This window comes from Strongylocentrotus purpuratus, unplaced genomic scaffold (assembly GCF_000002235.5).
Source record: "Strongylocentrotus purpuratus isolate Spur 01 unplaced genomic scaffold, Spur_5.0 spur5_contig_832, whole genome shotgun sequence".
Lineage (NCBI taxonomy): Eukaryota > Metazoa > Echinodermata > Echinoidea > Camarodonta > Strongylocentrotidae > Strongylocentrotus > Strongylocentrotus purpuratus.
Window position 1 is genome coordinate 118,038 of NW_022145538.1, and position 72,089 is coordinate 190,126.

A 72,089-nucleotide genomic window follows, 5' to 3' on the forward strand; every position below is an offset into this window, starting at 1 on the left:
ACGGCTTAAGGTCCTCTCCGAGGGACCTGGTAACAAAGGGCACTAGCGCATCGACTTGGTTTCTAACCTGGGTCACCGGATAACGAGACCACTGCTCTACAGACTGAGCTAAACTTCTAACTTATGCAATTATTGTTTGTTTATACTAAATACAACAACTGAAATAATGATGGAGCTTAGCACTTAGCACTCAAAGAGATTAAGAGAGAGAGAGAGAGAGAGAGAGAGAGAGAGAGAGAGAGAGAAGAGAGAGAGAGAGAGAGAGAGAGAAAAGAGAAATCGAGATAGCACCCCCCCCCCCTCGTAACCCCAGGGGCTGCCAATGGAATTTCGCCTCTGACCTATTGCATCCATCTCTTTACGCGAAACCTAGCTGTTCCTGTAAACTTTTAAATATGACAATTTGTATGCATACATAGGAATAGAGGTCTGCAAACAAGACTAAGTACCTGTAGACGAATTTGTTGTAATGCGCATGCGCATGGAAGCCATCTGTGAAGTTGTTATGGGAAACTCGTGCAAACAACTTGTGGATTCATGATTCCATTCTGCAACCAACGAAAGACGAGTAGATCTTCCTTGTAAAGAGGCACCAAATTGAACACCAGTAAAACCGAATAAGAGGTACGTTTCAAACGCATGTTAATTTCATGTATAAATAGTCGTTATATTCATACAAATTCATTAAATAAATTAAATTATAGTCAGAAGAAATGACTTTTAAAGATACGTCGACTGATGCAGATACCCAAACAACTTCAACAAGCGCCTGCCCCAACGGAGTGGCCACCGCACCGGTAGCGCACAGGCGCAGCGCCGAGGCAGCTTTTGCCTTTTTTTAGGGACCATAAACCGACACGATTTGTCAGCTTCATAATTACTTTTCAAAATTATGGTCCCAAAAATTGAATATAGGCCTACGTCAAGTTATCTTCAATGTTTATTTGAAAACTATGTATCAAATTGGCAATATGAATATTCATTTGGGGGTAGATCTAGATCTATTCTAGAGTAGGGAGGCCAATGCCCGGGCGTAAGGCTTCTACGCCTACGATTTGTGCGCTCGTCGTCCAAGTCAGAAAATTACCAGAAGAAAATAAAAGGGGAAAAAAAAGAAAACAAATATCTATGGAATAAAATGTATAACAAATACACAATTACACACTCCACAACATACCTATAATCACGGATCTGTAATGCTCTTTCACCATTTGTTGACGATCTTGCAGATTTTGATGTATTTTGATCCAATAATTGCGCTAGCAGACGAAAATAACGGACGCACGAGAGAAACTAGACGGGTCCTAGAGGGCGATGAGGTTAGCTCACTAAAATCCTTCTCAATGACTGAAGGTAGCGCCTAAAAATATGGAATCAATTTAATATCAAAGAACTTTTGATAGAGATTAACATATCAGTTGTGCACAAATGTCACTTTTAACAACTAGAAAATATAACGAAAAAGGATTATATCTTTTTAATTGCAGATTTTTACAAACTGCACAATCAAAGGTAGATAGAGTACGATGTTTTTGTCAATCTTGCGTTGGTTTGAGCCCCATAGCTAGAGCCATCTCAAATTGGGGAGCAAAACTGTGACAAAGACGTCATTGTTCCAGCCCAAAATAGAAGTCTTGCGACATCATAATATGAATATGTATGAGGTCCGGTCTCATCGCGCGCAAAACAAATTTGACGTAGTCTCACACATAGTACCTTTTTCTCAGCACTAGACACCAGTGTCGTGCAGTAATGTATGAGAAGTGTAAAAAAAGACATTTCAGTAAAAAAAAAAAAGTCTACGTGAGCAGTCTATACTCCAATTGAGAAGTGTAATGAATGCCATGATTTGAACGTGTGTGTTTTAGTGTATGATATCATCATGGTTAGTGAGAGAGAGAGAGAGAGAGAGAGAGAGAGGGAGAGAAATATCTCCGTCAGTACACGTCTATCAATGCGTGCAGTCCTATTGACTATGTTTGATTCCGTATTGTGTTCGCTGCAACTGTTGGATTTATCGATCGTATTGTGTTCGCTGCAACTGTTGGATTTTGCAGTGTCAGATTGATCTTTACTCATGAGGAAATAATTGGAATACATATCAAAACTAAGGTAGGCCTATTTATTTATTTCAATCATTTTCTTAATTTACAATGAGTGGTTTTCGAGCTTTCTCTCATTATGGCATGGCTAGCATGGCTCGATTGCGGCTTGCATGCAATTACCGTACGTGGACGGCCTGTAGTACTGTGTCGGTGTGTGCGACTAATTCAAGGCTAGCCGGTGATGATGAATGCACTTTCGCGCGAAGTTTTGAACTTGTTGTCCGGGCAATGACCATGATGACACGCCCATTCCCTCGGGCCTGTCTAATTCTCGACGTAATTTTTGGGACCATGAAATTGATTGTTTCAAGGCTCTTGCGTACGGCCAAGCGTAGAAGGAAGGGAGTGCTTAAAAGCTGGATATCTCCTATTTTATGGAACTTCTGGAGTCGGCAGATGGGTGAGTTTTCTTAGTGAAAGTAAATGCTTTCTTTTAATCTTTGTTTTATTTTAAACAAATTCGTAATTAAAAAGTTAGATTTGGGCATTGGCCTCCCTATCTAGAGTCTAGAGAAACCTTCCTTTCCATAATTTTACTTGTTTTTGATTGGTTCGATTGTAAAGAGTGAGGTAATTCTATTAGTATTAGCATAATTTTTTGATCAGCTTTGTTTTTTAATTGTTTATGAGTGACGTCATAGCAGATATGGCGCCGCACACAGAGTGCACGTAATCCAGTCTATGAGAAACATACGTCATTACGTGTGCACAGTCAAGCCATCTTTTTGGTGGACGACCTCTGCCTCTGGGTCGATTTCCTGTGATGTTTCATTCAACAGTAATTTTTGTTAACAGAAGGGAAAGCCGAATGGAGTGACACTGCCAGTGACTGAGGAGACTGAGAGTGTTTATTTACTAACTTTTTCAATTTTAACAGAATATTCCATAATATTAATTTGCCAATTTGCAGTCTGGGCAAGCCTGTGATGATGCCATCTGGTGTTGTGCCTGTGGCAAAATAAAGAATAAAAATAAAAAATAAAAATCCAACAAGTGACTTTAATTAATTTCACATTGATTTTAACATCAATGGACATGGCATGATATTATTATTAGTTTTTATGTTGGTTTGAATAATGATTTCTGACTCTTAAAATTAAAAGATACCTTTACTTGATACAAGTCTAATGTAATTGCCTTTTTGGATCGTCATTGAGTTGTTCATTCTTTAAATTGGTTATTTTGTTAAAAATCTTAACAAAATAAATTCTTTTTTTAATAGTTAATTTCCAAACTGCAGCCTCACAAAGTCAAGCTATTTTTCACCAAATTCATACTTTTGCCTGATGTGTGTGTACAAGCATATCCTAAATCTGTACACATTCTAGAGTTACAAAATCTATCAAAGTCTAAAAAGATTACAATCCTAGTTGATATTCAGTCCTGTACTGGTATATAATATAGCCTATTGATATGTTGCTGATAAAATATGTATTTCTTTTCCTCTTGTATTTTTAGGAAGAGACTCAAGCTTCAGATCAAGAGCTAGAGCAACATGCCTGAATCATATGGTGCAGCGGAAGCTGTCGAGGACCACATCAGGACTTTCGTTCTCTCCAAAAGCGTCCGAGTTGCAGAGTTCTTCAAAGATTTTGACAGCTTGAGATCTGGCTTTGTAACACGTAAGTCTCCATTAACATAATTTTGCATTTTATTTGTCTTCAAAAAGGTTAGTACTATTTGAAATTCAAATCTAGTTAATGATTTGTGAACAAAATAAGATAATGAGCAATGAAACAGGGAAACATGATTGGAAATTTGACTCATAAATCTTTCTTTTGGTGTCCATGTTTGTAAATGTGATGGCAAAGGAAGGCATACTTAATCTTAAATGTAAAATAAAGAATGAAATGAATTAATTACACTAACATATATTATGCCATGTCTATACAATTTTCTTTTGTAAATTCTTAAAAGTTTATCATTTAGTAAATAATTGTCCCTATTTTTTTAAACACAATTATAGGGGGTCAATTCCGAAGATGTCTTGACCAAGGATTCAACCTAGACCTACAAGAAGATGTTCAGGCAGCGCTCATTGCTAAATATGAAACAAGAAAGGATGGCGCTGATCTGGTCAACTATCAGAGATTTGCAGATGTCATTGAGAGAAGTAAGTGTATCTATAATAGAGTAATTAAACCCTGCAGGAAGGGTTATTGGATTTAAAAAAACAAAATAATCATATCATTATTTTTTGTTTGTACATTCTAAGATTCATTTCAGTTTTGTCCAGCCTCCCCAAATAGGAAACCTAATGGAGCACAGAAAAGAGATCTCCCATAGTGTAACTTGAAATTAGAAGTAAATGTTTCTTCATTAGCTGAATGTTAATGATATTAATTTATGAATTATGTAACTTTTGCTTGATAGAGTATTTTTTCTTTAAACCTGGTATGATTTGATTTTAGTTTATGACACACATTTTTCAAAGGCTCCAGGTCAATCATAGCATACAATGGGTTTATAAAATCAAAAAGGAATTGCAGATTTTGTTAGGGGGTGGTGGTAATCACTTCTTTTTCTTTTCTAAGTCAAATTTATTACTCCCAGGGAAAAGTATCTGTTGTAATCATTCAAATCTTTTTGTTTTGCTTTTTTGTTACAGCATTCCAACCAGATAAACTCCAGGAAAGACCAGAGACACAGATTATCCAGGCACCAGAAATGTAAGTTTTTTTTTCTTCCCTCCTCACTTTGAAATATTTAATTCTTTACTGAATATGGTCAAGTAATGGGACAAATAGTGGACTGCCACATTTCTTTCACACATACATTGCAAATGTAAATGTACTATATACTCCAATCAATGTTTCAGTGTGGGGTTTCAATCCATAATAAGCAATTAAGGTATGGAATGTATTACAGTAACTTATTAAGTACTTTTAAGTTTTGATCATTATTAGGGGCATGGAGAGAGTGATCTGTAAAGATTACTATTATCAAACAATCAAACAATACTAGATCAGTGCAATATATACAAATTGAAAGGACTTTGTATATTGTCTGCTCAGAACCAGAAATCTGAGTGTGAATTAATGCCCTCTGGCTCTGAGCAGACAAGACATGTCCAAAATGCAACAGTGATGTGAGTGAGAGCCTAAATCTTGTTCAGTCTTCTTGTTCTCATGTCAAAATGTTGTTTTCCTTCCATTTCATATTAAGTACAGTCAAACCTGTCTATAGCGACCACCCAAGGGAAACACAAACAGTGGCCTTTGTAGACAGGTGGTCTTTGTAGACAGGTTCCTTTAGTACATGATTCAATGAGAAATTATTCTCAAGGGAAACAACAAATGTGGCCTTTGTAGACAGGTGGTCACTAGAGCAGGTTTGACTGTAGATCATTATTTCTAAGATATGTTTCTTTGTTGTGCCTGCTGTTTATACTGTGTTTGTTTCCTCATAACTGGTGATGATAACCTTTCCAATTATGTGACAACCAATTACACTTGACAGTCTCGGTACATCCCGAACGATCAGACCTCTGAGCCCTGCTTCACAGAGCCGCATCACAGGCATGATCCAACATATCGCTCCCTATTACAAGTACCATGAGATAACCATTCGCAGCTCCTATGAAGACTTTGACAAGCATAACAAAGGCATCATCACAGAACCTCAGGTATAGTAGAACAATGAATGTACAACAAAAATAGGAGCAATATAATTTGAACATTTATTTATCCTTATTTGACAGGCTTTGTATAGACTTAATTAGGGCAACCTTGGGTGTAGAAGTACATGTGTGTGCATACCTTCTTGAGTTAATGTAACACAATTTTGACATTAAAAAAAATAAAAAATTCTCATGTGCTGTAAATATATTTTACTGTGAGGTGTGCCATGCATGCCTGGAGCTGATATATACCAGCATTATTTCCATATGATATTATTATTATTATTATTATATCGCATAAAATATAAAATATATATTGGGATTTGTACTGCCACAGCACTTGAAGAGCTAAATAATCACATTTGTTATCTAAACCCTTCTCTCTTCCTTTCATCATCACAGTTCTTTCGTAGCTTTCCCTACCCTCCTGGTATAAATGAGGAAGACGTGAAGCTCCTGGCCAAACGCTATCGTGACCCGAGCAAAGAAGGCATCTGTAACTATCTCAACTTTCACAACGATGTGGAGAAGGCAAAAGAGGGAATGGTGGAGAAGCTTTTTGAGGGCAAACCTCCTGCAACATACAACATTCCTAAAGAGGTATACAGTGTTTAGTAGTTGAAATCTGTTTCTGTCTTGACCTGAAATGTCTGCATTCAGAGAGAAGAAATAAACTGAGATTGGGGAGCAGTTTAGATCAGGAGAGAACCCTAGCTGGAAATCAGAGAATAAATAATAAAGTAATAAAAACAAATACTGTGAACTGCAAGGGGGAACTTTTATTTTAATGCAGCAAATCAACAAGGAGAACTCGGGAACTAAAGCACTGAATCATTAAATATCTATCTTTTTATTCAAAAGCTGTTTATGCACTAAGTTATGGCCATATTAATCCCAAAGTAATATGTAGCTTTTGACTTTCCTTATTATTTTGACAATTATAATTTAGGCATTCTAGATGTGCCTACCATTTATATTACAAAAATTCTCAGCATTTAGAATTACATGACATTGGTAAAATGTAATATCAATATTCATCTGCTTAGATGGTTTGGTTTACCTCACGTTTCAATGTGTCTGTAATGGGAAGATGTACTAGCAAATTCCCTGACAAAAATCAAATTAAATTAATTATTTAAAGTGGAATCAACTATCTTGGATTATCAATGTAAGTACAAAAGAAAAGTCAAAACAGTTTACAAATGACTAGTCAAAATGGAAGATGATGCATGATTAACACATATTTTTCACCTCTTTCCATTCAGATTGAAGCTGATGGTGAACTAAACCAAATCTTCTCCAAGATCCAAGTGGCCATCCATAAGTTTGGCATCCGTACCCCAGAGTTCTTCCGTGACCATGACAAGCTCCGCAGCTACATCATTACTGAGAACCAGTTCAAGTGTGGTCTGTTGCTGTGTGTAGGTAACAAGGTCAGCTTGACCAGGGATGAGGTCCAGAAGCTCGTGGATTACTACAAGAGGCCAGATGGAAGGGTGCATTACAAGGAGTTCTGTGATCTCATGGAAAATGGTAAGATAGTAATATTAATAATAGCTTGTTCTTATATAGCGCTTTGCAGGACTGCAGGCCCTCTCAAAGCGCTTTACAGATATATATCATTACCCCGGTCATCAGATGCATGTTTAATACTGTTCAGTTCTATTCTAGCAGTGAATAGATATCCAATACAAGGATCTAGAGGATCAGATATGAGTTTGGCCTAGAAAGAGTTGTTTTCTTTCTGAAAATAAAGCAGTCTGCTCCATGTAAGAAATGTCAATTCTACAACAACAAAAATAATTCAGAGAGCTCTATTCAGTATACATGTCTATTAGATTTGATAATAATAATAATAATAATAATGAAAACAGTGCTTAGAAAGTGCTCACCACCGAAGTCTCTAAGCGCTATAACAAAAAAAATACAATGATAAACAATTACATATTAAACAAAACGAAAAAGTGCAATAAACCTACAAATTACACTACATATAAAATATACATTAATGTGAACAGAGTAAGGTAATCATCAAAATCAATTGATATCATTAACTGTTTGGTCAAGTGTGAAATAAGTAGATGAGCAATCTTTATTACAATCTTTGACCACCTTTTCCAATTCAGCTTTTAATGACCCAAACCTTGAGAAGAAGCCTACGACTGAGGTTTATCGTCCTCGGCGAGGAGAGCTCTCTAGAACCCTGAACACGCTAAGTTCACCCAATGAGGAGGATAGGCTGAGCATCATCCTGGATAGGCTGTCTACCGACGTCAAGAAGAGGAGGCTCATGATGATACAGTACTTCCAAGATTACGACAGGGTGAGTAAACGTTTGGAATGTCTAGTGACTGGAACTGGGGGGGGGGGGTGTTTCACAGAGACTAAGATCGTCTTTAAGTTGAACTTAACTATGGCAGGCCATTCTTGCCACCGTTTGCTCTCACCATTTACTGGCAGTGGTCTCTCAAGGGACGTACAAATCATGGTCGAATTCAGCTTTTTTGATAGTTCATTATTGAAGGAAAACTATTATCTAATAATCATAATTGAGAGAGCAACCATTGGCATGAATGGCCTGCCATATTTAAGTCCAATTAAAGTTGATCTTTGTCTTTGTGAAACACTCCCCTGGCGTTCAAAAGTGATAAATCTGGCTTTAGCATGGCTGCCATTGAGGTGCTCTAGCATTTCATGTAATTAATTCCTGCTAGGTTGCCCATTTACCTCACCTAGCTGGGTGGAGCATGGAAAATTTAGATTAATGTATTAGTCACTTTAGCTTTGAATAAGTGAAGAAAGCAAAGGAGAAAATCAATGTGTTTTTATTCAGGATCTATGGATTTAATTTGCAAAAATGATATGGATGTTATCATTAGGTTTTCATTATGATTTCCCAATGTTTAAAGACTGAGTAACTTCTTGCATAATCTTATTATATGATTTTTACTACAGCAGTATAGACTTTAAGACTACTGATATATTTTTTTAAGGCCAAATTAACCCTATGTTGAAAAGATGTCCCCTTTCATTCTGAAGAACAGCCTTTAGCTGAAGTATGCCACCTTGCTAAAACAAACAAACAAACAAACACAGTTACATTTATCTCCATTTTCTTTCCTGCAGAGCAAAGCCTACACCCGTAACATGACCAAGATCCAGTTTGGAAGGATGCTTCATTTCCTGACTCTCAATGTCGGCAAGGAAGATTTTGAGATTCTTTGCAGGAAGTTTGAAGATCCATCTACTAAGGATACCATCAACTACCCAGCCTTTGTGCAAGCAGTTGATAAAGGTATGTCTATCAACACATTTCTTCCATTAGTGATCAATAAATAATGATTTCCTTAGAAGTACCTACATGTATAAGGCCTATAAAAAAATGATGTCGTATTGCCCTTTGCGACCGACCCAAAAATCTTGAAATCTATGGTCGGCTTTTTAAAAAAAAAAGTTTTTTTTCTTTTCTGTTTTTTAGAGAAAAAAAAATATTAAAGCATTCAAAACTGAAAAATATCAGCCCAAAGAGGGAGAAAAAAACAAAGATTTCTGACCGACCGACCGACCAATGTTTTGGCACTTTAAGGGCAATACAACATCTCTTTTTTTAGGCCTAATTGATGTCATGTTTTTATTTAACCTAACTTGAAAGAAGAAAAGCAAGTGTATGCTTGAAAATATATATGTTCTACTCTATGTGTAACTGTGGACCTGATATTTTTGGTGTACTGTAAATTGACTTATTTGAAAATTTGCTTTATCCTCCATTACAGAATACATTGGGTTTACAACTGATAAGAGTGGTGATAAGGCTAAGAAAAGACCCAGAACACCAACTGCTGACAAACCGATTGATTCCAGTAAAGTGAATGTGGCTGAGCTGGTGGCTCGCATCAGGCATCATATACTCACAAGCAGAATACGAGTAAGATTCTTTCTTATTTTTCCTTACAACAGAAAAAAATCCATTCGCATTATCTTGAAATCTCCTTAATATTAAAGGCACAATATGTTTGTTGATATATGGCATGAGTCAAAACAAAAATTGACTCCTCTTCCATCAAAATGCTGCCAATTCACTCATCACTGTTCAGTTGCATATCATTCCAATTTTGATGAAAGGAAAGAAAAAAAGTTATTTTTACTATTTACTAATCATGGTATACATGTTTATTATAATTTTTTGATAATCTGCATTGTAGTTTCAATTTCAGTGATGCGAAATACCTTATTCCCACATACAACAATAAACCAATCATGTCTACACAGGCAAATAAACCATGCTGTAGTCAAAATGTGAGAGAGGAGGAGGTGAATTCTGTATGTGTACTATGTTTCAACCACGTTGCCATGTAAGGTAGTTAACATTGTCATGTAGGGAGCCTTATAGCCTGACCTAAACAAAAGATGTTGTATTCCCTATTTTTGCAACCGACCCAAAAATCTTGAAATCTATTTTTTTTTTTTTATGTTTTTTAGAAAAAACGTGTATTAAAGCTTTCTATATTGAGAAATATCAGCCAAAAGAGGGAGTAAAAAAAAAATGTTTTGGCACCTAAAGGGCAATACAACATCTTTTTTTTAGGCCTTATTATGATGTATATGTGTGTTTTAATTGAGAGAATATTTATTGTGAATTGTTACAAATATTTTTTTTCTTCTGCTCCTGTCAGGTTTGTGAATACTTCCATGACTTTGATCCACTGAGGGAGAGGTCCATCCCACGTAGCAAGTTCCGCATGGGTCTGAGCGCAATGGGACTGAGTGCTCTAGGTCAGTTCAACATGACTGAGGCTCAGTTCAAAGCACTTAGTGAAACCTATGCAGACCCAGCCAACTCAGATGCTGTTCTCTGGCAGAACTTTGAGAAGGATATTGAGACAGGTAAGCTAGACCAAGTTTCAAAGGTCATTATTTTTTATTTGTTCATTCTAACGTTATAGGAATTCTTGTTAAGCGTTTAAAATTGTTATGGAATGTTTTGAACAGAAAGTGGTATTCCAATTCTGAAAGTGTCACATGAACTGATGAATCCTAGTTTGTTCAGAGTGTTCCTGAGCTTATGAAATAGAATTGTAATCCTTTAGTATCACTAGAACAGGCTTGCCTGCCAAAAGCACCCTACAACCTGTATTTGATAAAGCATCATTACAAGACCAATTTCTGTGTATTTCTTGAAAAATAAATTTACATTGTATGGCTGTCGACTAGATATTATTTAACTGTTTCACCCTTTACACCCACTCTGCAGTTTTCACTCAAGTGGTTCCCAACCTAGAGAAGACTCCCACCAACTCTGTCGTTGCTACCGAACAGTTCTTATTGGACAAACCAGGCACAATCGACTGGAGCACTGCACCTAGTGAGGTCTGCATGACCGTTGACGAGGCCATGAACCGCATGAGGGAACGCGTGGAGCAACGCCGCGTCCTGCTCAAGCCTTGCTTCGAGGACTTTGACAATCACAACATGGGGATCGTCACCAAGAGCCAGTTCCGCCAATGTCTCTTCTACCTTGGTCTGAATGCTTCGGAAGAAGAGATGCTGATGCTGGAAGCCAAGTATACCAACGTGATGGGATTCAACTATATTAAGTTCCTGGAAGATCTGCAGCCCAAGGCCCAGCAAGAACTGAAGTATGTCCAGCGTCTGAAGGAACTTGATCTGGTGAATAACAGGAAGGTGTCTCTGGAGAAGAACCCACTCAAGGATGCAGACAGTGTCATGGAGAAGGTCAAGACAAAGGTATGTCTGCATTCTTGAAGAATTCATTCTTTTGATTAACAGATTCTATCTCTTTTCTTTTTCACCATGCTTATTTATTTTATTCTATTGGAATGATGATGATGTTGATAAAGCTACATTTTTATTGTGCACATATTCATCCCGGGGGATGTTTAAGCAGGTGGATGCTTGAGGCCGGTGTCTTCAAATTACTAATATTACTGGGGATTTAGCAAAATGGAAGGCTGATACTAAAGTAACCTTTACCTTAACTGAAATTAAAATTAAAAATCTTTCAATCTTGTATGTCTTGCTTGAAAAGCTGAACATGTTGAAAGAATTGAATTGAAATTAAATATTTTAGTTTATTTAAAATTATATTCCATTGTCATTCTTTTTCTGTGTTTTCTCTGTAGGTTATAAAGGAAAGGATGAGGGTACATGAGTTCATGCGTAATTATGATAAGCTTCGTACCGGCCGTATGCTGAAGGAAAACTTCAGACGAGCTTTGGACAATGCAGGTCTTGGTCTCCAACCATCAGAAGTAGAAATCCTCATAAATGCGTAAGTTTTCCTATACTAAATGTAGAATGTTTTTTAATGATTTCCTCTGTATGCCAAAGTGATACTTCCAAAATTTCTATTTTTGTGTCATCACGAAGATATGTATGATGATGTATTTTCTGTTGTACCTAATTCTGCAGAGTTTCTAATGCGATGATAATTGTTAAATCAATTTACAATATGGAAGTATAGTTTGCAATTTTTGTGCTGATGATTGAAAAATATGCATAAGCTAGAAAGCTTTAAGTCAGCTGGCCTCAAAATCCATCTTTTTAAACAAATGTGTGGTACATGACTTTAGGAGGAGCGCGCGCCTTTGAATGTTTGAAACAGATAAATGGCGCCAAAGAAGTGCTGTGGATCATCATAAACTTCTTTCTTTTTTTTTCTTTTTTTTTGTATTGGGTACTCAAGGATAACATAAAAGCCAATTGGCTATTTACAATAATGTACAGGAATGTATCACTTATTATTTTGTTTTATTATTATTCAACAGATTTGAATCTCCCAGAGATGCCAGTTTTGTGGAGTATCTTGCGTTTAGTGATCACGTAGAGAGCATCTTCACATTGAAGAACCTTGAGAAGGATCCTCTGATCACCCCAGAGCAGTTCAAACCAGCTGTACAGGTGGAGAAGAACATCCTGACTGGAGCGGAAGAGAATATCCTCAAGAACACTGTCGAGAAACTCGCTCAAAAGGTAAGACGCAGATCATATCTTTAATTCTTACTGTTAAAGCCCATCTTCTTAAGACGTGTATTAAAAACTAATGACAAATGAAAAGCACAAGTCAAGTTTACACATTTGATGCTCTATTTGATGAATGTGATATAAATTGTCTGTATCTGATGTTTAGTCTTTAGACTACTGAGCAAATATAATTTTTTTTTCCCCAAAATATGACAGATATCATATATTTTTGTAGTCTTGAATTTCCAATGTATAATTAGTTTGATTAAGTGAGAATTAAGAATATCAATTTGGCATGTTATGGCTAGGTGGATATGTTGGTATGTGTTATGAATTCTCAAAATATTTCCTCTAACATTGAATCCCTCTATATATTTTTTCACTTACAGGTCAATAAGGGCCGTGTTCAACTCTACCCGCTGTTTGAGGACTACGACCGGGTCCACAACGGCACAGTCTCAAGGTCTCAGTTCCGCCGTGTCCTCAGTGAACTCGAGCTTGCACCCCTGGTCAATGAAGTCGAACTCGACGTCCTTTGGAAGAAGTTTGAGATCACAATTGGGGGGAAGTTTGATGTGGACTATTGCTCCTTCTGTGACTTGATCTATAAGAAAGCAAAGATTGAACTCTTCAGGCCATGAAAAAATATCTGTTAAACAAACATAATAAATTATTCAACATTGCAATTTATTCAGCTGTATGTGAAGGAAACAGCATGCTCATGAAATAGTTGACCTAGTCGCTGGCTACAAATATTTGCTTTAAACAGGAGCATGGAAGAAACATATCTGCATTACAGTACAATAGGGCCATAAATGTTTTGTGAGCAGGATGTTAAGAACTTACACATATAAAAGTTTGGTTTCAAGTCAAATATGTAAATGAGGCTAAATTAAAGAGCGGAGATGTTACTTATTTGTTCTTGATGGTAAGATAAGAAAAGTTTGGACAATGAAAATATCATCCAGTTTGTGATTGTGTCTTTTAAAGATCAGAGAATGTGAATATTTTGGATATCTTTAAATTGATAAGACTCTAAATAGTACTGCGTATCAAAGTCAAATGTGAAAAGATGAATTTCTCATGGTGTTTAAAAGATGATGAATATATATTGGAATTGATAACAATAAATATTGAATAAATTGAAGTACAGATACAGGCAATTACTGGCTTTCATATGGATGTAATTGATAATGCACCTTTTTCATTTCCATGATGAAGGCTTGGCATGAGTTACATTTACCTATATGTGTCATCTTTGCCTCACTGAAGATTATTGATATTGTGTATAAATTATGAGTAAGGAATGTTGGTCAGAACAATTCAGTGTATTGCAAGGAGTTGAGTTAAGCCTTAGTCTCTCACAGTACGATAGAAGCTGCTTCACACAGAAAACTTTGGTAGAATTTGTATGCAGAATATGTAATGAGAAGATGAGAAATATTATATAACAATTATACAAGAGTGATAAACTTCCAGGCTGTCCATTATGAAGCGAGCAGTCTAAAATCTTATTGGCGATCGGAAGTCTCTATTCTGATGCTCTGCAATTATCTTGAGCAGACATCCATTCCGAAGGCATTGACAATGAATATACCCTTGTACATTGGAACTTGGTCCTTCAATGCTGAGTTTGATTCACCTGTACAGAGAATATTTATGTATATAATAACAAATGTAAATAAAATGATAACTTTGTGCATGTTGAAATGCATAAAGAGATTGAATGAAAATCATTTTCCTTTCTTCAAATGAAACCATTACTCTGGTAATCTATCTATCTTTGAATAAGTTGCATTATTATGTATTGGTATGCGCCAGCAGCTTATAGCCTTTTTATCATATAGGATTTACTATGCAGAATAAATCACCTTGTAAATGCATGATGGTATGATTATATAACACAGTTGCAAAATATTTATGGCTGCTTTTTTGTGTGTGGTAAAATTGAGGTCAGGGTATTTATACCTCTATAATTTATAATTTACATTAGATTTTATGTGAGGATTTTTGAATGGCCAGATAGGTTATCATTTGACTCGAGTTGCTGATACTCAATGTTGCAAACATTTCTAATGAAAGACACATCATTTGATAAAGAGATGAACCTGTCATGAGAAAATATTTTCTCTCCTTCTTTTGTTTGTTTAATTGTAGTAAAAACGATATAAAATAAATTTTGAATGATTTTTGTTTAAAAAAGAATTTAAATAATTGTTATATTTTACATTTTTATATTCTTTCTTAGGACCATCAATTTGTAATATACATGTCTTGTTTTTATCATACAGCATGGCACACTATATTTAATGAGTCGACTGTATGTTCCACCTTGACATAATACTTAGTGCCTTTGTCAGCTCACACATGTGTTTTATAGGTCTATGCAAAGTTTCCTTTGAAGTATTCAATAGAATCACCAAAATTTGTATGCAGCTTTTATGTACTCTGCCATAGAAGCACGATGAATTGAATATATGAATATGTTTTTCAATTATATACCATATGCAACTATTTCATTCCAATTGATAAATAAATGTTTTTCTGTGGTGCATATTGAAATTTAAAATTTCCGTCCTATATATAGTGTACTATTTTGTGTATTATATTTATACAAAGCTGATTTCTTTCTATTCTACATCTGTGTATTAGAATGGCGTCAGAGAAACATGGTAAAATGAATGTTTGGCAAAATGACTGTATTGCATAGTATTGAATATATATGTGGTGCATTTTCCATCTGCCATATGTTGCTTCTATTTGTCTTCTGGAGATTGATTAAATGTAAGATTTAATTCAATTTAATTGTTTGTTATTGTTCTTTGTATATGTTTTGTGTGCTTGATATGATTTGTGAGTTATGGAATGAGAATATAAACATGATTCCAGGGGGATGACATGGTATATTTGTTTTATATCCTGCATCAAAAATGTATTTAAAAAATATCTTAAAAATACAAAAATTTTGAAATTTTTATTGCAATTTTTAAAAAAATTGATTAAAAAAATTACAATTTTTATTGAAAAAGAAGTAAAAATATTGAATTTAAGATTTGAAGAAAAAAAAAATCAATTTCAACTCCCGAATAGTACTCCCAAGTACTACTTTTTCAGAGCAACCTTAAAATAGTAGAAATATTTCTGCTCACGTGATATTAGGGCTCTCGACCAATAAAAACCAATAGTTATTAAGATATACCATGACATTCATGATAAACTCCTGAATGTATCACATAGTCTACAACAGAGTTTAATACATGCATGTATATGAAAGTGGTAAATATAAAACTATAAGTTGCAAGCTTCATTAATACACCGGTCTATTTTGTTAGCAAGTTATGTTGTTGATTAAATTAAAAAGGCTGCATGACCCACAAGAAAAGTAGCAATTTCTGTCCTTTCTTTCTCTCTTTTTGAAATACTCTTTTCTCTAATATTTGGTTTAACCGATGTTGGTAGAACATATCATTTTATTCTATGCTTGAACTTTTGAGAAAACACATGCACTTATCATTTCAAGATCCATCAACTATAAGTTGTATATATAAGCCATTTCACTCTATATTATGTTTTTAAGGCATCGTATTTATTCATCAACATATCGCAACCAATGGCTGAATTGCATACATGATTTACAGAGATTTAATTTAAAAATAAAAAACTTCATATTTACAATTTGTTTTTTAACAATAATTCAACGAAAAAACTTTAAAAGGGAAGAAAGAAGTAAGGAAAGAAGTAAGATAAAGAGAAAAGGAAGAAATGTTGAGGGACAGGGAACAGAGAGAGAAGTGGAGAAAAGAAGGGAGAGAGTGATCGAGAGAGGTAGAGAGAGAGAGAGAGAGAGAGAGAGAGAGAGGGGGGGGGTGAGAGAGGAACAAAGAGAGTTGAATTGTCTTGAGAAGCATTTTGGCCTTTTTTTTTTAAATAGTACAGTAGACATCTACAAGAACATTTTCGCCAAGTCTCAATATAAAACGTTGGCTTTTAGAATTAATAGATGGCTAAATTTTTGCTGAAACGTTCTCCGTCATACTTCTCCGCTTCTCTGTTTTTTCCCCAACCTACAACACAAGCAACCTTTTACATGTTTACTTTTTTTCTTCTTTTTTGTAACTTTCTCTTCGAAGATACCGCAACTAAAATTGAACGTAAGAAGTGAGGAATGCAAGCTATAAAGTAGGAAAATACTAAGGTAGAGGCACAATTCTCGATATTTATTCTGGGCAAGCATCGCAGCTGTTTTGGAGGTAAATTTAGGTTTTGTTATAAGTTACAAATGATATTGCAATTTGGTGTGACCATTATCAGGATTGCTCGACTCGCTGTGCCGCTCAGTTGCTACGGAACGCGGGCTGCTGATCCGCCGTTCCTCTACCGATGAATGATGATCTGGCATGCCCCTCCTTTAAATGCCAGTGTGTGTGCAAAATTGTTGTGAGATGAAAAGAAGACAACAAACTTGACGGGAAGTATTAGAAGTACTACTCCTCAGAGTGTTGTTGCTATTGTTGTTGTTGCTGATTTGAATTTGTTAAAAGTGACTGATGCAGTGTTGTGAAATTAAGATAATAAAATTAATGAAGCGGACGCGGACGTGCTGATCAAAATAAACTCTTCCACAATTTAATCTAGACAGTCTGTCATTAACAATTTCAATGGTGGCATTTAACTCACCTAGAATTCCCATACTAGGAGGCCATTCGAGGAGGCGCGATAGCTCAGTCGGTCTCGTAATCTGGTGACCTGGGTTCGAAACCAAGGCGATGCGCTAGTGCCCTTTGGTAAGGCATTAATCCTCATTACCACTATCACGACCAGGTCCATCGGAGAGGACCTAAAGCTGTTGGCCGTCTGGTTGCTTACTAGCATTTATGCTTTCTTAGCAGTCAGGTAAAATAACCACCACTACTATTAACCCATACTTTTTAATCAGGAATTGTATAAGTGAAGTTCTCTTTTCCATGTTGTACTGTTTGGAGCCATTAGGGCTGTAACCTATATACTTTAACACAGAGTTAACGCCCTTCTCGCTCTGACATATTCCTTTTTTTGGTTTCCCTTCAGAGTCTTCAACCCTTGAGAAGAGATGAGTTCCAGTATGCCAGAAACCATTAACCCTTGGAGCAGTAGGCAACCGCCCCCCTCCAGAGCCCAGGTGTGCAATGAAGATGGTCTCTCTCCTCAAGACGTGCTCATGTCTCAGCAAGGCACATTAGAGTTCGATGCTGTAGGAACGGAGAGTAACCATGGTGATCAGCTCCGCAGCAAGGATTCGGGAGATGCAGTACAGAAGGAGAAATCAGGAGGATGTTCAGTGCAATGCAGCTCCTGCTGCTTCACTCTCTGCAAACCCTGCCTGGTGGAACATCATCCTCTACCTGCACAGCCAACACACTGCCAGAGGTTCCGGTATCTCCTCATGTGCCCGCCGCATGGAGCCTTTTCAAGATGGCTGACAATTCTTCTCCTTATTCTGCTGACTTGGGTAGTACTGTGGGCTGTCACAGGTAGTGAAGCGTTGCCAGGGGGTAACCTCTTTGCTCTCTTCATTTTGGTGGTATCCTGCAAGGCAGGTGGATTAGCCATAGAGGTCATCAAATTACCAGCTTTGCTAGGTGAATATTAAGTGGCAATCCAAACAATTAATATTTATTTGTGTACATTTCCATTTTAGTTCATATAGTAGCAACATAATGGACAGAACAATGTTTTTTTGCATCAAATGTATGTAATTTTGTAGTATTGATCACAAAGATGACTTTTAAAAATAAGCTAAGATTATGCTAGTCCTTTACAAAACAAAAAAATAGCTCTAAGAGAGAGAAAGAGCGAGAAAGAAAAGTAAAGTTTTTGTGTTATTTTTGGTACTTTCAACAATATGTGGCTTGTTGCATTGCAGGAATGCTTGTTGTTGGTTTCATGCTTCGGAACATACCAGTCATCAACGTAGCAAAGGACATCTCTCCCACATGGTCCTCATCCCTCCGAGACATGGCTCTAGTCATCATACTCCTGCAGGTTAGTTCATGTCTGCTACCAAAAATAAACAAATTTTATCTGAAATTTGTAATAATCGATGAATAATTGATTTTAGATCTTGGCTGTGACTTGTTTTATTTATATGACATTGATTGTTGTCATGAACTTTGTTCTAGATTATATTTAAGTTAGTATTGTCTGTTGGGAGCCAGGGGAGAACAAATAATCAAATTCCTCTGGCCCTCAACAGAAAGATTAAAATATATTACATTGTCATTTCATTTATAGTTATTTGTCTATGATAAGTTAATGTATTGTTATATTTTGTCCAAATGTGAGTCATAAGACGATTTTTATGCCTTCATTTTATTTTGTGCATGACAATAAAGAAATTTAATTCAATTCCATTCAATTCAGGCTGGTATCAGCTTAGATGCTAGCGCTCTCAAGAGGCTGAGTATGGTTTGTGTTCGTTTGTGCTGCATGCCTTGTATAGCCGAGGCCTGTACAGCTGCTGTTGTGTCACACTTTCTGCTTGGATTCCCATGGCCCTGGGGTTTCATGCTGGGGTAGGTTTCATTTCATTTCATTTATTGGTTCAACCATTTTTTGAAAAACAAACATTCAAAATTACAAACGATGTTTGAAATATGCATACAAAAGTAACAAAACATATTTGATATACAAAGTAAAAAATGATTAGGGAACCGGAAAGAAGCTTGAGCTTGTAGGTCAACAAAATATTATCATAATTTAGTTTTTGTTAAGATTGACAGCATGAATTCTTTCAAAGGAATAAGAGATCATGGAAAGGGCAATTACAAGTGTATCTGTAAAACTCCCTTTGAAATTTGAACTCTAGAACTCTCATTGTTTGTATAATAATATTCTGTGCTTACAGTGTATATAGCGGCTATCGCTTAATTCATTGCCGATGTCTCTAAGCACTTTATAGCTATATTATTACCCCGGTCATCGGATTCAAGCTCGCCCGCACACAATGTGTGCACATTTTCCACTCCCTGGGGAGTATTCCAGCCAGGCGCCATTCTACAGACGCTCCCAATGCCAAGCATACTACATTAACGTTCGCATCCAACTGGGTACCCGTTTAACACCAGGGTGGAAGGGAGCAAAGGTAGATTAACGTCTTGCCAAAGGACATTAGTGTTGGGCTGGGATTTGAACCCTGTACCTTGTGATCTACAGTCCGGCGACTTATCAATTAGACCACAACACTTTTGTATCATGCATCCTTCTACAGCTGGTTTTTCCTCTTCCATAGATTTGTTCTAGGAGCTGTTACTCCAGCCGTGATTGTACCATCTTTACTGAGTTTACAAGCCAGAGGTTATGGGGTGAGACAAGGCATACCAACCCTGGTCATAGCAGCTGCTAGTTGTGATGATGTCCTCGCCATCGGTGCTTTTGGAGTGATCCTGGGAATCGCATTTGCAAAAGGTGAATTTCAACTCTTTTTTTTGTTGTCGTTGGCTCTTTGCAGTACGTTGTTTTCATTTTACTTGTAGTTTCATCGGATTGAATGTTATTGAGTTATGATTGCCCTTTCTTTTCTAGATGTTATATTTGATATATATTCAGACTGATCTATTCTTTTTGAGGTGATTAAAACAAAAAAAGTTAATGGTTTTATTTAAAAAACAAGTTTCCACAAAAGTACTCGTCTAATTCTTGATTAATGAGAACTAAGTGCTAAATTTATATTAATATTAAGTCTTATATTTTTGTATCTCTCTCTCTCTTTCTCTTTGTTTCACTTTCCTTCTCTGTCTCTCTCTTTGTGTATGTCTTTGGTGTTTGTCTCTCCCTTTCTCCCCTCACTTCTCTCTCTCTGTATGTGGATATGTATCTTGTTCCTTTTCTGTGAAGGTGATATAATTTACAGTATTTTCAGGGGTCCTCTGGAGCTAGTGATGGGGGTATCGTTTGGCTGTGCGGCAGGATTCCTTCTCTGGTATATCCCTGACCCAACCCAGGTAAGCACATATCCAGGACCTGACACTAACACGTGCCCGAGACACATAGGTACCCAAAATCTAAGTTGGGATCCACAAAAATTCGAAGTTTTTACATGGCTGCAGACCTGCCAAGTGTCCTGCTTTCTGGAGAGAAAAAAAATCCTGAAAAAGCGAAATATCCTGCATTCTGCAATTTCTGCTAAAAAAAACTCAGTTAAAGAAAAACAAAAAACATGTGTCACTGCCTGCTCTTTTCTCTTTTTTTACTGAGAGGTCGCTATTTACAGAGATCAACATGTATCCAATATTACTAATGTCAGTACATACGATATAATGTGGAGCATGCCTGAAATTCGCCATAGGGTTGAGGTTGCTGTCAAGTTGTTACTGAATTCACAAACCATCTGCTTTTCTTTCACGATGAGTTTGCACGTTTGTGACTGAGCTTGTGTCACTTTGTTGAATACATGGACTGTAATGGACTCCTGATTACAGTTATCCCACATTGCAGTTTTGAAAACTTGGCAGATCTGTAGCTGTCATGCATACAGAATGTTAAATGTTCGATCCGGACCCCCTTCCATAATACTTAGTGTCGTTAGGTAGCTTAGAATTATGTTGTTGTATGTAAAACCACTGTTTTTTTTAATCAAAGGAACACATCAGGCCAATCAGACCAACTACTAGTGGCGACGTGTGAGATAGTTGAAAGATGAATGAATCATATCATTTCATAAGATTTCGTAATTCCAATCAAATAACAAAACTTTAAACATTTAAAATAAAAAAATAAAAAAATTTGCACTATATGACAAATTAACAGTATATGAGAGAAAAATGACCATACATAATGGAATAAACCTTGAAATTGGATTACAAAGGTTGATAGCAATCAACCTTTCAGGTTCTCCCGATGCACCAAACCTGTTCTTTTATAATGTTGCATCGATAGAAACATGAATCAGATGATAAATTATAACAATTAAATTATAGAAATTAAAGACAGGGCAAGTAAACAAAAGATGTACAGACTGCCTTGGTCAAACAACAAAGTCATGATTATACAGTAGGCTTGCGGTTGCACCATGTGAGAGAGGGGGAGGATTGGGAGGACCTGGAAAGGACTCTCTGTAATCTTTCGTTCTTGAGTGTGTGTAGTCCTAAAAAGGACAGTTGATAGCAGCACCAGGATCGTCACAACGTGACGGACATGTGCGCTATATAAGAAGCCACCATTATTGTTATTAGGAGAACTTTAGCACCGATTGGAGAGGATGGGTAGTAGGAGTGGCTCGACGTTTCAAACAGGTTGACTATCCATCGTCTCTCACATAGTGCAACCGCAAGCGTACTGTATATCTACATCACCATGCAAGCCGATACTTATAAAGCAGCATCTAAGTCATGATTATTATGTGTCTCGATTGGTAGATCTGGTTACCCAAGAAGCGTTTCATCCTGCTGCTCTACGGGGGTATCTTTGCTGTCTTTGGTAGCGGTGCTGCACAGTATCCTGGCGCAGGGGCTCTAGGCTGTCTCACCATGGCATTCATTGCTGGACACAGATGGAAAGAGGGAAAGGTGAGTTTCTTCATGATGATGATAACGTATTGGTACGTCTAGGACGTAGTGCATCCGCCCTTCTATTGGAAAGACATTTTTGGTAGTTTTTAAGTCTCATCAGCACCTTTGATTAGGCTACTTAATATTGGCGCTTTATAAATACCTGGATTGGATTGGATTCGAAAGAGGAAAGGTGAGTAATTTTTGTTTTCATAATGACAATGACACTTTTCATAGGTAGATCTAACAGGGGGGTGCTCCCTTTTCCCCCACTCTCTTCCCTTCTCTCCCTCTTTATTGAGAGAGCTTGGAGAAGGCCAACCTCTTTCTAGAAATCATGTTCATGGCGTCAAAAATCAACAACAAACTTTAGTTGATAGATAACTTTAGTTGAATTAGTACTGACTGAATAAGATTGGTTGATTGATAGATCATAAAAAATAACCAAAAAAGAAAATAGTCAAACATGCAGCTCAAACAAATGCATTCTTGTTTAGTTGGGTGAAATCTCAAAGGTAATGTAACTATTTTGAATGTTTTGAATTTTTGATCCTGCTAATTTAAAAAAAAATCTGTTTGTCGTTATAACACTCAACTGCATTTAAAATAGAACTGTAATATATTTTTTCTTTTCCTTATTGAACGTAGGAAGGTGTAAATACTTTGCTGTCGTATCTCTGGTTACTGTTTGAACCTCTTCTATTTGGCTTGATTGGAGCTGAAGTATCCATTTCATACCTGGACCCAGCTACAGTAGGTAAGGATATTGTTTGTTTCTTTGTTTATTTTATTTTAGCGCGGTGGCATACATCAGCAAATGGCTGTTCTTTAGCATGGCCGTGCATATGAAAAAGTAATCACAATTTTACGAAGAAACATACATTATAGATTAACATGGTTTACATACAAAGTTAAACATAAAAATACACACATATATATATATATATATATATATATATATATTTACAAATAAAATAGGTGAGAAATACAAACAAGCCCTCATTTAGAAAAAGAAAATAAAGAGAAAAAAGAAAAAAAGAGAAGAAAAACAAATCAACATCAGTCAGACTTGGTATAAGTACTAGAAGAATAGCACAACGTATAATTTGTAGTAGTCTACATACAATACCCAGTCTGTACGAGGAAAGAGTTGTAGCAAAATCGTATGAATCATGAATGACCCCACCCACCCACTTCATCCTGATATCTGATAATGCAACATAAAATTAACCATCAAATTTTGACTATTGAAAACTTTGTCATGGTAACTGTTTATGTGGTTGCAGTGTTAAGGGTTGAGGATATGAGTGAACCGCTTGTTAAAACTAAATGGATAACCAATATTAATACTTTCTTTCATGTCTGGCTGAAGGTTTAGGCTTTGCCACACTCATCATAGGTCTGTGTGTTAGGATGGTTGTCTCTGCATTGGCTGTCACTGGGGCCGGTCTGACATGGAAAGAAAAGCTGTTTATCTCCCTCGCATGGTTACCAAAGGCAACTGTTCAGGTACTACCTCACTGTTAACACTTCAAGTACAATTCTCTATTTCACTGCCTCTGAACAGTTACTCTTTAATCTGCTATCTTTTAGTGAATTTCACATGTTTTAAAGCCTGTCTGTACTAATTTGGCCAGGGGGGGGGGGGGATTAGACCACCCAGCGTGGCCACTGAGAGTTGGTTATCTCATCAACTCAGCTCTTAATCAACATAAGAAAAAGAGGATCATGGGGGACCAACAGGCACTGCTTATACATTGTTTTCTATATAGAGGGAGCAATTAGCTACAAGTAGTGCAGTGGGCCTTTAAGTCATGAGTCTATCAGCACTTGTAAATGAGCTGGCAAAGCCTGTGCAAACATGTATCGTACTGTTTTGCCTTGCATAAGAGTTTTTAATGATTATGATAATAATGCGTTTGTATATTGCTTATTTCTGTCGTACATGACATTGGTTTAATTGTTGATTTCCCATATGTTGGAATAAAAGGAATAAATAATGAAGAGAAGTAAATCATCGGCATCATGTGTCATTGCATTGTAAAACCAGTCGACAAATGCATCTTGAAAACACATCTAAGTTTTGTTGAATACTTGGTTTCTCCTTCCAGGCTGCAATTGGATCCGTAGCTCTAGATACAGCGAGAGACAGAGGAAGTGAAGAAGAGTTAGAGATATATGGAATACAGGTAGGTAGTGACCATAATGAAAACAGTAATGATAATGAATTAAAAATATAACATCAATAATATTTCAACAAATTAATAATTGGACAATGTGTTGTGATCCTAGCTGATATTTAAAGTATTGCAATTGTATGAACATGTACATCTGATGGTCATAATAGCAAGTTTCTGCGTATATATACAACATTGATCTACATTTGCCACTCTCCACCCAGGTGTTAAATAGGTACCCGGTAGGATGCGAAAGCTAATGTGCTTAGATTAGCAAGTGTGCGCTTGTAAAAATGATGCCTGGCTGGAATGCTCCCCAGGGAGTGGAGAATGTGCATACGTTGTGTGCGGGTAAGCCTGAATCGGATGACCGGGGTAATAATATATCTATCTGTGAAGCGCTTTGAGAGGGCCTTCGGTCCTGAAAAGCGCTATATAAGAACTAGCTATTATTATTATTATTAAAAAGGATTAAAGTGTGTGTCATTTGCAGTGTTGATGTGCTTCTAAATGATGTGCTAGCTCCCACCCCCATGTGATAGGTATGGTACATGCATGCAAAAACTTGTAATGTACATAGAAATGAAACTAATGCAATTACGTGTATGTTTTTTTTGTTCAATCAAATAGTTACTTCATGCACCAAACATGTCAAGACCTTCTGTCCTTGAGTTAAGTGGAAACAGTGACAATCTCACCCCCCCCCCCCCCTATCTGCTCCACCACCTCTATCAAATTCCTTCTTGAGAATTTCAGAATTCAAACCAATTTCTTTCCAATCTTTGATTCCTAGCTTTTGACGGTAGCAGTCCTATCCATCCTGTTCACTGCACCCCTAGGAGCTATCGTAATATCGCTGACCGGTACTCGCCTTCTGAGATGTGCCCCTCCACCAAACCAGACGAGTTCTCACAGAGACGTACCGGAAGTAGCAGAAACTCAGCCAAGATATGAACCAACGAGAGGGGGCAGCTGTAGAGAGGGGCCTCGTGAAAACAATATCTTATTGGAACAAGCAAGAGTTGCAGAGAATTCAGTTTGAGTGTCATGGAGCGATTGTCATCTCACTGACTGGTCCTCGCCTTCTGAGATGTGCCCCTCCACCAAACCAGACTAGTTCTCACAGAGACGTACCAGCAGTAGCAGAAACTCAGCCAAGATATGAACCAACGAGAGGGGGCAGCTGTAGAGAGGGGCCTAGTGAAAACAATATCTTATTGGAACAAGCAAGAGTTGCAGAGAATTCAGTTCGAGTGTCATGGAGCCATCGTCATATCACTGATGGGTCCTTACTTGATAAGATGTGCCCCTCCAAACCAGACGAGTTCTCACAGAGACGTACCAGAAGTATTGGAAACTCAGCCAAGATATGAAGCGACTAGAAGGGGCAGCTGTAGAGAGGAGTCTAGTCAAAACAACATCTTTTTTTTAACAAGGCAGAGAGGAAGAGAATGCAAGTATGAACGGCTGCGGAGAGGCATCAAGTAACAACAATAAAAGCATGTAATATTACACTTACATGTGTCAGTACTGTCATGTTTGTATTCCAATCAGAAGAGCCCAAAATCAGAGGACAGAATGCTGTATTGCAGCCAGAAGGAATTGTGGAATATTGATCAAGAGCCTTTCAGCATGAGCCAGTGGCATGTCTTTCACTGTACCTTGACTTTTAAAGTGGTGGCTCAGAGGTTAGAGCGCCCGCCTTATGCACAGGAGGTCGTGGGTTCAAACTCCGGCCGAGTCATACCAAAGACTTATAACAATAGGACCTTCTGCCTTCTAGCTAGGCGCTCAGCATATTAGATTGGAGAAGGGTAGTAATAACATATTACATGTATGTTATGCGGGGCCCGCTGAAAGAGCAGTTTCATAACTGAAGTGGCTACCCTGGGTTAATAAAACGTTATATTATTATTATCCTTCCCTATGATTCTATTTGAATGCATTATCATTATTCACACATTTAGTATTATAAAATGGGTTCAAGAATGTAGCCAATGAGAAGCGTCAAAATGGATCACGTGATCGTGCATTATTTTTTACTATATGCACAGTACCATGTGCATGGGGTGCATTTTGGTAATAACAACCGTGGATAAAGATTGCGGGAGATATCTTATGGCCTTGCTAAGTAAGATTGACGACGCATTTTATAAAACAAATATTACACAGGTTTTTGTTTGTGACGTTATGGGGATGCAGTGCTATTCAGGCATTCACACTGCCACAAAATTGAATTGGCTACGCCTCATGAATTGTATTGCACCATAGTAAATACCCTCATGCTCTGCATCGACCATTATGCACTCATACCTGTGTATTATTTGTATAATATGATTTGTACTTACTCGGTTCTCACTGGGTAATACATGTAGTAGTTATGGGAATAAGATGGTATCTGTTTTACAAACTGCTTTGTATTCTGTCAATGTGTTTTATTAGTCTGCCATATTTGTTGGAAAGACAATTAATCACGTTAATTCAATTTTACCTTGATTAAATTAGAATCCACTGCCTACATGAAACAGGTTTTTCACATTAAGCCCATTAGAGAGTTAAATTATGACAAAGGTGATGTTGGTACATGATAGCTCTGGCAACACTTTTTCCTGGGTCGGCTTCTCACCAAATTTGTAACTTAAAACTTTGATTTAACATTATTTTTAACTTAAAATCAAACAAATAAAATGTCTTCCTTCAAGCCAACACTGAAGCCAAATGTAAACCCAGAATTAGAATCTGATTCTAACCCTTACATATTATATAATTGACATAATTGCCTGGAGCATATGGTTGGAGTAAATGTTGGATCACAAAGATATCATTTGATTTTTCTACTGACTGTTCCCCCCTCCCTCTCTCTCTCTTTGGATTACATGTGGACATGACTAGAAGAAGAGGTGAAAGAAGAACTATTTGTGTTCTTGTTGGTTAGATAAAGCTGTAAAGAGTACAGAGGTTTCATTCAAACTGTGTGTGAATATTTAGAGTGGGGTCCTTTCTCAATGGCTTTACTTTATGGGCGTTGAAGTATTGTGTTATTATGCGCATTGTAAATAAGTGTAGATGTTTGACTAACTATGCAAGTATACTTTCTGAAATTATGAAAATGTAGCGTAAGAAAAGTTTTGTATCTTAATGATGGATGGCAGTGCTAGTTGTGCTAATTTTCGAGTACCGGTAACTTTGACATCCCTGAAAGTTAAATTTATTTTGATAAATTGGTAACCCTAGCCCAAACTGTCGTGATGCTAGGTTGTAATGGCAACATGTATTAGATATTGGATATAGTGTTCAAAGAGTGAAACAAAGAGGTTTTGGTCATTTCATCCCTCAATCTACAGCAATATTGTATTCATGGATTGGCCAACTTTTAATTCTACCTGTAAAAAGAGATTGCAAAAAGTAATTCGCACATCTTTAATGATTCTCAGCAGATATTTTAATCTTTGGCTTTGGTCCAAACTGAGTCAATTTAGGCATTCAGCTTTCTCTGGGAATTGTTTGGGAGGTCCAAACTGCAGGCTGAAAGTAAGCATTGACGGGTTGGTGCTGCCTGTATATTAAAACGTAATTTTCATTTCATTTGTTTTGTAAAGCGCTTAGAAATTGTATTTGTATACCAGCACTATATAAATTTGGGATATTATTATAAATATGCTATGTATTATAATTATTTCTTTATTCTTCATCTTGCCATTGCTGCTTCATAAAGAAATACACACATCTGTACGTGTATTAGGAATAGGAGATTGCAATCTGAAAACAAAAGAATTAAGACAAATTATTTTTAGATTGAACAGTTCTATTGTGCATTGACTTCATGATGATATTCTCCAGGTTTTTGCTTGTCTGTTGTGTATTTGATTGATTGAATGATTGATTGAGTGAGTGAGTAATTGATTGATTGATTGATTGATAGATTGATTGATTGATTGATAGATTGATAGATTGATTGAGTGATTGATTGGTTGATTGATATATTGATTGATTGATGATAGATTGATTGATTGATTGATATATTGATTGATTGATTGATTGATAGATTGATTGAGTGATTGATTGATTGATTGATAGATTGATTGATTGATTGATAGATTGATAGATTGATTGAGTGATTGATTGGTTGACTGATTGATTGATATATTGATTGATTGATGATAGATTGATTGATTGATTGATATATTGATTGATTGATTGATAGATTGATAGATTGATTGAGTGATTGATTGAGTGATTGATTGATTGATGATAGATTGAGTAATTGATTGATTGATTGATTGATAGGTGGATTGATTGATAGATGGATTGATTGATTGGTTGATTGATTGAGCAATTGATTGGTTGATTGATTGAGCGATTGATAGATTGATTGATAGATTGATTGAGTGAATGATAAATTGATTGATTGATGGATTGATGAATTGATTGATTGATTGGTTGATTGATTGAGCAATTGATTGATTGGTTGATTGATTGAGCGATTGATAGATTGATAGATTGATGGATTGATTGATTGATTGAGTGATTGATTGATTTATTGATTGATTGATGTAATAAGATATAATGAAAGAAGAGATAAGTGACCAGGGCACCCGCTGCATAAAACTTACCATTGATGTTAACTTTGCCATCAATGGTAACTACCATGGAATTGATTTTGATTGGTTGTTGAGCCCTGTTAACATTGTAGTTGCCACTGATGGCAAAGTTACCATCAATGGTACGTTTTATGCAGCGGGGCCCAGATGATATACTCCAGGATAACTACCCTTGTCATGTATGATGAGAGCGGGTGGGTAAGAAGGAGTGTGGATATATGGATAATCAGATCATCAACATTGAGGGCCCCGTTGCATAAAACTTGCTATTGATGATAACCTCCATGGAAACCTTGATTTGATTGGCAAGGTTACCATCAGTGTTAAGCAGAGTTAAGTTTTATGCAACAGGCCCAGGTGTGGTTTTTTTTCGGGGTGTGATAGGCCAGGTAGCTGTATTGTTTAACAGAATAGAGAAAGGAGTGGAACCAGAAGTACTACATGTAGATTGAAGTGCTCTTTTTATACTATACGTTGATTGATATAGGATCGTGGTAGGTACCAACCCGCCCCTCTGTTTTTTTTTTGTCGTCGCCGTCGTTGTTTTACGGGGGTCAAATGATTCACATGAATACATAGTTGATATCAAATAGGAATATAATCATCTATTTTTTTCTCTTTCATAAGAATGATGTGTCTTTAGTATACCTGAAGGTATACTTCTGTCTTGATCTTTGGTTAATAAAAGGAAAAGTTACGTCATTGTGTAGAGGGCGGAGAGGTGAACAAAATAACTTGTGTTACGAATAAGAATCACAAGAATGAACAAATAAAGAAAAAACAATCTCTGAAAGAAAATATTTGTGTAGGTTTTAAAAAAAGGTATTGAGTTTATGCTGTAATACGTGTATCTCATCCATTGTTACGTGAACAATAGCTTTTCTATTCTTCAATCGCTGTTTCATTTCGAGAGCAAATTTGTTTTTTTAATACACTTGTTTTCATGTCACATTTACGTGCCGTGAGTCCTAAATCCTGAATTATATTTAAACAGAGATAGGGGATGCGTGATATATGAGATATAATGTAAACATACTTTTCACTGCTTGTACACATCTATCCTTTCACAGGTAGGCCTATATGTACCACTACTGTCGATTTTCTTGTTATTATTGATCGGCGTCATTTCTGGGGATTGTGGGGCAATTATATTGCAAACTGTCATGATTGTAGCAATCATTGTAAAACCAAAATGATTTTAGTTTATGGCTGCAGCCTCGTGATGCGAATCCGCCGTTGTAACGTATTTAGAGAGGCAATCATATATCCAGTCTGTACAAGAGCTCTGCCAGTTCACTGTGTTTTACACTTCAGACATGCACCTGTTATGCTAAACCGTAAACATATATTCATGGAATGCTAGTATATTTCTATGCAATTAAACAACAGTTGAATTTCGTCTGTTTCTCGACGAGGTGGTGGAAGAGCTAGTCAGTCTCCATCTACATACTCCTGAGTGGACACTGAAAAGGCATCGAGACTAGACATCGATCTAAACAAATAGTTCAGAAGTTTTCCCAACTCTTAATTGTTCGAAAAGGGCCTCGAATCATGAAGTTTGCACTCCTCCTGTTCATCGGTTGTCTCACTGCCCCTGTGGCTCTGGGACTGGGTGCTCCCGCGCCGAGTCAGCAGGGTAAAGATGTCATCAACTTGGCGTTCGCGGCTGGAACAGCTTTATTACCGAACCCAACCAATCCAAACCAGTTAGATCTGGTTATCAATACCTTCGATCCGACACCGTCTACTACCGATGAGATTTACGTGGTCAGGGATGTCATTGGTCAATTACAAGATGATGGAAACGATGGTCTGGTCACCGAAGTCCTGGCTGAAGGGTTGATCTGGCCTAGCACTGTCGAAGCTGTGCCCTGTAAGTCTTATTTTAACAAGATAATATATAATATGTTACTCTCTTAACGCAGAGGAGCCGTTTCAGCTCGAGCTAGGATAATTTCTTTGGAGTTGAATGCACTCCAAACGATAATTGGATCCTCTCCAAGCAGTGGTCGAATGGACTCTCAAACGTTAACAAACATGGATTTCCAGTAAAAACAGAATGATCTGTAATAAGCCCCCCCCCCCCCCCCCTCCTACCAGGTGACCAGATTTTAACATTAGAACCAATGGACTTTTGTAGGTCGTGGCTTCGGATTGCAGGGGTAACATATCCAAGCAAATAAATTTATGGGGAAGTGTCCCTGTCTAGGGCACTGCCGCCCCTCATTGCTTTATGTAGGCCTACTTGTTTCTTAGTTTATCTGTGACGTCTCTAGAATCATAAACAGCGGTATTCCCCTTCAAAAAAGGGGGAGTGGTTGTAAGAAGCCCACCTTTCTGTAGATTCATTACAAGTATATCGTGTTTGTCTCGATTCATTTTAATCCAATATTGCGCTTAGGTTCACACATACATGACATAAATGGAATATTGATTGAAATATTAATTGAAAATTATTTTGTCTTTCATACTGCTTTATATTGATACATCAAGTACTTGAGTGATCGTTTTATTTCTAATTTGTATGATAATTATCAATGTCTATTGCAAAGTATTTTTCCATTAATTCAAAGTGTTTACAAGTTATTATTGTTTTAAATATTTCAAATCGATGATCCTATTTTATGACCGTGAGGATGGGGGTTAGTTGTCCAAAAATCATGGATATCAATTACTTTGCAATACTAAATATCTACTATTTGATTTCTGTCCTTAGGGGACGTGTTCCATAGTAATGACTACTACTTCACTCCTGGGGGTTTCCTACGCCCTACAAAAGACATCGGTAGCATCTCACTCATAGATGCTGCTAGTCAGGGTAAGACATCGGTAGCATCGCACTCATAGATGCTGCTAGTTAGGGTAAGACATCGGTAGCATCACACTCACAGATGCTGCTAGTCAGGGTAAGACATCGGTAGCATCACACTTATAGATGCTGCTAGTCAGAGTAAGACATCGGTAGCATCACACTCATAGATGCTGCTAGTCAGGGTAAGATTTGATAAGCTTATGCGAAGCATCATGTTCCGCCAATGATTTCTCAGAGATCAATATCCTACAACAGCTGAGTTATGAAGTTCACCGCTGGATGGCTCCCTAACTCTTAACCTAAACCTTAACTAAAATCCGATTGCGACCTTAACCCCAAATCCGTATCTTTGTCGAATTATACGGGGTTCGAATCCCGCCGCAGCACTAACGTCCCAGCTTTGGCAAGACAGTAATATTCATATACCCCAGCCCCCCCCCCCCCCACTCAGGGGTCGTAATGACCGCATGCGTGTTGCCAAAATGTCTGGTAAAGGGGTACTTTTCGTGCGACAAAGTCCGGCCCGAGAATTGTAAAAAAAAAAGGGGTATATTTGACTTTTCACCCGGAGATTTCTTTAAAAAGGGGTGTTTTTTCCTTTTTTTTTCTCTCATCTCTTTGGACTCCTGAGAAGTTATTCCGAATTTAGGGGGGTACATTGAGCATTTTTCCTGATTTAGGGGGTCTCCAAGGCAGGAAAAGCCCGCGAAAAGCCCGCGAAAGGGGGGTTCGGAAATGTTGGCAGTCCTCAGATAGGGGGTGCTTTCAAAAAGAGGGAACGAGCATATGCGTACCCTAAATAACACTGAGTGGGGGGCCGGGTATATACCACACTCGACCCAGGTGTTGTAAGTAGGTACCTGGTAGGATTCATTCTTTGAATACCCTTAGCGCTACGGTTGCCAGGGCTTAAGCCGCCGGTAATAATATCTAAAGTCCTTTGGAAGCGAATAGAGACCTTATATCATAATGTGATAATTTGTATTCGTTTTACAAGAACGGCATATTATTCTTTTTATTAAGATGACCAAGCTATCCCTTTAATTTTCCTTCAAATTGGTCGCAAGCGGTAAATGTAGATAGATTTCCAAAAGACGCTATTACTACATGGCAGGATTCAAACGCGTGCTATTTGATAAACTATAAGAGATATAAATTTATTATAGGCGTTGCATGTGTACTCACTCTGTTTTGATTCTATATGCCTGCTCCTACGTTTTTAGTATATTATGAATGTTCTATTTTCTGATTACCCAGAGTATCCCGCGGAGACCATTGACCTGACCCAGAAAAAGAATCCAGATACTGTATGGTTCAAGAACGCTATCTTCATAGATGTTGACCATGATGGCAGAAAGGATATCTTGGCTGGAAGAACTAATAGTAGTAAGAATCTATGTCTATTATACTTTCATGTGTCTTCATGTCTTATTTTGTATTATTTTCATCATTATCATTATCATTATCATTATTCTTCTCTGTCTCATGTGTTCTGCCAAGGGCAGGTCCACACGACAGATTCTTCTTTAGTTCTTTCTCCATCCATCTCTATCTTTAGCCTTTTTCGTCATTAAGTCAGCTGATGTAACCTATCAAGTCTGACACCAACCAATTCTTGTTCTTCCTCTTCCCCTTTTACCATCCATCTCCCCTTCCAAGATGTCCCTGAGCATGTTACCCTCGTAAGCAGGCACGTAGCCAGAGTTTGATGTTTGAGGGGGGGGGGGGGGGGGGGGGGGGGGGGGAGGGGCACATACATGTAATCGATCGAGGTCAACAAAAAGGGATCTAAAAAATTTCAACCGATCTTGGACAATTTTGTTTGGGGGTACGTGCCCCCCCCCCCCCCCCCCCCCCCCCCCCGTGGCTACGTGCCTGCTCGTAAGGTGTGTCCTATCAAGCTTTTCTTCCGTCTTCAGATTTTTCTCTCAAGCTCCTTTGTAAATTCACTCTATCCAACACTTCTTCTTTGGCGACCCTGTCCCTCCAACTAATTTCTTTCATTTGTATCTACAGCCACATTTCCAAACTTCCAATCAACCATTCCTCTGCTCTCCTGATAGTTCAAGTTTCATAGCCATAAACAGCTGCACTCTAAACCAGCTATTTGACGAGTCTCTTTCTAAGATTTAAATTGAGCCTTTTCGCTGCCAGTACCCTACTGTTGATAGAGAATGCCTTATTGGCTAGTGATGTGCTAGTTTTGATCCGGTTCTGCTTTCTTTTCACCGATTATGATGTTAAAGGTATAGACCAGTTTTGGAAACGGAAGCTCTTATTACCAATCATGTGAATAAATATCTTGTGACTAAAACGTGATGATACAAATTTTGCCGGGAAACCGCCTACTCATTGATATATTTGGTAAATTATCATATCGATCCGGCCTGGATAGATATCGCGAACATTTGGGCATATATTTCTGCTTTTTTGCGAATTTAGGTCGAAGTATTGCCATCTAAACCTGTGAAGGCAATATCTATACAATATTGAATGGATATTTTGCACCCAAAACCCTTGAACTTGTCATTGTCTTTATTATTATTATCACTATCATTATGATGATGATGATGATGAAACCTATTATTGTTATTTTCATCAGTATTATCAGATATAGATGGGCATTTAAATGCTCGTAAAAGGTTATTTAGAGAATGAGAAAATCATTAGACAAGTGCGATCATACCCAGAGAAAAGGAAAGAGAGAGAGAGAGAGAGAGGGGGGGGGGGGGGGGAAATAATACAACAATTTCCACAATTTGTCGTTAAATCATTTCTTGATAGCTAATATCCGAGATGTAAAGACAGCCCTGGTGTGGTTTAAGCAACCCAAGAAGGATCCTCTTCTCAGAACTCCATGGAAGGAAAGTGTTCTCTTTGAGGATGCAGGACCAAACTTCCAGTACCATGTCTTTGAGATGAGCCCATCCGTGACACGCCACGCCCTATTCACAACGCAATTGTTCAGCCGAAGTATTGAAGTGCATTGGAACGACGTCATAGGTAAGAGTACATTTACATAGTGTATTTTCATTTATGACGGTATTCTGTATTTAGCTGGTGGTCCCTGTGTTAAGTCCATGGGAATTAGATAATTCAGTATTCAACGGGTTAAGCGCATTCAATGAGTTTAAAGATAACTTCTGTCTTTTAGATCTGCAATTATAATAACGACTCTCAATTTCAATCTCAATCTCGATCGGTATATCAATTTCTACCTATAATCGTCGTTATTAAACAATTAGAATAATATTCTTTCTGATTTATGAGACACGATTTGGTGACTCGACATGTGCTCAGGCAACAATTGCATTTGGCCTTATTTTATCAAACATGTCGAAGGTAAGGATTGTGGAAAGCATGGATTGGGTTGTTGATATGAGATTGTATGTTAGGGTTAATTAATAATAAGACTTATATGATTTGCAAACACAGACGACAGCTCTGAGAATACGGATGACGACAGTGATGAAGACGACGACAGTGATGAAGACGGCGCTTTCGAGAACGAAGTCAAGAAGAAATACGATGACAGGGACAACGACGACGACGACGACGACGACGATGATGATAATGATAATGATGATAGTAAGATATAAATTAAATTGTGAAATCGATGGGACATAATGATGGGTATCCATGGCGCCAATAATGATGATGTTGATGGTGGTGGTAGTGGTGGTATTGATGATGATGATGGTGATGGTGGTGGTTGTGGTGGTAATGATGATGGTGATGGTGGTGGTAGTGGTGGTAAGGATGATGATGGTGGTGATGGTGGTGGTGGTGGTAGTGGTGGTAATGATGATGGTGGTGATGACGATGATAGTAGGCCTAGTTATTGTGTTAATACTTTGTTATGGCTGGGCATGACCACAACACCCTTACATGCTTATGATTGCACGTCAACGTTTAACATGTTTAAAGGTATAGACCAGTTTTGGAAACGCCTCCCTCTCAAAAAATGATATGGAAGCTCTTATTACCAATCATGAGAACGAATATGTTTTGACTTATACCTGATGATACAAATTTTGCCGGGAAACCGCCTACTAATTGATATATTTGTTAAATTATCATATCGATCCGGCCTGGATAGATATCGCGTAGTCCCATGTACATCTTTCTGTGTACAGTGCTTGTAACTTTATCAAGACTGGGCCAAATTTGTTATCATTTTGATGAGTCCAGAACCTTGCAGTACACATCAATACTTATATGCTAGATGATCAACCTTTTCTGATCGATTCTACAACGTTTCTTTCACAATGTAATCGCATGGCCAAAACTGGTCTATACCTTTAAGAGGATTGCGTTTAAAGTTTATATTTCCCCATGTCAAAGCAACCATTGGCCCGTGTATATCACAACGTTTCAGTAATATACGTGCTTCAGTATAAAGGAAATCTGGTGTAATTTGCAGATTTTTAAAAGAGTTTAAGGAGTTTGTCATGATCCATCTCAATGGAAAATGTAGTCATATTTCATTTCTATAATATAAAGATAGCAAGCATTCAAACGAATCAGTTAAAATCTTACCCTTAAAAAATACCAGCAATGCTTTGTGCTTCCAAGTATTAATGTGATTTACTGGAGCTTTTGCATAGACTCTACTGTAGTTTAAAAAGTATATTATGATAGTTTAAAATTGTTTTCCAGATGACGCACCAAACTTCTTCGAGTTGACGCGACGAATAATAGAAAACGAGGGAGGCAACATGTACTTTGATAGCTTTGTAAGTTTTTAAATATATAATTGACTTTTTGGTATCATAGTGTCGTGTGATTGTGCACTTAAGACATACCTGCACCTATCCAGCGGCTAAATCTTTCTCTCTTTCGCTTGTTTCTCATTAATTTATTATTTCCTTGAAGTAAACAACATTCTCTTTGGATAGTGTGCTGAATAAGAAACATGTATTGTATGTATTATGTGAAGGCCTTTGGTTCGAACGTTAGCACAGCGCCAATATCCGTTTGGTAAACATGTCATTTCATACCCAAAAGAGGAATTGACATAATGACGAAAGCTATTAGATTTCATATAACTTTTAAACCATTCCAGTACGATTCCTCTAAAACCATAACATTCCAACTTTTGTAATAAAATTGAGTGATCAAGAGATTCAAAGGCCTTGCTAAGATCTAAAAACAGGCCAATCATTATTTCTTTATTATCAAAGGCATTTGTAACTTCATGAATAAACTCAGTGATGGCAGAAAATGTAGAGTGTTCTGCTTGAAAACCAAATTGTTTGGGAATAATGATATTGCACTTTTCCAAGAATTTATATACAGGACTATATACACATTTCTCTAAAATCTTTGAACAAATAGGAAGAATAGATATGGGCCTATAATTTGATAAATTACCTTTTGATCCATTTTTATAAATGAGAATAATCTTGCAATTTTAAGTTTATCTGGGACAATACCTGCAGTATTTAAAGATAAATTGATAATATCACATAAAGGGTAACATAATATATGAATAAAATTTTTAACCCATGTAATATACACTCCATCAAAACCAGGACTTCTGCCATTTTTAAGTTTAGAAACAATATTAACATCTTTTGGTGTACACGGAGTAAAAAATGCAGATGAATTACTTTTTGTTACATATTGCATACAGTCCCCAGAATTTACAAAAGAAGAAGACAGTGTATGGCCTATATTTACAAAGTATTTATTAAAAGCATTACACATTGCACCTGTCCCATTTATTGTTGCATCATTCCACTGAATTGAACTTAGTAGCACCTTCTTCTTCTTCGGGGCGACAAGGTTTATAGCCGTTTGGTCTATGACCAGTTCGTCTACTACCCAATTGGCCTATTCCCATTTGGTCTACACCCATCCCGTCTAATATCCACATTGTTTAAAATCATTTCGTGTACTTGTCATTTGGTCTAATTACCGTCTAGGCTAGTAGTCATTTGGTTTAATTTCCCTTTGGTTTAATATCCAATAAGTCTACTACCCATTTGGTCTATTGCTCATTTAGTCTAATTTCAAGTTCGTCTAAATTCCACTTTGTATAATGCCCATTTCGTCTACTACCCATATGGTATAATAATCATGTAATCATAATAATGATATACATCAAATGATTATTAGACCATATGGATGATAGACGAAATGGGCAAAACAAATTATTTCATCATTTTTTTCTCCTCGATAGATCGATGATATCAATGGGGATGGAAGACTGGATATCGTAGCTACGATCAGCAGGTATAAAACTGACTAATCCGGTCACACTAACAAGACCGACGATAGACCGACGACAGACCGATGACAAACCGAACACAAACCGAACACAAAATGACATTAGCCCGAATTGAAATCGGTCGGTTTAGAGTCGGTGTGGAGTAGATTTAGCGGTGTGATTGTTCTGATGTCGAGTTATATAATAAAAAGACTGATACCCAACTTTACATGAGCCATGGTGTTCATGGTTCTCAAGCTGCGAGAGAATATTTTAACAAATTTTGTCCGTATCAGGACAATTATTAGCCCCTGGAAATCACCCCCGGAAAATTACCCCTCGTAAAACCAAGGAGTTACTACACTCCTCCTTGGTAAAACTACCCCAATGACAATTACCCCACCCCTGAAAATATCCCCCTAGGACAATTATTAACCCCCTCCCGGAAAATTACCCTCCTGTTCCTTAAAGGGGAAGTCCACCCTGATAATAAGTTGGTTATAATAAAAGAAGATTATTTTCGGTGGAAATTTTCCTCAGGAGGTAATTGTCCTAGAACCAATTTTGTCTAATGCAAATAAACAAAAGGTAAGGATAATTATTGTTCAACGAATGACAAGAACGTAAAATCCTAAACAAAAACATTATGGCAAGACGATGAATCGAAGGTTAGAATAATGTGGGTAGGGTATAGAAGCCTTCCCTCCCACCTCCCGTCTAACCCTACGGAGAAACAAAATAAACATCTGTTCAAACAAAACAAAACACAGCGAATTGATTTTTTTTGTTGAAGTTTTGCTTTCAAAAATACATTTAAGCTTGTATTTAGTTTAGAAAACGTTCAGTTGAACTGGCCTTGAGCGTGAAGATTTTGCAAGATGAAGTATCGAAACGTTACCCTTTCAATGAATTTAATATGTTGGTCTATCATTTCTACAATTGTATTCCATCCTCGATGAAGGGGGGAGGGGGGAAGGGGGGAGCTTGGGGTATTTTGCATCAACTTCCTTCTTTCTATACATGTGCCTTGCTTAAATTTATTGATAATCGAGAAAATTATTTGAAGGCAGTGATGCTAGAACCGCTACGGAGAAAGTGTTTTTAATTTTTCAGCACGACAAACGGGAAACTGGTAGCATTCGAGATCCCCGATGATTGGGAGAACGGTGAATGGACCCAACACGTGTTAGCTGAAGGCTTCAAACCACCGGAACCTAACCCTCGACCAGGAAGAGGTTCCCCAGGAAGAGCACAGGTTTTCTTCCCTGACATTAATCAATCAAGGTATGTGTGCCCCATCAGTGGCGTAGCCAGGATGGAAGGGGGCTCGGATATAATTATTCCTATGCTTCTCGATACCCAAAAGAACCATTATGAAGAAATCGAGCAAATGAAATGTTAAAGGTCTGGCCATATCCGCAGAAAGTTTCCAAACTTGCTGACCGAAAGTCTTAAAATTTGTAATCTATAATAATTTGTGCATGTTAATACATCTCCTATGTTTTGTACACTGTTTTGTTATTGTTATATTTTTTTATAGCCAATTGTTGGAACTTGTATGTATCTTTTAATAACAGGGACTGCCTCGACGGAACCTTATGGTTTTATTTGCAGTTTCCCCAATTAATTTCTATTGCTGATTAACTTTGTATAATTCCGGTATATTTGTAGACATGTTTCCATTTTGTGTGTGTTCTGTGTTTTCTATATTGTATATAATCTGTATCTTATATGTTTTTTATGGATTTGAATTGAAATAAAACTTAAACTTGAAAATAATAATGAGGTGGATGTCACATCCTAAAACCCTTCCATCTCCAGCCACTATTCTCTCAACATCCTCCTGTTTCAGGACCGTCATGGACGATAATTATATCTTTTTTCACTTGGCATTGGCAGGATGAAGCCGTTTATACTGATGACTGGAGACGATGATGGCAGGGTGTACGTCGTCAAACCTCTCAACGACGCCGACCCATCTGATTGGTCGTACAAGGCTGACGTGCTGTTCGAAGCAGAGGGCAACACAATAGGCGATCTGACTTATGCGGACGTGGATGGAGACGGTGTAAAGGAGGTCTTTGTTCCGATGTTTAATGCCGGTCAAGTGCACATCGTTCCCTATAAAGACATAGATTTGTCAAGCGTCTTTGTGCAACCAGCAGTAAATGATTTTTCTTCCTCATATGACGGTACTTTGTAGTCACCACACCTACCAAAGATAACATAACCCTATACCATGCGGTGTATACAATGGGATTTCCCATAGTGTGATCACAGTACTACGTATATGTATTTCTGATGTTAAGAACTTTTAGATTTACACGACGAGAGCGTGGACTGCCGCGTGTGCACTGGGCCGTGCCCGGCAGTGCCTTAAAATGACGTCACATTACCTTAAAAGGATGTCACACATGGCGGTCCACGTTCTCGTCGTGTAAATCTAAAAGTCCCTATTGTCTTGCAGCTATCGACATTGATTTTCCCTTACTTCAACATATATTAGTACGTTGAAAACTGAATGCGCAGAAAATTAACAACCTTCGTGGCCATGAAAACTTATTTAAAAAAAGTACAGATACTACAAATTACAGTTAGATGCCCCTATTCTCTCTCCCTATCTCTCTCTCTCTCTCTCTCTCCCTCCCCATCTCTCTCTCTCTCTATCTCTCCCGTCTTTATTTATCTCTCTGTCTTCACCAATCTCTTGTTTCTTTTTCCTCTTTGCATCTTTCTCTATTTCTCTTTCTTGCTCCCCATCCTTTCTCTATGACTTTCTCTATGACACCCTCTCCCTCTTCCTACAATTTAATATCATTTTCTTACTCTATTTTCTTTTGTTATTCTCTTCCCGCTTCTTATCCATTGATCTTTATGGATTATTCATAAAACAAATACTTGAAAGTTCTAATGTAGAAAAAGACCAAACAACTGATGGATGTGGATAATGATATAGCTTTGACCTGTGATTACTTTGTAACATTCTTTCTTTTTTTAAAACTGAACAAAAGCATTATTTCGTTTATCATGATATGTGAATGAAGTTCAAAGAACAGACGTTTTTGATTGATCGCGAGCAAAACAATAATATTGTTATAGTAATTGATTGCTTCCAAATTGGTGATTTAATTTGTTTGTTTATTTGTTGTCAGTTGGCACTGTTCGTAATTTTGTTGAGATCATTTTGAATATTTATCTTCAACGATAAAACCCTAACATTGTCCCCTTATATTCATTTCCAGATTCATGGTAATGTGAAGTCATATACGTCTTATTTTGCGTGTAATCTGTATAGTAGCTCTTTCGTGAAATCTTGTTGTCAACTGAAAGGTCATGTTGGTGATGTGAAGCCTCATAGTGATAATAAATAGCACCTCCCCAAACGAATCATTATAGTCCAGTAGACGGTACCATATACCATGTACATGACCTGGAAAAGTTGATAAGTACAAGGTTTTTTTGTTGATTTGTGTTTTGGGTTTTGAAGTAAATTCAGCTTGGTTGCCAGCTTGGCAACCTTGAGCAACTTTTTTAATAGCCATATTAGCATAATCATCTAATTAGCAGATGTGCAATATGTAATAATGTTGCTAATTTCAATCCAGGAAGCCTGAAAACATGGATAATACAACTTTTCAAGGGTTTTCTATGATAAGGAATTCATTTATGACACCAATTTTTATTTTTAAGTAATACAATTGTCTTAAATAGCATAATTAGCATAATATGTACAATATATGGACTTCATTGTCATTGTTTATCTATAAAGCCTAAAAATGGTGCAATACAACATTGTAAATCATTTTTGAAAGACTAATCATTTATTCATGAGAAGATATTCCATGTAGATGTAGTATAATTAGCCTAATTAGCATAATCATATAATTAGCATATATGTGCAATATGTAATAATGTTGCTAATCTTAATCCAGGTAGACTGAAAACATGGATAATATGACTTTTCCAGGGTTTTGCATGACGAGGGATTCATCAGTTGTGACACCATTTTGTATTGTTAAGTAAATGCAATTGGCTTAATATGTAATTATTGTACTAATAAGCCTAATTAGCATATGTAGAATATCAATTATTTGGGACTCTATTTAGCTTCACAAATAATTGTATGTCCAATGTGGTGGTTATCTTGGTTGCAAGGCAATGTTGTCGAACCTCATGAACTGTCTAGGAAATGACGGGGTCATCGTACGCATTGAAGGTTGGGCTTCAGTCATAGGATTAAGAGAGACTGTCAGAAACACACTGAAAATGGTTAAAGCAGATGATAGTGATGGAATTGATGATGTGGTGAGACAGGTACGTACGTAGGCCAGGGAGGTTGAATACAACAGTGCAAACTATGATCTGTCTATGTTTACCAAAGCCAGAACCATTGAGAGTACAAGCCCGACGTTGCTCAAGCTTGTGGCAGAATTCTTGGAAAAGTCATATTATCCATGTTTTCAGGCTTCCTGGATTAAGATTAGCAACATTATTACATATTGCACATTATATGCTAACTAGATTATTATGCTACTTAGGCTAATTATACTACATCTACATGGAATATCTTCTCATGAATTAATGATTAGTCTTTCAAAAATGATTTACAATGTTGCATTACACCATTTTTTAGGCTTTATAGATAAACAATGACAATGAAGTCCATATATTGTACACATGCTTATTCGCTCATTATGCTCATTGTGCTATTTAAGACAATTGCATTAGTTGGAATCAAAAACTGGTGTCATAAATGAATTCCTCGTCATAGAAAACCCTTGAAAAGTCGTATCATGCACAAATGCTAATTAGACGATTATGCTAATATGGCTATTAAAAAAGTTGCTCAAGGTTGCCAAGCTGGCAACCAAGCTGAATTTACTTCAATACCCATCTAGAACACAAATCAACAAAAAAAACTTGTACTTATCAATTTGTCCAGGTCTGAAAAACTTCTACAGGGCTATTATGTCAACAACAATTTGTCTTTCTCAGAAAATTGATAGTATTATGTGAGGGGGAGAGCGAGAGAGAGAGAGAGAGAGAGAGAGAGAGAGAGAGAGAAATATGAATAGAGATGGTAAAGGGTAAATACATTGAGAGGAAAAACCAGTGTTATTCACATAAAAAACCCAGATACAAACATAAACATCAGTCCACATAGATTTTAGTCAAAGATACTTAGCCTTTCGTGTCTCATTTGACACGTTGATTAATAAAATCTGACCATGGTCAGCTGAACGACAGCCTTGTTTCCTTGGGTCCGTAACTTGGGTCCATTTTTTTTTTTTTTTTTTTTGGGGGGGGGGCAAACTTCCTACTGAGAAATGTGAATTGGACTGGGTAATATGTGTGGATCGTCATTTTTCTTATAATTATCCTTTTCCACCCTTGCTTCTTTATCCCTTCTTTTCCCCTTTCTTTTCTTTTCAATCCATTATCCAATTCGGTAGATTTTTTGATGGGGGGGGGGGGGTCGATGGGGAGTGGGCACCTCAGTGCCATATATACGGCACTGGGGCACGTTCTGCAGGCACTCCCTCATAGCTACGTCAATATCACTTCAAAATCAGTGAAGAAATTAGAAGGAACATACTTAAATATTCTTAACTCATTTTCTATCGAATTTGCGCTCGTTGAAATTCTAATGCACATTTTAGTCTGAATTAATTTGATGACAAAAGAGAGCAAGCCGATGCACAATTCCTGAGAAACAATGGCTGATCTTAAGCTCTTTTCCTTATAAATCCATGTCCAGTATCCCCATATACAGTTGGCAACTTCATTATTCATACCCCTTGTAAATTTGATCCCTACCCCTCAAAAATGAAAGTAGGACTGGTTGCATTTATAGGCAGACGCGGATCCAGGATTTCTTAGGGGGGGGGGCCCAAATTTGAAATTATGTGAGCCAAATATTGGTACGTAATGGTGACCAGCAGTGACGTAATGCGGGGGGAGGGGTGGGTGCAGGGAGGGGCGATTTTCTCCCTCCCTCCCGCGCAAAGCGCGGAAGCTTTTACGATTCATTAAATCATTAGAGAAAGAAGACGATACGTTGTACCACTCTCGAAAATGATTCTCGTCTGAATTCAGGTTTCCCCCAATCCGAGATTTTTTCCTCACTTTTGAGTAAATTATACTTTTTTATTCGTTTGTTGGAAAATGAAGCGCGGAAACTTTTAAGTTTCAATAAATCATTAGAGAAAGAAGACGATTCGTTGTACCGCTCTCGAAAATGATTCTCGTCTGAATTTAGTTTCCCCCCCCCCCTCCCTCCCGCGCGACGCGCGGAAGCTTTTACGTTTCATTAAATCATTAGAGAAACAAGACGATTCGTAGTACAGTTCTCGACTCTTAATCCTCGTCTGAATTCAGTTTTTCCCCTCCCCGGGAAGCTTAGGGGTTTTAGGCATTTAATCACGGTCAGACGAGCATATTTTGATGCCTCATTATTTGTTGACACTGGCAGTTAACTATTCTTTTTTCTTGCTCTCTTTCTTTTTCTATTTCTCTGTAATATACTTTTTTTTAAATGGGGGGGGGGGGGGGGGCTCGAAGCCCCCGATCCCCGTCGTTCCTCAACAATCATATTTCTTGCCTGGCTGTAAATTTAGGAATTTGTCATTTTCCAACAAACGCATAAAAAAGTATAATTTACTCAAAAGTGAGGAAAAATCTCGGAAATTATGTCATTTCAGCATTATTTGTAATCCACCGTTATGGAATTAGAAATAAACCACGTTTGAATTTGATTTCCCCAAGGTCCCCCCCCACCCCTATCAGTGGGGGGGGGGGGGGTGCAACAGCCTGGGAGGCAAGGCCGTTTCGGCCCCCCTCCCCCCCCCCCGATCTCCTTCTTCCCCCTTTTCTTTTCTTCTTCCTCTTCTTTCTTTCCCTTTCTTTCCTCTTTCCCTTTCCCTTTCCCTTCTTTTCCTTTCTTCTCTTTTTTTTTTTTTTTTTTTTTTTTGGCGGGGGGGGGGGGGGCATGGCCCACTCGGCCCCCCCCCTGGATCCGCGCCTGCGTATACTAGTACGTTCGTACGTACGTACGTTGCTCCGAAATAAAGATAATCACCATGAAGACGAAGTACTCCGTGAAGCCAAGTACAAACAGAGAATTGAAAATAGCAGTACTACGGTAAGGGACCAATCTTTCCACAGAGCGGCATACATATTATAGTGAAGAACTGAACTACTTTCCATAAATACGATTTATGTTCAATTAAACTAGACCGAGTGGTGTTATCTATTAAAAAAAAAGAAGGAAGAAACGGAATGAGTCTCGCACTTTCCTAGAAGAAAAGGCAACCTTGACCTACCTTGACATAAGCCTTCCGCACCATCTGGGAGATGTGTGATGGCTTCTGCTTCATGACGTCAAGCCAGATCTTCCTATCTTGTGACGTTCTGGTCGCTTCTGTGAGGGATCCCAGACATCTATTAGCACAATCGGTCTTTACACAATCTATCCATTTCTTGTAGTTTTTTAAAGTCTATATTATACCCTTTGGTCTATAAATACACAGAATGATATTACTAAACATGGTGCCTGGCTGGATGGCGGTGGAGCTCGGTTTAATGATGTAGTTTTGTAAAGTCTGTATTATACCCTTTACCATGTATCATAAATGATAAATATTTCGATCAAATCAGACTGAGTATTGTTATCGAACAACTTAAAGGTACTATGTCCCTTTTGCAGCCAACCTCAAATTCTGTAGAACTTTGCAGGAATTATGAATATGTCATGTATGTCCTATCTGTGAAATGTAAACGTTAGCAGTGTCCTCATATTCAAATTATGCAAGGAAACCCGTTTACTTGCTCGACTTCACTGACAGACACTATTGAGTGACTGACTGGCTTTTTTTCTTCTTTCGTAATAACATACATGAAAAGAGTTGTAAAGGGTATATGAGCATTTGTCTACATCAATAACCCACTTCTTGTGATGCCCAAGATTAAAATGATTGAATCTTTGCGCAGCATAAAACGTATGACTATTCGGTACAATTGTCTGAAAATCAAGACTATTACTTTTGGGCTCTATAGCCCTAAAGTCGATTTGACAACTAATAGTCATTATTTTACCACTTGAAGACATTTTCAAGCCCCACTTTTTTTTAGGGAAGTTCTAAATTAGTATTATCTTTCAAATGCAGTTGGAATTAACTTTTTCATTTTTTTGGCCTGCAAATGGGACATACCGTAGTACCTTTAACACATGGTTTTGCATTTTCCTAAACAAACCAAGTAAACCTTGGTCTAAAGATACAAAAAAGAAGATTTTTTTTTTCCTTTTTTTCCATCTTTATTTCACAATTCACAAGTTTTACATGTCAAGAAAATAATTACATGCATGAAACATCAAAATTAAATCAATCATAAAATATGCAAATATAGAAAACAAACATTCAGTACAGGAGAGATTTAAAAAAAAATGAACACCTACTTTTTCAGTCTCTAAACACTTGCCATTTTTTCTCATGGAATTCGAGACGATTCTTTTTGAAAGCAATAATACGTTCTGTTCTTTCTAAATGTCTAACAGAAACTAGGAAAGGCTGAAACTTGGGAATCGTGTTCTGTATCTTACAAGAGAAAATGAAATATTTAGCATGGAGTATAACTGTGTTTACTAAATAAAAATTATTAATCATTAAAGTCCCAAAGCAAATTTCTTCCTCAGAGAACATGTTTTGTCGAAATTGTTTATCTTTAAGCCAAGAAAATATTTCGTTCCAGAATTTACACACAATCTCACACTTTAAAAAGAGATGTAATAAGGTTTGTGGATAGGTTTCACAGAAATTACAATCAGGAGATTCATGAATCCCCATTTTACATAGCAAATATTCAGTCGCAATTTTCCTGTGAATGAACTTAAATTGGAAATTTCTCATTTTATTTTCATTTGAAGATTTGTAAATCAAAGAGAAACGATTTTTCCATATTAACGAGCTGTTCAAATCAACTGATAAATCAGATTGCCATTTATTTTGGTGATCTGTTTCTGATATTGAAATTGTATGTTTTTTCAAAAAAAGAAGGTAACATAATTTTGAAACTTTTTTCAGTCTTAGGAAGTCATTCAAAAGAATATCGCTTGCATTCAACAACAATAAAACATCATGTTTACAGTCACCATGCTTTATAGTATCTTTCCAATTCTTAGGAATGGCAGCTAATATTGAAAAATAGGTTAGAAATGAATCTGAACCATACTTCTGTAACACTTGATCAAACGGTATAAAGGACCCATCATGGTTTAATATATCTTTTATATATATCATATTTTCTTTAAACCACCTTTCAACAAAAATCGGTTTACCATCAATCAAAATGTGAGAGTTAAACCATAAGGGTTGTGAAATGATTTCTTTAAACTTAACTGGATTATAGTACTTGTAATGACACCACGCAGTAAGAACATCCTTCCAAAATGGATCTATGTTTTCATTAAAAACCATGTGCTTTGAACAAATATTCCACTTAAAAAAGTGGTCTCCGCCAAACTTTTTGAGAGATGATTTCAAAAAGATTTTCCATTTACTTTCATTTTGATAATCAAGGTATCTTTTAACCCATGTAATTTTCATTGCATCATTAAAAGATGACAAATGGAGCATTTTTAGACCCCCTTCGTTATATTCATTGTAAAGTAGGGAACGTTTGATCTTGTCATTTTTGTTACTCCATAAAAATTTGAATAATAATTGCTGAATTTCCACAATAAAGGACGGAGGAGGGTTGGGTATAGTGCTCAAGAGATAGGTCAGTTTTGGAATGATAAGGGATTTTATAATAACAATTTTTCCATAAAGCGTAAGGGTTCTGCAGTTCCAAATATTTAAGGTTGTTTTAATATCCTTAAGTTTGGGTTTGAAGTTGAGTTCATAAAAATTCAGGCAATTGTTGATAGGGATATTAACTCCTAAGTACATGAAATTATCCGACGGCCATGTAAATGGGATATCACGACACAATATTTGTTTAAAATCCCCCAATCTTATTATATTACACTTTTCAATGTTAATTTTCAACCCAGACATATCTCTAAAAACATCCAAGACTTTCATACAACGTTTAATATTTAGTTCATTTGGCTCAAGAAAAATAGTTGTGTCGTCTGCATATTGACTGATTTTGATCTCCATATCGTGAACTTTCAAACCTATAATGTATTTATTTTGTCGAATTAAAGAGCCGAGGAGCTCGACCGCTACGATGAACAAATATGGAGATAATGGGCACCCTTGTCTTACTCCTCGCTGTATTTCGAAGGGGTTTGAAGAAAATCCATTGTTTATTACACACCCATCAATATTGAAATATAACAGTTGAACCCATTGGATAAAGGCTTGATCAAAACCAAAAATGTTCAAAGCGTAATATAAAAATTCCCAGTCAATCATATCGAACGCCTTTTCGAAGTCAATACTCAAAGCCACGCCTTCGATATGATGTGCTCTACAGAAATTTTGAATGTCAATGAATAGACGTATGTTTTCTCCAATGAAACGGCCTTTGAGGAAACCATACTGGTCATTGCTTATCAGTTTTGGTAAAACCTTTTGAATACGTAAAGAAAGAAGCTTCGCTAAAATTTTATAGTCACTGTTCAGGAGCGATATTGGACGCCAGTTCTTAAGAGATAACAGGTCCTTACCCTTTTTTGGAAGCAACGTAATAACACTTCGTCGCATTGAATTAGGGAGAGACTTTTCCGAAAAAGAACTATTATAAACGGAACATAACAGTTCCTTTATTTCGGGCCAAAAGGCTTTGTAAAATTCAATAGGGAGACCGTCAGAGCCTGGTGACTTATCGTTAGAAAAAGTTAAAATAGATTCAAAACATTCCTTTTCCCATATCTTTTCACCCAAACAACTTTTGTCTCTCAAATCTAATACAGGCAAGTTCAACTCGTCTACAGGCGCAAAAGATCTAGCACCTGTGATATTCGATGAATACAAACGATTATAAAAAGACCTTTCTTCCTCAAGAATACCTTTTGCATCAGTTACAACGCCGTTCTCAGTCCGTAGTCTTGAGATACATTTTTTCTGAAAGTTTCTTTTTTCTAGATTGAAAAAATACTTAGTGTTGCGTTCACCCTCAGCAATCCACTTAGCCTTGGTACGCACAATGATACCACGCACAACTTCTTCTTGTAATTCTTCAAATTCACTCTTTTTACTTTTTAGTTCGTTTAGAAGTTGCTGGTCATTGACAACATTGTTTGCATCATTCAACTTATTTATTTCTTTTTCTAATTGCTTTAATTTTGTCTGGCGATTGTTTTTCTTTTCTTTTGCAATTTGTGTAAACTTTTGTCTTACTTTGAACTTTAAAAACTCCCAGGTCTTTTTTGGCTCCTGATCTTTGTTTTCTAATAAAACTGTGTTAATTTCACTCCTGATCTTCTCCATATTATCTGAATTTGCTAATAAAGAAGTATTCAATTTCCAAAATCCCGGTCCCCGTTTAGCTACTGATTTTATTAAAAACAGAGAGATCAGTGAGTGGTCTGTTTTGTAACCAAAGTCAATGTCACATTTCAAAACTGATGTTATCAAACTTTGTGAAATTAAAAAGTAATCTATGCGGCTTCCAATTTTAAAGTCATGGGACATCCATGTATATTTCAACTGTGTGGAATGACAAGATCTCCATATATCAATCAATTCAAAGTCGTTTATTATATCAGTAATGGCTTTAAAGCACTTAGGGTGATTTTGTAACAATTTGGGAAATTTGTCTAATTTGGCCTCCATAACTGTGTTAAAATCTCCACCAATTATATACGGTTCTTCCCCGTGTTCTGATAATAGGTTATGTAAATCAATGAAAAAGCTGCCATCGTCATTGTTTGGGCCGTATATATTTGCGAGAGTTATCATGGTTTCATTGACTTTTAAAGTGACCAATAATATTCGACCTTTGTCATCTCTAACAGTATTCAAAACATCAAAGGTAGCTGAAGGTTTTAATAACATACACACTCCTGCACTATCAGATCGACCGTGGTTAAAAATGATTTTATAACCCCACTCATGACTCCATATTTTTTCTGAATTTGCTGTGGAGTGCGTTTCTTGTAAAAAAATAACGTGAAAATCTGTGTTTCTTATCCAATTAAAAATACAACGTCTTTTAAAAGAGTTCCCAAGTCCTCTTACATTAAGAGAACAGATTTTAAAGTCAATTTTCTCATCCATTAAACACGTTAGATACAATTGTATGTTCTTTTATCATGACAGAGCAATATTTGGGGGAAAGTTAGCATGAATTATCTTCCTAAAATACAATTTACACAAGTTCAACAGTCTTTGTGAATTGTTTTTCTGGCCTATATTTGTAGGCAAATAAAAAACAAAAAAAAACCAACGGCATTCAACAAAATAAACCTTTAAAAACGAACATTGCTGTTTTGCAATAGTTCGTTCGCCAACATACATTCCTATGGCGTAATAACAAAGGAGCATGATGTAAACATTATGGCTGACTAGGTCTTACAACATCAGTCAATCATCGCTTAGTGTCGGTTCAACATTAATTATTATGTTGATGTTGCTGAAAGGCTGGACCGTTGCTATAGTTATGAATGTCCTGTAACTCCATCATAGTAATATTATAGTTCATGTGCATTTGTTTTTATCAGTTACTATTATTATTCATGTGTTGTCGGTGGTGTTGATATCTGACAATCTGATCGTTTTCAAGGGACCGGGGGCGTCTTTAGGGCCGTTCTTGTATTTAATCACTCGGGGCACAGAATTTGGTATAAACGCAAATTTGTTTTCCTCCCGTAGTTGCTTTACTTTCACCATCAGTTGCCTATGCTCATCTCTTGTATCTTTGTGGACGTCATCACTGACTCCCACCTTCGAATCTTGGATACGAACTTTCTTTAGAGCCGAACTACGCTTCAGAATTGCTTCTCGATCGTTGAAGATTATCAAACATGGTGACTCGCCGGGTGGAAGCGGCGCTCGGTTTAATGGTGTAGGTTTTTTTTTTAAAGACTATATAGCCTTTACAATGTTTCATTGATAAGAAATATTTTTAATCAAATCAGCCTGAGTGATGTTATCGGATAACCTAACAATATTAGTTTTACATTTTCCTAAATAAACCAAGGAAACATCAGTCTATAGATACACAGAATGATATTACTTATTATATCCCGCATACTAAGAATCTTGCAATCTGATTAGTCTAAACGAGGTCACATGATCAATGATAGATAAGTACTATCTCCCTGCAAGGGGACTTTTGTACCGTTCTCGAAAATGATTCTCGTCTGAATTTAGTTTCCCCCTCCTCCCGTGCGAAGCGCGGAAGCTTTTAAGTTTCATTAAGTCATTAGAGAAAGAAGACGATTCGTTGTACCGTTCTCGAAAATAATCCTCGTCTGAATGTAGTTTCCCTCCCGCGCGAAGCGCGGAAGCTTTTACGATTCATTAAATCATTAGAGAAAGAAGACGATTCGTTGTACAGTTCTCGACTCTTAATCCTCGTCTGAATTCAGATTCCCCCCTCCCGCGCTAAGCGCGGAAGCTTTTAAGTTTCATTAAATCATTAGAGAAACAAGACGTTTCGTAGTACAGTTCTCGACTCTTAATCCTCGTCTCTCGGAAAGGAGTTCTTCACTATGTGTCAAAACTAGCTAGATTACGGAGAGTATACCGCACGGAGTGCCTCTTTACCGTACTGCTATTTTCAATTCTCTGTTTGTAATTGGCTTCATTGAGTACTTCGTCTCTATAGTATTTCTTTTCATTCCGGAGCAACGCACGTACGAACGTACTAGCAAGTATAGTACGAGTATAATACACCCGCACGCACGTCTGTAGAGTTGCCAATATATGCTGCCGCTGCCGTGATGTAAGCATGATCTATTGGTGCAAAATTATATGAGCGTCACACCTTTTTCTTATTCTGTTTTTCGTATCATATAAGTTTTACACTCGTCGTATCAACAGGCCTCTAAATTTCTTATTTGGTTATAACCGGTTAATACCGTAAGGCGATTTAAGCTGGGAACTGTTTTGTTCAAATAGCCATGGAAAATGTCAGCTTCCCATCAGCTAGCAAAACATTACCCAATGAAAACAACTTTGGCCATCGCTACTCAACATTTCAATTGGCAATGCTATCGCTCATCTTCTCAGTCATCATAACTGTGACTGTCGTCGGGAACATCTTGGTGATCGTTGCCTACATTCGAGATTCACGCATACGAGCGACCGTGGCGAATCTGTTCATTCTGAACCTGTCTATCACCGATGTGCTTGTGGGTGCGTTCAGTCTGACCTTCAACCTTTCAAGGTTCATCAAAGGCTTCTGGCCGCATGGTGAGATCGTATGTAAGCTGTGGTCAGTCTTGGACTATTCGGTGGTCAATATCTCATGGCTCTCGATTATCCTTATCAGCCGGGACCGCTTTCTTCTGGTGAGCATGGGTCTGAAGTACCAGAACTATCAGACTAAGAAGCGAGTTGGACTGACCCTAGTTGCCATTTGGACCATCGTGGTTACTTTCTGGGTTTTGATAGCGTTTGCCTGGAGTCCTATAACTGGGTCATACAGCGTGAATTACAAAACTACCTGCCTCATGGAATATCTAACCGATCCTATAGCGCCGATTTTCATAAACCTGGTCTATTTCTGTATTAGTTTCGTCCTCGTTTTTGTCATGAACATTGCTGTCTACTTGAAAGTTCGTCAAAGATCTAAAGGAACTGTAGGACAGTGTCCGCCAACAAACCAATCAGCAGAATCTCTGTCTCGAAGGAACAGTGCCTCGCGAGCAGTACTAGTTGGAGGAAGTCATCTTGGCGATCCCGGGACAGCTTATCAAGGACAAAGTGGCCCAGGTAGTTCAGCCGACAGCACCATACAAGCCACTGCCGGACCTACCTCATCCCATCCGAAGCGAGCCGTCCCCGGTAACAGTGAAAGGGCCCAAAAGGCGAGGAATGATCGGAAGGCACTTGTCAAGCATCAGAAGGCTGCCGTAGTCTTGGGCATTCTTACAGCATGTTGTCTACTCTGTTGGTTGCCCTACATAGCAACAAGCGTTATGTTCTCATTCTGCGGAGACGCATGCATACCTACCATTGTGTGGGAGATAACCGAGGTTATAGCGTGGTGTAACTCCACGATCAATCCATTCATAATTATATGCCGCCACCAATGTACACTTTCGCAAAAACTTTAAACGCTTTTTGTTCCTTGATCGATGGACCTGTAATGGCATTGGTCGGAGAGAAAATTGATATTTAGATCAAAGGCAGTTGTTCGGCAGTAATAAAGTCTTTAGATCGAGGATGTTATGGACTATTTATAAAAACATAATTTAATTTGCAGCATGTAATTCGCATTGAGGTTCATTATGCCCATTGTGCAGGTAATGATATTCATGATAATAGATCTATGTTAATCCACGTATATTTATCAAAGTAACACCAAAGATTTTTAAGAGCTGGAGTCTCAACTGGGATTTTTTTTCTCAATCAGCTGCCGTTTTCTAAGGTAGCACAATAGAAGCTACATGTGTGTTGTTGCCTTAGATGTCCGAGGCTCGATGCCGCCAACATCATAGGAAAGCTTGAGTAGTATTTTTTTTCTCACAAAGAAATATCGTTAATTTTTTATTTGAACTAACAAGGGGAAAATGGAATAGATGATAAAATATGAATACAAAAGCCTAATTGTGTCAAGAAATTTGCTTATATTGTATAATAGCAGTTTTAATTTGTGAAAAATGGTACAATTATACAATCCTAAAACCTGCAAATCGACACTTTCCCGATTACTTCGGGCACATGAAAAAAAAAAAAAATGAATTTGTTCAAGTACAGTTCTTTATGATGTTTTATGTCAGATTAGTGCCCACACATGCCCATTCGAGTAATTTCGATTAATATTTCAGGAAATTTGGCTTCATTTCGTTTTGCTTGCCTCCTGTAAAGTTAAACAGGATAATTATCAGATAGGTGAAATAACATATCAACAAAATCCCCCTTTTTGCAACGAAAACTCAAGCTTTGCCTCTTAATATTGTATTAATTGAGGGGAACCACACGTTTCATGGTATTTTTCATTTTAGAAGGTCTGACAGGCAAACGAAAAATATGAATGAGTATGCAAACAAGTAAAGCTGCTTTTGCTCTAAGTTGATGTTCATGCACAGAATATATTTGGGGAAATATAAGCAATAAACTGGAAAAGTCTAAGTTTTTACGGTATTTGGCCAATTATATTATTTTGTGCAAAAATTTGCGAAAGAGAGCCAATTTCGCAATTATTGTCTTTTGCCATGTTTTAAATTGCGTTACCAATGGCATAGCCTGATTTCACCCCTTTTAGGATTGTCGTTGTTATAAGTGGGGACAACGATTTTAGGAACTGAATGGACTCCATGGAAGAACAGAGACATTAGGTTAATGGCTCTGAAATGGACTATCCAACCGTTTTATCATTCTATCATTGTCATATAAGTCTTTGATTTTGTTATATTGTGTTATTGTTTTTTATGATGATTTTCGGAAATAAAACAAACAAACAATTAAAACTGTGGTATAAAACACTTATACAAATAATTTGTACTGTATTCAAACAGCGCTTTTGACAAAATTCTGTATTTATAAACGCTTTAAGGATGTTGTTAGTATTATACTTTTTCTATTAAATATTAGTATCAGTATAAATATTATTATTATCAATTTTCCTTACGATTGTGATTATGAATACGATTATTATTAGTAGTATTATTATTATTATTTTTATTATAAACAAAAATAAAATGTGCAATGTTTTTCAGCAAATTGATGAAATTTCAGCAGTTAATCTTTTATGTAAAATATTATGATTCAAATCTGAAACTGGACCCACCTCCTATTCATATCAAAAGTTGACTGATACTAGAAATCAGACAATACAAAAACAATGCTTTTTCTTCTAGATCTAAACCCTGTTTCCATTTGGAAAGGCTTTTACATTCGTTCACATTATGTTTGAAGAGCGACTGGTAAATATGAAAACATCCTTTTTTAATTTTCAATATTAGAAGTAATTCTTCAGGTATAATACATGTAGAGGGTTCCATCAACTTTGGTGTAACATTATGTTTGAAACCCGCCCGAATAGCATTACATAACCCATTGTATTGATAATAATAATAATAAAGCGCAACAAATCCATCTCTAGAGATGCTCAAGGCGCATACAAATAATTTAAATTAGTATTCAACATAAAAGTTAACTTACATTAGATCACACAACTTTGATTGAAATTTATTTGTATATCGAATTAATGTTGAAATTCAAATTACGACAGAAGCGTACCATCCGTTTTCAAAATGTCATTCAGTGTGTTTCTATTAGTTATACTGAATTTGATCCGGTTTATATGTTTTCCAGAAAATAGTGTATAATGCCAGGGAAGGGCAGTTTTTATCTACGCGTATTATCCGGCAAAATACACTTCTCCGATATGGGGATTTGTAGTGCTACATGATCTTGAAATTTTGTAAGCAAGCCCTTTCTGTGAGCAAAACAGCTGCAAATTGTATGGTACTTGGTGAATTGGGGAGTCTTAAACTTGAGAAATATATCGAAATTAGAATGATAAACTTCTGGTGTAGGATTATATAGTGGACAATATACATTTCTGGTAAGGTGCATATTATCTTAAAATTACTCTTTGAGCAGAATATCTATCAGGCACCTTGGTTAAAACAAAATCAAGCTGACTCTGGACAATATAGGGATGTCTATTTTATGGGAAATTTGTGAAAATACCAGCTGTGAGTGGGTAAAACAAACTTTGGAACGTCGATTGAAAGATTCTCATGCTCAGTATTGGCATGCTTGTATGTATGATAATTCGCATTGTGATAACTATCGAATCTTCAAACATTCTTTGTATTTAGAAAGATACTTAATCGATCTCATTAAAAAAGATCGGACAATATTAAGTCGTTTTCGCAGCTTTGGAAATCATTACCTGCCGATTGTAGCTGGTAGATATTCAAATACTTCAAGGGGAATGAGGCTTTGGACGCTCTGCAATTTGCAATCGCTTAGGGATGAGTTCCATTACTTGTTTGTATGCCCTGCCTTCCGTTCAGACAGAAAATTGTTCATCGATCAATATTTTATTGAAAAACCAACGACACTGAAAATGGATCAGCTTTTTTAACTCCAATAATGTACAAACACGTTTAAAGATCCAACCCTGGCCTCATTACAGATGTATCCATTCATCCTGGCATATCAGACCACAACATTGTGTCCTTCGTCTTCTCAGGAAATCCGAAAACAGCCCGTGCCCCTCCCAGGAAGATCTACCAATTCCACCGAGCAGACCACCAGATCATTAAAGAAACTGTTGAAAAGTTTTCAATCGATTTCTTCCTTTCATCTCCAGAGCTCCAAACTGTAGATGAGAATTGGAACAGGATATCTGTGTTCCTCAAGAAGTGTATGGAGGATCTGATACCATCAAAGATGAGCAAATCCCGGCGACACCTTCCGTGGATCACCACCGACCTCAAACGAAAAATGAGGAAGCGTGATAGGCTTTTTAAGAAAGCCCGTAGAAACCCCAGTACGTCAAAATGGAATGCTTTCAGACAGCACCGCAACGTGGTAGCGAAACTAGTTCACCAAGCACACCACGATTACGTGAACAACATCATAGGGAACAGTCTGCAAGGGAACCCCAAGACCTTCTGGTCCTATGTCAAGCAGTGTCGGACTGAGAATATGGAAATCCCATCGCTTAGATCTGACAAAGGCATCCACACGACCAACAAAGACAAAGCAGAGTGTCTCAACTCCTTCTTCCACTCGGTATTCACCAACCAACAGGTTTGTAATGCTCGTATGGAAGGTTCCTCACACTTTCCTGATATTGGCCATCTACACATTCATCGTCCTGGTGTGGCAAAGCAGCTGTCAAATCTCAACCCATCCAAAGCTTGTGGGCCAGACGAACTTCCACCTAAACTCCTCAAGCTTGTAGCTGACGAGATTGCTCCTGCCTTAGGATTCCTTTTTCAGCAGAGCTACAACTCTGGCACTGTTCCAGCTGAATGGCAGCATGCATTGGTAACACCCATCCACAAGTCCGGTGATAAGTGTGATCCAGGAAATTACAGGCCTATTTCCTTGACCTGCATCTGCAGCAAGCTAATGGAACACATAGTACTCAGCCATATCTCGAAACATGTAGCTGCCAACAACATCCTGGTAGATGACCAACATGGATTTCGGCAGAAACTTTCCACCACCACACAACTCATCTCTGCTACCCAGGATTGGGCACACACCTTACAATGCAGAGGCCAAACAGATGTCATCTTCCTTGACTTCCAGAAAGCTTTCGACCGAGTACCTCATCGCCACTTGCAGACCAAGCTCGAGCATTATGGCATAAGAGGAGACACATTACAATGGACTATGTCGCTACTTTCCAACAGGCAGCAAGCAGTTGTTGTCAAGGGCTCCCGGTCATCTTGGATGCCTGTTACCTCTGGGGTACCTCAAGGTTCAGTGATCGGACCAGCCCTCTTTTTGCTGTACATCAACGACATCACTGCAAATATCCAGTCCAAGATGCGCCTCTTTGCTGACGATAGTGTGATCTACAGAGAAATTCACACTAAGAATGACACCTCCATCCTTCAGCAAGACCTTCAAACCTTGTCTGACTGGTCAGCGAAATGGTTCATGGCTTTCAATGTCAAGAAGTGCGCCTCCCTTACCATCACGAGGAAAAGAACACCAATACAGCATGACTACCAGATTTCCGATGAGATAATACCCAGGATAGACAAGTACAAGTATCTCGGGGTAACTGTAACCAAGGACCTTCGATGGAATACACACTGCCAACTCCTACTGAACAAGGCCAACAAAACCCTTGGGTTGCTGCGGAGAACCCTGTCACCATGCACCAAGGATGTGAAGTCAAGAGCATACACAGCCCTGGTTCGACCGCAGCTAGAGTATGGCGCTGAAGCCTGGAACCCCCACACTTCTGGTGCTGCCGAAGGTCTGGAAAGGGTACAGAAAACAGCTGCTCGTTTTGTCTTCCGCGACTACCGAAGATCCACGTCAGCTACAGGGCTTGTTTCCCAGCTGGGATGGGATAAACTGCACACACGTCGTCTTCTAGCACAAAGCACCATGCTCTTTAAAATACACCACCAGCTAGTCAACATTTGTCTTCCTCACCTCATAACCAAAGCTACATACATCAGCAGAAGAGACCACACACTCAAGCTCTCTGTTCCTGAGGCAACAATCGACTCCTACAAGTACTCATTTTACCCCCGCACCATTCGCATCTGGAATCAACTACCATTCACTGCAGTTACTGCCCCAACAGTTGCTGCTTTCCAGATGACCGCCCTCCCTGTCATCAGAGGGTTGGAACCTCCTGTAGGTTCCAGAATGCTGTAAACCATATAGCAGCATGATTATTTTTACTTGCACGTCACTATTTTATGGTACATGTATAAAGCAATTGTACACCCTTTTGTTGTCTGCACCTTCACCTGCTGTCACAACACATCCCATCCCAGTATAGCTTGGAAAAGCTGCTTCAGGGATTACCTCATCAAGTATCAAATCAAGTAAAGATACAAAATCAGTTCTGGTCATGCGATTGCACTGTGAAAGAAACGTCGTGGAATCGATCAGAAAAGGTTGATCATCTAGCATAACAAGCATTGGTGTATACTGCAATGTTCTGGAATCATCAAAATGACAAGAAATTAGGCCCAGTTTTGGTAAAGTTACAAGCACTGTACACATAAAGATGTATATGGGACTACATGACACGTGCGCGATATCTATCAGGTCCAAATAGATATGCTAATTTACCAAATATATGTATTAGTCAAAACATATTCTTTCACATGATTGGTAATAAGAGCTTTAATTTCATTTTTTGAAAGGGGGGTGTTTCCAACAAAAATTGATTGCAGCATGTCCATGTCTAACCAAATAGACCAGCTTTGTGTAAATCTGTACGATTTCAGTTGAAGAATATATCACAGATTAAAAAATATGTATCTGAAGATGCATGTCATCATGTGATTCGCAGCCATGTTCTTTCCCGGTTGGATAATTGTAACGGGCTGCTTACAGAAGTCCCTCAAACACATATAAGAATACTTCAAAGTTTGCAGAACTGGGCCGCTCGTATTATTTTTTCGGTTAGACCGTCGTTATGATGCCATGCCTCTACTCTACTTTATTGTATTGTATTGTATTGATTGCCAATCAAACAGAGGATTGTTTTTAAGATTCTTTTATTTGTATACAAATTGTTTCATGATCAGGCGCCAGAGTATTTTAGTGACTGTCTTGACTTGTATCGACCTGTACGTACAAACCTTCGCTCCAATGCAGACCCATTTCGATTGACTTTTCATGTGGCTCGTAGTAAGGCAGGAGATCGCACATTCACTGTTGCAACAGCTAAGGAGTGGAATAAACTTCCCTCCAGTATAAAAGCTGCTCCATCAGTGGATGTTTTTAAGAAACTCCTTAAAACCTACTTATTTCCTACTTGATTCGCTATTATTTTTGTTTGTTCAATGTTATGTTAGGATTTGTGGTTACATTGTTATATTGCATATTGCATTGTAAGCGCTGTGATATAGTGTACTATGAATAGCGTAGCTAAATGCCTAATAATAATAATAATAATAATAATAATAATAATAATAATAATAATAATAATAATAATAATAATAATAATAATAATCCCAAGGATCATATCCAGTGCTGCCAATACTTGGTACAAAATTCGCATGTATTCGTTGAGTTCCCTCTGTTGATGCAGAATAGCTAGAACGACAGTATTAAATGTAACATCCATTACAATTACGCCAATGTAGATGGCAGCTGCCCCGGACTCTATTTCTCTGGCAGTTACCGATGTGTCGTTTTGGGGTTGTTCTAGAGCCATTTCGCAGCTTTTCGCAGCAACTATATGACAGTCATTTTACAGCGAATGTGATACACCAAGATCATGGGTTTGTCTCTTCAATGAAGACCGATACCTTTATGAAAATTTGTGAAGACTGTTATTCATTAAAGTTAGTACATTAGCGTCACTCAAAAGCATAAAGCGGATTTTTTAATATTTTTTTAAAATCCATAGTCATGAGAAATTCTCCTTCATGTATCAGCAGCCAACGAAAACCTTCTTGTTAGCTGCGCTGATCTTATTTTCGTGGCAGGAAAGTGAAGTTACTCTGTATCATTCCGTATGTACTTCATTGTGTTGGCAAACATTTAAACAGTTTGACAGACAGTGCTAAATTTCTCTATTAACTCGTATCATATACATCAATTTACAAAATATGCGATCAGTGTATTAAAGACGGAAATTGGAGAACATGGAAACAGTCATGACAAGAGCATTAAGAAAACAATCATATCAAAATCACAAAAGGATATTACAGGTACTATTTCTGGACACCTAACGCTATATCTCCGTAATACAACAATGTTTTTTGATGAAATATCTTGAAAAGTTGGTGACATACAAACAAAAACTCGAGTAAAGTAAGTACATTAGCGTCACTCAAAAGCATAAAGCAGATTTTTTTTTTTAAATCCATAGTCATGAGAAATTCTCCTTCATGTATCAGCAGCCAACGAAAACCTTCTTGTTGGCTGCGCTGATCTTATTTCGTGGCAGGAAAGTGAAGTTACTTTGTATCATTCCGTATGTACTTAATTGTTTTGGCAAACGTAATAACAGTTTGACAGACAGTGCTCAATTTCTCTATTAACTCGTATCATATACATCAATTTACAAAATATGCGATCAGTGTATTAAAGACGGAAATTGGAGAACATGGAAACAGTCATGACAAGAGCATTAAGAAAACAAGCATATCAAAACCACAAAAGGACATTACAGGTACTATTTCTGGACACCTAACGCTATATCTCCGTAATACAACAATGTTTTTTGATGAAATATCTTGAAAAGTTGGTGACATACAAACAAAAACTCGAGGAATGTAGTCCACTAATTTTGAAGCGGTGAATCTGCGGGATTTACCGAGGATCCTCAAAACGATGGAACCATTAAAATATTCATAAGCGAAAAAGCCTAAACTTAATGCCATACTCTCGATATATCAGTGAACTTCAATGGAACACTTATATCAAATGAAATTATATTTCACATTTATTTAAATTTAAATTTAAATAAATCCACGTGATCGACAAGATCATAAGGATACAAACTTTACTTGTCAATGAAAGAATCTCTGAAAATGTAATTTCCAACGTATATTTCTCTGGTACATATTTGAGATCTCATGTTTTTCCCTATAAAAACTGCACAATTGTGAACTAACCCGTGGTGTTTGCGTAGTTAAAACACAATATAGGTCCATGAATTCAGCAAAAAGCGCCCCTTACATCTTTACATAGATGAATTCATCTTTTTGTAAACAAAATTTTGAAAGCAGAATCCCTTGTAAAATTCAATTGCATTCGCGCTCTCAGTAGAATGCACATCTTACAGTATAGTTCTTGTATAACGCGAATTGAAACCAGTGTTTTTCAACCTTTTTTTAGTCACGGCACTCTTTTCAGAAAGGAACAAATTTGCGTCTCCCAATCACTAATTCATGTAGGAATAGTACGTGTACATCACTCTGAAACTTTTCAAGTGCCATGCACACACCTAAAGGCATACTTGTCTCTCCTTTTGAAGATATTTGGCAAATCACGGCAGACGCGGATCCAGGTTTTCTTAGGGGGGGGGGGGCCCAAATTTGAAATTATGTGAGCCAAATATTGGAACGTAATGGTGACCAGCAGTGACGTAATGCGGGGGGGGGGGTGGGTGTAGGGAGGAGCGAGTTCCTCCCTCCCTCCCGCGCGAAGCGCGGAAGCTTTTACGTTTCATTAAATCATTAGAGAAACAAGACGATTCGTAGTACAGTTATCGACTCTTAATCCTCGTCTGAATTTAGTTTTTCCCCTCCCCCGTAAGCTTAGGGGTTTTAGGCATTTAACTACAGTCAGATGAGCATATTTTGATGCCTCATTATTTGTTGACACTGGCAGTTAATTATTCTTTCTTTCTTGCTCTCTTTCTTTTTTTATTTCTCTTTAATATACTTTTTTTTAAAGTGGAGGGGGGGGGGGGGCTCGAGGCCCCCGATCCCCGCCATTCCTCAACAATCATATTCTTGCCTGGCTGTAAATTTAGGAATTTGTCATTTTCCAACAAACGCATAAAAAAGTATAATTTACTCAGAAGTGAGGAAAAATCTCGGAAATTATGTCATTTCAGCATTATTTGTAATCCACCGTTATGGAATTAGAAATAAACCACGTTTGAATTTGATTTCCCCCAAGCCCCCCCCTATCAGTGGGGGGGGGGGGTGCAACAGCCTGGGAGGCAAGGCCCTTTCGGCCCCCCTCCCCCGATCTCCTTCTTCCCCCTTTTCTTTTCTTCTTCCTCTTCTTTCTTTACCTTTCTCTCCTCTTTCCCTTTCCCTTTCTCTTCTTTTCCTTTCTTCTCTTTTTTTTTGGGGGGGGGGGGGGGGCCAAGGCCCGCTCGGCCCCCTGGATCCGCGCTTGTTTATAGGGCCTCTGTTCAATAGTTTTGATGTAAACTTTAATATGTCACGTTCACAAAAAATATAAATCAGGACAAATCAATTATTCGCATGAAAAATGAAATTACTAACCTTGGTGAGGGTATGTATAGTTAAGTTGTTAACTGTATATTTCTGAACAATGGCGTACACCTTGACCCGTTATCGGTGCAAACTTTATGCATGACATACACAGTTAAAGGTCAACCCATGCAGCCTCAACAATAAATGTATTCTAACAAACCAGGGGGTGTTTCACAAAGATCCTAAGTTGAACGTATCTCTAAGTTGGACTTAAAAATTATGGAAAGCCATTAGCATCTTTGAAAATATTTTGTAAAAGTTATTTTAAAAGGTATAAAATGTAGATTCAAATCATTCATATTTTCTATTATCATGGGAGATTTCATGTTCTTGATGTGGAATTTATGAAAAGTCTAAAATACTTGAATTTTTGATTTTGAATATATTTCATTATAAGGCTACAAATGGCCCTCCATAATATTTAAGTCCAACTTTGAGTTAAGTTCGACTTAGAATCTTTGTGAAACACCCCCCAGGGACCACTTCAATATCCGACCAGAGGTGGCGGCCAAATGTCCATGATTGTGCATAAGGTGTATGGGTAAAAAGGCACAACAGTTGACGGTTGTTCGAATACTGGTAGTATAAAAGTTATGGGGGGGGCGGTAGCTGAAGAAATGCAGCACTATAGCGCCCCCCCCCCCCTCAACCTCAATTTAAGCACATGACTGCGCATGACAGTGTATGAATAAAAAGACACAAAAGCTCCGACCTTTTAGTTTGAATTATATAAAAATTGAAGCCTTTTCATTGTTTATTTAAATACAGGATGTCAGATGTTGATGAGAAGCTCTTCCGGGTCATGATGTGGTGTGTCACTCGATCTATCTCAACAGCTATCACTAAGTGTTTTAGTTTTATTGACAATACAGAGGTAATCATGTACAGTTTTCTACATAATGTATATCAATGGGGTATATACTATAGCTAAGGGGTACGATTGACACATGTCCCGCAATCAATGGTGACAAAAAGAGAGAAAGAGAAAAGAAAGAAAACGGACAAGAAAGAGAGAGAGAGAGAGAGAGAGAGAGAGAGGGGGTGTAATGCGAGGGAAGAGAATGGAAAGGGAAGAAGAGTGGGGGGTAACTAGTGGACAATGAAGAAAGATAGGTAGACAGATACAAACGGGGGAAAGAAATAGACATAACACGCTGTAGCTGGAGCTGCTGGATCATTCTAACTAAAACAACTTTTATTTATAAACAATACGGCCCGAATTCACAAAGGAGGTTTGTCGACAAACCTTGGTTTTCGTACGTCATAATTATGACGCGTTTTACGCGTTTTTTTACAAACCTGGTTTGTAAAGAACAAAAGGAGGTTTGGCGAAACAAAAGGAGGTTTGAGCTCAAACCTTGGTCTGAGCTCAAACCTTGCTTTGTGAATTCGGGCCTACAAGTTTTGAACGTCTCATTCAAGAGTTAAGAAACACATCTAACACTCTCTGAATGCAAAAAACGAAGGATTAAACAATGATTGCCTTTATTCGAATGCATTCAAACAACAATCTGAATTCACTTTAGGTATCATACCTTAGTCAAACCAACGAGACAAACTCCAGACCGACAACAGACTAAACATAACATTACATTTGTTTGTTTGTTCGTTTGTTTGTTTTATTTCTGTATAAAAGATACATCATGCATTCAGTAAATCAATAACGAATAAAATTATAAATTACAAGATTAAAAAAACGGCTGGATAGCCCATATTCAGCGGTATCGTTATGATGCCGCTGGTCTTTCATGGGGACCAAACGCCCAAGAATCGGTCGCCAGGTTTGGAGTCGGTTTGGCGGTGTGACTGAGGTATTACAGGTTGAGGGCTATTAAAAAAAATCTACATTATTATGTTATGTATGTACTATTTATGTACTTAGCTTTATCGTTTAAAGGGGTTATTCAATCAAAAAATAAAGTCGTTAAGAAAGATTACTCTAAGTTTAAAAAAAATATATATATTATTTTTATTATTTTTATTTTATCACGGTGGCATACTTCAGCCAATGGCTGTTCTTAAGCATGGCCGTGCAAACAAAAAGCAATCACAAGTATTTATGTACTTAGCTTTATCGTTTAAAGGGGTTATTCAATCAAAAAATAAAGTCGTTAAGAAAGATTACTCTAAGTTTAAAAAAATATATATATATTTTTTTATTATTTTTATTTTATCACGGTGGCATACTTCAGCCAATGGCTGTTCTTAAGCATGGCCGTGCAAACAAAAAGCAATCACAATAATTATACAAAGAAACATACATTATAGACTAACATGATTTACATACAAAGTTTTAAAAAAACATACACATATATATAAAAAATAAGTAAGAAGGCGAGAAATCCAAACAAGCCCTTATTTAGAAAAAGAAAACGAACAGAAAAAAATAGAAGAAAAACAAATCAGTTGACATATAGGTTCATTATTCCGATAGATATTTGGTCCGTATATAATTATATACGGTATAGGCTTACAGTATGTAACCACGTGATTATTCCAGTCGATAATAAATGGCTTTATTTCATAGTGTTCATTGGTCAGTTTGGTCAGTAGATTGTGACGTAGGACGTGGATGATTCTCCCATTTGCCGTGTACAAAAATATACCTTTTCCCCTTCAACTTGGTTTTGGCAGGTCAACGTGTAAATTCTTGTAGACGGATTTTGCTGCAAAAAGCCCTAGTTTTAGTCCAAAGTGATTCGAGTTGCCGCCATTTTCTTGTAATAGTCCATGGTTTCGTCGATTGCTTTGATTGCATCAGGTGTCATGTCTGCCTTTTGAAGTTTTGGTCGCGATGGTTGGAAAGACGACGACGCTAACGCTCTTTGGTGTGTCACACCCCCACTACCCATCGGGTACAAGGTCTTCCACTCACCCGCTATCGCCGGACTAGCATCCCAGGATAGTAGCCTCTCATCCCAAGGCATTCCGCAAGCTGCGAAATACTTCGGTAAGAGCTCTCTGGGGTTGGATACGAGCTCGTCAATATCAATCACTACTGGTTCCGGGTCAAAGTGTTCCTTGACGTGCAGCCATAGATCGTACTGGCACTTGTAGGTGTATCCCGGCATCATGAATCCCGGGTTTGTAGTGAGGTCAAAGGTGGACTCGTCGATAGGTTTCTGACCCGGAAGCGGATGTGCCTTCATCTGAGCCATGAGTAGGTTCCTCCATGACGGGAACATCCTCTCAGGATCACGGATCAAGAAGGTGTGTTTGAAGCCGGATTCTTTGCTTGGGAGTAGATCCAGGAAGTTGGTGACGCCGTATGCCATGTCTTTCAAGAATATAGATCGATCTTCAGGTAAGGAATTCAGCTGCTCCCGGACGCCGTCTCGTCTGTAGAGACAGGTTGATGAATCGCGAGCAGGGTAGTGATTATAGGAACCATATCGATGAAATGAAAGGAAAGAGAAGGAGAGAAAGCATGACACTGAGTGAGTGTGAGAAATTGCTTTGTATTTTCACTTGTAACAGAATGAAATTTTCACCAATTTGGAGAGCGCACATTTTGTATGGTTTCCAGAATAGGATAGAGGAGCTTTCGCCTTTCATAATCATATCCCAACCAGAGCAACCCAGAGCAATCCTCCCCATTATGCACCCATGCTTATAAAACACACAATTAAAGGAGCTTCTTATATTTTAGTTTGTAATAGAATGTAATTCAGATGGCAAATCATTTCTATAGATTATTTGTAGAGGAGATTCCCCTCATATCCAGCAGATCAACTTTCCGGATATGGCACGGTGCGATGAAGAGTAAATGAGAGAGACATAGTCTGCAGGAATCTTTAACAACTCTTAGCATATTTTCCAACATTTTTTGGTTGGTGATACTTTCATTATTAGGGCCCCGTTGCACAAAACTTACCATTGATGGTAACTTTACCATCAATGGCAACTACCATGGTAACAGGGCTCAACAGCCAATCAAAATCAAGGTTTCCATGGTAGTTACTATTGATATGGCAAAGTTACCATCAATGGTAAGTTTTGTGCAACGGGGCCTTAACGACTCTATAATTATTTTGTAATTATTAGAAATAATGAGAACAATTATGGAAATGAGTCACCAAACTAAATACAACAGGGAGGCTAAAAACAAACTTACAATAATATTGAGAGATCCATCATTTCTGGCTTCAGTTGGTGTTCTAGAGGTGTTCCTTTCACAGCAGCTTTTACCCTAGCGATGTAATCATCAGCATCAAAATTAGTCACACTCCTCGGCAACGTCAAACCCATGTACTTCATGGCGTAGTCTTGAAAGAAGGCTAGACAGTAAGGCTCGAACCAAATCTGAAAAACAAATACGACAGGAAAGAACACAATGGCAGTGGAAACAGAATGTATTTGTATAATGTATTTTGTAAAATGTAAGGTAAACATGGTAAAAATTGATTGCAACAACTTTAGAGTTGAAGCATCCCTCCCCCCCTCCCCCCCTCTCTCTCTCTCTCTCTCTCTCTCTCTCACTCTCTCTCTCTCTCTCTCTCTCTCTCTCACTGTCTCCCTCTCTCTCTCTCTCTCTCTCTAAAACACTGCTGCTTTCGAGAAATTGGTGCTCCCGGTAAATTTCAAATATTTAAAATAGCGCCTAAGGCCATTCCATGGTGGCGACCTTGACAATCTCAGAATATGCCAATCGGTCGATTTTAGTCTAGAAGCATTGTTTTAATTAAAGCTAAAGTAATATCAGTCTTGAGAGGGAGCTAAACTACATAAAGAGTTAATTATTTTCAATTTTCATCACTTTAGACTCGTTTTCAACCGCGACAACCGCGATCATTGAATATAATAACATTGCATATGCTTCCAATATGTTCATTTGAACCAAATTTATAACCCCATACCCAAACTTTGTATCACCTTTAATGCTTCGAAATTCTCCAGCTCAATCTATGATTGTTACAGTATTCCTGACTTGTTTCAGAATACATGTAATTGTAAACTGAAATAAAGACCATCTTTTCGAAAAGAGAATCCTGATTAAGATAAAGGTGACTAATTATTAATGCAGGGTTATAAGGGTTATTTATTTATTTACCACGATAATAAAACAGAAAACTTTCATAGAGTTTCAAATAGATGATAGCTAATTCATTCGAATTGTGATTTTTTTTCTTCTCATACCTTTGTATTGTCTATGAAGCTGAAACATTTTGTTATCGCAGTTGAAATAGACCGTGGGACACACCACATGATGACCCGGAAGGGCTTCTGGGGGTTGCTGTCGGTAGACATTCCGACACCCTGCATACAACAGAATATCATTAATGAGATTATATAAGAATAAGATGATTATACGAAAAAAGTAAATTCACCAAAAGAGATTCAGAGGCTAAGATGATTTATTATTTCTTTATTGCAACCAAAACTCGAGGTTAGATTTTTAAAAATGATGCAAAGAAGTATAAAGGGAGAGATTCCCAGCATTGTTTCATTAATAAGGCGCAATCAAAAGAGACAGGGCATTAATCATAATACATATGCCAATAACACAAGAATGATATGTAAAGCGTTGGCCACAACCGGCCGTGCGTGTTTTTAGTCCGTACGGTTTTTGGGGAGGCCACGGCCGCCACGTTTTTCTGAAAACGTAGAGGGAGTGGCAAAGGCAGGGAGGGAGTACCGGGCTCGCACGTCACACGCACTGGGGTTAATCGGTAGCCCGAACGCAGCCCGAACGCAGCGAAAGTTCCTCGTGCACTAAAAGTCCTACGGTGTGTCTGCGTGCTCAAAAATCCGTACGGAGTCGGTACTCACCACGTACCGATACCCAAATTTTGCCCACGTTTTTGCACGTAGACAGCACGCACTTGCAAGTACGGCGGGATGTGACCACCGCATAACGCTATGCAGAACTAAACTGTAAGATATATGTCATGGAAAACAACAATTTTTATTTTCAAAATCCATGCCAGCCTTTACCCTGTACCATTGATATCATTATTACCCTACACTGAATCATGATTATATTTCAGTTGTACTCACTTTTGTAGAACTACGTATATAGCACGGTAAAAAAGCCTATGATCGAAGTATTAGCAGCAAGAATAGGGATGCTCGATTCGATGGTAGTAGGCTACTGTATGACGGGGATACTTTAAACGTCTTAAGACGTTCGATGACAAGACGAATTCTTTGCATCAATGCACACGTATTCATGCTATTATGTGAGCATAATAGTTGTGCGAGAAGAGAGTTTGCTCATCTTCTTAGGGTGTTATTTTAAGGTGATTCACAGTGTACGTGTGTGTGAGTCTGGGACTCGTATTCATGAAACATTACTGACCAAATTGAAAATCTAGGCATGGAGTAGTACTCCTGGGGGTGTTTCACAAAGACTAAGATCGACTTAAGTTGGACTTAACTATGGCAGGCCATTCATGCCATCATTTACTATCACCGTTTCCTGGCATTGATCTCTAAAGGAAAGTACAAATCATGGTCACAAAATCTACAGAATTTATATTTCTTGATATTTCATTAGTGAAGGTAAAAATACTATCTAAAGAACATAATTGAGAGACCAATGATGAGAGCAGCCAGTGGCATGAATGGCCTGCCCTAGTTAAATCCCACCTAAAGTCGATCTTAGTCTTTGTGAAACACCCCTGGTCTACATAGCACCGAAGTGCTCGTGCTCGTCGTCCAGGTTACTGGTTCTAAACAACAGAGAATGCCTATGAGGTTCACTGCGAAATTATTTAAGCAACGATCTGCATGGAGCAGCTAGGCTTATCCAGTGTTTGGCGCTGGTGTGATCACCACACCATTATTTAGCGCAAAGTCGTTTAGAACTAGCATAGTATACTTCTTAAATGATATATTGTAAACCAGGCGCGGATCCAGGATTTTCCAATAGGGGGGGGGGGGGGGGGGGGGGGGGGCCGGAAATTCGAAATTCGCGCAGACCGTTATTTAAACTTACCAATACTGACAAGGTCATATTAGAAGCACTGTACTTTAATAGTGTACTGGTACCTACAAGCGGGCACAATTATTTTGGAAAGGGAACATGCTCACGTCACATCTCTTGTCCGATATCAACATTCCCCGTTTTCAAGTTATGCTCGCGCGCAATTTTTTTGACATTTCCATCAGTGGGGGCTGAAGCCTCTTCCCCCAATATCTATTTCCTGGTTTAATAATTTGGCGAGTGAGCGGAAATTTGAGCTTATGTATGTTGTGAAAAGTGTTAATTGTCACCAAAATATACGAGATAAGATATAACAAATGCATATTGGTAATTTTTAAATTTTCGGGGAAAGAGAGGCTGCAACCCAATCCCGCATTAACTGCAGGTGTTTTGAAATCAAATCAGACTCCCCAAAAAAGTATTAACCAAAACGCACGAATCCTGTTTCAAAAATCCAAAAAATGTCAGCTTCAGAGGGGGGCACATCACCCCTCAGACTCCCTCTAAAAGTATTAACCGAATTGCACGAATCCAGGTAAAAAAAAAAATCAGCTTCAGAGCTAGAGAGGAACCCCCCCCCACACACACACACACACACAGACACCCCCTGTGCACGCAAGCGTGAAATTAACGCTGGCGCTAATGCGTAAGCAGGGGCGGCGGAGCTATTTCCAAAGTGGAAAGCACATACAAAAAAGGGCACCTACAAAGCGAAATCTCAAAGCGAAAATATACATTTTTTTAGACATTGGTATATACCCTTTCATTGTGATGCCATTATCAGTGACGATTTCAATATTTGTTTTTCTATATATATCATACAAGATATTGCTTAAGCATCACACTTTCGGCTGGGTGTGATTGTCTGAATATTCATTTGCGAGCGAGCAAAGCGAGCGAGAAAAAATGTAAGATCTGTGAGGTCGCAGAGTGAAAAATTACATCTTATAAAGAGGAAAAAAACAAATCATGATGGGGTTATAAGCATCACGGAAGACTGAAAAAACATTTGTTTTAAAGTGACATATTGTATCATCTATAAATGCGAGCGAGCGAGCGACCTTTTTAGGGGAAATTACTCTTTGTCGCTTTATATTAGGTGCAAGACTAATGATGAGCAGGTTAGGGGCACGTGCCCCCCCCCCCGTGCCTACGTGCGAAAGGGATAAAGACACTTATTAGAAAAGAAAAGGAGCATGTGTCAAGGTACAAAGAGTAATTATCAAAGGTTCAAACGGGGCACTTCTTACACCTGAAAGGAGGCACTCACCAGAAATGAGATAGGGCACTTATGAGTATGGGAAATGGGCATTTGTTGACGGAAAAGGGGCATCCATCAGAAATTGATTTATCAGAGGTGAAAAGGGGCATTTATGAAAAGGGGATAGGTCCCTTATTAGAAAGGAAAAGGGACACGATTCAAAATAAAAGGGCAGTTAGCAAAGGTGAAAATGGGCACCCATCATAGATGAAAAGAGTACTTATCAGGAGGGGAAGGGGTACTTTTCAAAGTAAAACGAGCATCTCTCATATTTGAATAGGGGCAATTATCGGAGGTGAAGAGCGCACTGAAGTAAAAAGAATTAACTTCTCATATATGAAAATGGTCATTTACCAGAGATGAAAAGGGACACTTTTTATTATGAAGGGCCTCATTTTTCTAAATAGCCCTTATCAGATAGGAAAGGGGGCACATGTGTTGATGAAATGTGCGCTTATCCGAGTTAAAAAGGGGAAGGGGCACTTCTTTACAAAGTAAAAGTGGCCCTTTGGGGGGGGGGGGGTACTTAAAGAGTGGGGCGAACTTTGCCCCCTACCCCTGCCACCCGACCCATCATCTGAAAATCCAAAATGATGTTGTAGGGGCCGGGCGCGGCTTTATCATGAGTGCTTTTATGTGAACTTCTTTTTTATAAATATATTGTGCTGGATTCCGACCCAGATTGCACACTCTAAAATGATAGTATGATCATCCCAATACGCTTGTAGTTCACGTATGCACCCCTTCCTCTTAATCCGTCGTTACCGTCACTGCCATTTACGTATGGCCGGCCGGCGTATTTTTTATTTACACGCTAGCGAGGGGAATTTCTCGATTAATTCCAATGAAACCGCTTAAAATTCCAATGAAACCGCTCGCGAAGAGTCTAGCCTAGATCGGAGAGCTCGCTAGTGCTATACGCTAGTGTGAATTTACATCCAGGAGAAAGTTTGCTTAACTTTTTCTTGAAACACTTGAACGGTTATGGAAACTGTTTGTGTTTCTAATCTCCAAATATTAATATTATTCTTCATCAAATATAAAACATTTATTTCTACTGTGATATGTAAAGGCACGAACTTACGTTAATACATACCCAACCAAGAAGGTGCACCATGGTAATACATTTTA

At 37.7% G+C, this 72,089-nt stretch overlaps 4 protein-coding genes across 6 annotated transcripts; 3 read left to right on the forward strand and 1 right to left on the reverse strand.

The window, feature by feature from the left end:
- The first annotated feature begins 494 nt into the window (after positions 1–494).
- Positions 495–15,505, forward strand: LOC594672. Its single transcript, XM_011675241.2, has 15 exons — positions 495–624; positions 3,564–3,727; positions 4,072–4,218; positions 4,714–4,774; positions 5,565–5,730; positions 6,127–6,324; positions 6,990–7,257; positions 7,851–8,047; positions 8,851–9,019; positions 9,498–9,649; positions 10,398–10,608; positions 10,976–11,469; positions 11,865–12,013; positions 12,510–12,714; positions 13,095–15,505. The coding sequence occupies exons 2-15, from the start codon at positions 3,601–3,603 to the stop codon at positions 13,344–13,346; spliced, it is 2,796 nt and encodes a 931-aa protein (XP_011673543.2). The 5' UTR covers positions 495–624; positions 3,564–3,600; the 3' UTR covers positions 13,347–15,505.
- Positions 15,506–16,827: 1,322 nt separating this feature from the next.
- LOC594676 (sodium/hydrogen exchanger 9B2) lies at positions 16,828–26,154 on the forward strand. Of its 2 annotated transcripts, none has more exons than XM_794109.5 (11): positions 16,828–16,955; positions 17,762–18,323; positions 18,608–18,726; positions 19,105–19,256; positions 19,973–20,148; positions 20,578–20,684; positions 22,098–22,247; positions 22,878–22,986; positions 23,602–23,738; positions 24,341–24,418; positions 25,200–26,154. In XM_794109.5, exons 2-11 carry the CDS (start codon positions 17,795–17,797, stop codon positions 25,446–25,448), a joined length of 1,806 nt encoding a protein of 601 aa, XP_799202.3. In that variant the 5' UTR covers positions 16,828–16,955; positions 17,762–17,794; the 3' UTR covers positions 25,449–26,154. The 2 variants fall into 2 exon arrangements, with proteins under 2 accessions (XP_799202.3, XP_030839758.1); XM_030983898.1 differs by having other exon boundaries at positions 17,773–18,323.
- A 3,062-nt stretch (positions 26,155–29,216) lies between these two features.
- Positions 29,217–40,411, forward strand: LOC105442775. Its single transcript, XM_030983907.1, has 9 exons — positions 29,217–30,880; positions 31,724–31,825; positions 33,077–33,205; positions 34,604–34,822; positions 35,255–35,407; positions 36,479–36,555; positions 38,004–38,056; positions 39,144–39,314; positions 39,930–40,411. The coding sequence occupies exons 1-9, from the start codon at positions 30,559–30,561 to the stop codon at positions 40,231–40,233; spliced, it is 1,530 nt and encodes a 509-aa protein (XP_030839767.1). The 5' UTR covers positions 29,217–30,558; the 3' UTR covers positions 40,234–40,411.
- A 23,829-nt stretch (positions 40,412–64,240) lies between these two features.
- LOC593734 lies at positions 64,241–68,900 on the reverse strand. 2 transcript variants are annotated; one of them, XM_795683.5, is made up of 4 exons: positions 68,770–68,900; positions 67,909–68,028; positions 66,887–67,074; positions 64,241–66,111 (listed from the first exon to the last, which is right to left on the reverse strand). In XM_795683.5, exons 2-4 carry the CDS (start codon positions 68,017–68,019, stop codon positions 65,457–65,459), a joined length of 954 nt encoding a protein of 317 aa, XP_800776.2. In that variant the 5' UTR covers positions 68,020–68,028; positions 68,770–68,900; the 3' UTR covers positions 64,241–65,456. The 2 variants fall into 2 exon arrangements, with proteins under 2 accessions (XP_800776.2, XP_030839785.1); XM_030983925.1 differs by lacking the exon at positions 67,909–68,028 and having other exon boundaries at positions 68,770–68,885.
- Positions 68,901–72,089: the final 3,189 nt, after the last annotated feature.

Excerpts from the sequence above, each read along its gene's own strand:
- LOC594672 (XM_011675241.2), top strand. The coding sequence starts at position 3,601 with ATGCCTGAATCATATGGTGCAGCGGAAGCTGTCGAGGACCACATCAGG. Across the intron at positions 9,650-10,397 it reads TACTCACAAGCAGAATACGA|GTTTGTGAATACTTCCATGA; the intron begins GTAAGATTCTTT and ends TGCTCCTGTCAG. Across the intron at positions 11,470-11,864 it reads TGGAGAAGGTCAAGACAAAG|GTTATAAAGGAAAGGATGAG; the intron begins GTATGTCTGCAT and ends TTTTCTCTGTAG.
- LOC594676 (XM_794109.5), top strand. The coding sequence starts at position 17,795 with ATGAGTTCCAGTATGCCAGAAACCATTAACCCTTGGAGCAGTAGGCAA. Across the intron at positions 20,149-20,577 it reads GGGAATCGCATTTGCAAAAG|GTGATATAATTTACAGTATT; the intron begins GTGAATTTCAAC and ends TTTTCTGTGAAG. Across the intron at positions 24,419-25,199 it reads TAGAGATATATGGAATACAG|CTTTTGACGGTAGCAGTCCT; the intron begins GTAGGTAGTGAC and ends TTTGATTCCTAG.
- LOC105442775 (XM_030983907.1), top strand. The coding sequence starts at position 30,559 with ATGAAGTTTGCACTCCTCCTGTTCATCGGTTGTCTCACTGCCCCTGTG. Across the intron at positions 31,826-33,076 it reads CATAGATGCTGCTAGTCAGG|AGTATCCCGCGGAGACCATT; the intron begins GTAAGACATCGG and ends CTGATTACCCAG. Across the intron at positions 38,057-39,143 it reads ATCGTAGCTACGATCAGCAG|CACGACAAACGGGAAACTGG; the intron begins GTATAAAACTGA and ends TTAATTTTTCAG.
- LOC593734 (XM_795683.5), bottom strand. The coding sequence starts at position 68,019 with ATGTCTACCGACAGCAACCCCCAGAAGCCCTTCCGGGTCATCATGTGG. Across the intron at positions 67,075-67,908 it reads GCTTCATAGACAATACAAAG|ATTTGGTTCGAGCCTTACTG; the intron begins GTATGAGAAGAA and ends TTTGTTTTTCAG. Across the intron at positions 66,112-66,886 it reads ATGGATCTCTCAATATTATT|ACGAGACGGCGTCCGGGAGC; the intron begins GTAAGTTTGTTT and ends CTGTCTCTACAG.